General features: G+C 44.6%; 5 protein-coding genes across 6 annotated transcripts; 3 read left to right on the top strand and 2 right to left on the bottom strand.

Annotated features, from left to right (window-relative positions):
• The first annotated feature begins 37086 nt into the window (after window positions 1–37086).
• LOC125530078 lies at window positions 37087–37925 on the top strand. Its single transcript, XM_048694503.1, has one exon. The coding sequence runs from the start codon at window positions 37121–37123 to the stop codon at window positions 37814–37816; it is 696 nt and encodes a 231-aa protein (XP_048550460.1). The 5' UTR covers window positions 37087–37120; the 3' UTR covers window positions 37817–37925.
• Window positions 37926–49192: 11267 nt separating this feature from the next.
• On the top strand, window positions 49193–50178 carry LOC125506988. The gene is made up of 2 exons (XM_048671696.1): window positions 49193–49587; window positions 49686–50178. Exons 1-2 carry the CDS (start codon window positions 49240–49242, stop codon window positions 50031–50033), a joined length of 696 nt encoding a protein of 231 aa, XP_048527653.1. The 5' UTR covers window positions 49193–49239; the 3' UTR covers window positions 50034–50178.
• Window positions 50179–55796: 5618 nt separating this feature from the next.
• Window positions 55797–56596, bottom strand: LOC125506966 (ubiquitin-40S ribosomal protein S27a-2-like). The gene has a single exon (XM_048671676.1). The coding sequence runs from the start codon at window positions 56488–56490 to the stop codon at window positions 56002–56004; it is 489 nt and encodes a 162-aa protein (XP_048527633.1). The 5' UTR covers window positions 56491–56596; the 3' UTR covers window positions 55797–56001.
• A 115-nt stretch (window positions 56597–56711) lies between these two features.
• Window positions 56712–58658, top strand: LOC125506973 (G patch domain-containing protein 11-like). Of its 2 annotated transcripts, none has more exons than XM_048671689.1 (4): window positions 56712–56889; window positions 57014–57067; window positions 57669–57791; window positions 58303–58658. In XM_048671689.1, exons 1-4 carry the CDS (start codon window positions 56854–56856, stop codon window positions 58432–58434), a joined length of 345 nt encoding a protein of 114 aa, XP_048527646.1. In that variant the 5' UTR covers window positions 56712–56853; the 3' UTR covers window positions 58435–58658. The 2 variants fall into 2 exon arrangements, with proteins under 2 accessions (XP_048527646.1, XP_048527640.1); XM_048671683.1 differs by having other exon boundaries at window positions 58300–58658.
• Window positions 58659–61118: 2460 nt separating this feature from the next.
• On the bottom strand, window positions 61119–69966 carry LOC125506957 (protein TIC110, chloroplastic). The gene is made up of 15 exons (XM_048671669.1): window positions 69289–69966; window positions 68790–68849; window positions 67964–68087; window positions 67746–67814; window positions 67563–67661; window positions 66670–66736; window positions 66425–66489; window positions 66098–66192; window positions 65296–65420; window positions 65106–65206; window positions 63896–64109; window positions 63211–63365; window positions 62956–63078; window positions 61830–62819; window positions 61119–61679 (listed from the first exon to the last, which is right to left on the bottom strand). The coding sequence occupies exons 1-15, from the start codon at window positions 69831–69833 to the stop codon at window positions 61428–61430; spliced, it is 3084 nt and encodes a 1027-aa protein (XP_048527626.1). The 5' UTR covers window positions 69834–69966; the 3' UTR covers window positions 61119–61427.
• Between the last annotated feature and the right edge of the window lie 1550 nt (window positions 69967–71516).

Raw genomic sequence — 71516 nt, 5'->3', positions numbered from 1 at the left:
CAGTGTACGGTTGCAACGCATCGTTAATGCACACACACACACACATATATATATATAACAAGAATGCAATAATAGTCGTAATGTCATGCATTGTTTATTCGAAAAAATTGCGTTAAAGCAGAGTGATACAGATAGTGCGATAAGCAAAGAGTAGGACTATGTCCCTTCCAAGGGCAAGCTGTGGAATGATATTAAATCGAATATTTCGCTCGTTACTGTAATCCACCTGGGAATTCCGTGGTATGACGTAGCTATCTGCCTCCTTGGTTGATGCATCATGTGTTCGGCAATAGTGCTGCCGGACAGTGTTTCCAGAGATTAAGGTCCTGGAAAAAAAGGAAAATAACCAAACGGGAAGCCCCTAGTGCGGTTTAAGCCGCGTCCTGGGGCGTGCCGCAGTTGTGCCCCCCTCCCCATCTGTGCCCATGGTATTTTTAATGCGTAATTATGTACACATGGCACGAGTTTTGCCGTTGGGTTGGGATTGGGGTGGCCGCCGTATTGCTACGCAAGCTCAGATCGCGCCAGGCGGTCTATTTGCCGATTGCCCCGAGCGCTCTTGAAGGTGTCCGGGCTGTGAAGCGCCGAACTGGTTGATTGCCTTGAGAGGCTGCTTTGCGCTTCTGCTGCAAGGGCCGCGGTGTGCTCCTCTGTTCAGAGAGAGCGCTCTGTGTTTCCATTGACTGTAATAACTTCGCGAGGTCCTGGCATCTTGAGCTTGAGGTATGCATAATGCGGTACCGCATTGAATCTAGCAAATGTGGTTCGCCCGGGCAGCGCGTGATAACCACTGCGGAACGGGACTATATCGAAGATTAACTCTTCGCTTCGGAAATTATCCGGGGATCCGAAGACCACTTCAAGTGTAATTGAGCCTGTGCAATGGGCCTCCACACCTGGAATGACGCCTTTAAAGGTCGTTTTTGTGGGTTTGATCCTTGAGGGGTCTATACCCATTTTGCACACTGTGTCCTGATAAAGCAAGTTCAGGCTACTGCCGCCATCGATAAGGACTCGAGTGAGGTGGAATCCGTCAATGATTGGGTCTAGGACCAGTGCGGCAAATCCGCCATGACGGATACTAGTGGGGTGGTCCCTGCGATCGAAGGTGATCGGACAGGAGGACCAAGGGTTGAACTTTGGGGCGACTGGCTCCAACGCATATACGTCCCTGAGCGCACGCTTCCGCTCCCTCTTGGGGATGTGGGTCGCGTATATCATCTTCACCGTCCGCACTTGTGGGGGAAACCTCTTCTGCCCTCCGGTGTGCGGCTTCTGGGGCTCCTCCTCGTCATCGCTATGTGGCCCCTTGTCCTTGTTTTCGGCAATTAACTTGCCGGCCTGCTTGAACACCCAACAACCCCTGTTGGTGTGATTGGCTGGCTTGTCTGGGGTTCCGTGTATTTGACACGAGCGATCGAGTATACGGTCCAAGCTGGACGGACCCGGCGTACTTTGTTTGAATGGCTTTTTCCGCTGACCTGGTTTAGAGCCTTTGAATCCAGCATTGACTGCCGTATCCTCGGTATTTTCGCTGAGCTGCCATAGATTTTGGCTTTTCCTGACCAAGGTGCCGGGCTAGCCACTCGTCTCGGATGTTGTGTTTGAAAGCCGCTAAGGCCTCTGCATCCAGAAAGTCGACGATCTGATTTTTCTTTGTAAGGAACCGAGTCCAGAATTGCTTGGCCGACTCTTCTGGCTGCTGAATTATGTGGCTAAAGTCATCGGCGTCTGGTGGTCGCACATAAGTGCCCTGAAAGTTGTCGAGGAATGCAGCCTCTAGATCTTCCCAACAGCTAATGGAGTCCGTTGGCAAGCTGTTAAGCCAATGCCGCACTGGTCCTTTGAGCTTTAGTGGGAGGTATTTGATGGCGTGTAAGTCATCACTCGGGCCATGTGGATGTGGAGGAGGAAATCCTCGATCCATACTGCGGGATCTGTTGTGCTGTCGTATGATTCAATATTTACAAGTTTGAAACCTTCTGGGAATTGATGTTTCATTACTTCGTCTGTGAAGCATAAGGGGTGTGCGGCGCCTCTATATTGGGCTATATCGCGACGCAGCTCAAATGGGTGTCGCCCGCTGTGTTCGGCCCGGCCGGATTTGCTTTTACTGTATCCGGCGTGACGTTTATCGTCTCGCAGAGTGGTGCACCCTCGTGATCCGTAGATCGATCTTGCATGCTTTGCTTTGTCCTCCAATATGTCTCGCAGGTATGGCATATCTCCCCATGTCTTTTTATTTGAATGGCGTCGGGGTGGAGGCTGAGCTTTTGGCTGGAATGCCTCTCTATCGCGGCCACGAGGTGGCCGATCAGCCATATCATACGCTTCTTCCTCCAGTCGGGGTAGTAACCTGCACTTTGGGTAATTCTTGGAGGGGTGCTCGAGTTTATATTCCTCGGCCGCGAGGACTTCAGTCCATCTGTCAGCTAGCAGATCTTGATCAGCTTGAAGCTGCTGCTGCTTTTTCTTCAGGCTATTTGCTGTGGCCATAAGCCGGCGCTTGAAGCGCTCTTGTTCGACGGGATCCTCTGGTACGGCGAATTCACCGTCGCCGAGGCTTGCCTCGTCTTCGGAGGGGGGCATGTAATTGTCATCCTCCTCCTCTCCGTCTGCCGCTCTCTTAGGAGAGCTGGCTCCTTCATCCTCCTACTCTAAATCTTGCTGAAGGGGATTGTTGTTTTCTTCGACACTATCGGGAGTGTTATTATCTCCTGTGCCGGTATCACCACTTTTGCTTTGGCAGGACTTAAAGCAGCGCCGCTGACGTCGGCACTTGGGTTGCTTCTTGGAGGGGTCATCCTCCGCTATCTCGTCGCCATTGCCTTCGTTGGGTGTATCCACCATGTATATGTCATATTACGAGGTGGCTTTCCAGTGCCCTATAGGCACTGGTTCATGTTTGTCTCCTACATCGTCGTCTATACCGTCGATGTCTTCGGAGTCGAAGTCGAGCATGTCGGTTAAATCATCGACAGTGGCTACGAAGTGGGTGGTGAGTGGGCGTCGAATTTCTCCGTCGTCCGCATCCCAATCCTGTTGGCCATAATCCAGCCAGGGCTCTCCTGACAAAGAGAGAGACCTTAGTGAATTCACAATGTCGCCGAAGGGCGAGTGCTGAAAGATATCCACGGCGGTGAATTCCATGATCGGCGCCCAATCGGATTCGATTGGCAGGGGCACGAACGGTTCGGAGTCCGGAAAAGAGTCTGGCACCTTGGAGTCACGGGCTTCGCAGAGGATTAGGCTGGTGTTCGGCTCGATCGCCGTTGAGACTGCATCCCCTGGGGCGGTGTCTAGCCACCCATCCTCGATTGGCGCAGTTGGCTCCGAGCTAAGGGTCGGAGCTGATGCGGGTGTGGCCTCTAGGGTACTGTTCGGCGGCAGAGCTAGGTCATACCCGTCGTGACAGTGCGGCGTGCCCGGCTGTGGCTCGAATCCGTCGAAGATCAAGTCTCCACGGATATTGGCCGTGTAGTTCAAACTTCCAAATCTGACTTGACGTCCAGGGGCGTAGCTTTCAATCTGCTCCAGATGGCCAAGCGAATTAGCCCGCAGTGCAAAGCCGCCGAATACGAAGATCTGTCCGGGGAGAAAAGTCTCGCCCTGGACCGCATCGCTATCGATGATAGTAGGAGCCATCAAGCCTAACGGCGACGACACAGAGGAACACTCAATGAAAGCACCAATGTCGGTGTCAAAACCGGCGGATCTCGGGTAGGGGGTCCCGAACTGTGCGTCTAGGCCGGATGGTAACAGGAGGCTGGGGACACGATGTTTTACCCAGGTTCGGGCCCTCTTGATGGAGGTAAAACCCTACGTCCTGCTTGATTGATATTGATGATATGGGTAGTACAAGAGTATATCTACCACGAGATCAGAGAGGCTAAACCCTAGAAGCTAGCCTATGGTATGATTGTATGTTGTCGTTGTTGTCCTACAGACTAAAACCCTTCGATTTATATAGACACCGGAGAGGGTTAGGGTTACACAAGGTCGGTTACAAAGGAGGAGATATCCATATCCGTATTGCCTAGCTTGCCTTCCACGCCAAGTAGAGTCCCATCCGGACATGAGACAAAGTCTTCAATCTTGTATCTTCATAGTCCAACAGTCCGGCCAAAGGATATAGTCCGGCTGTCCGGAGACCCCCTAATCCAGGACTCCCTCAAGGGGCAAAATGGGCATTACATGGGCAAAGCTCGCACTTGCACACAAGCAGCCCCGTGTGCACGGGGTAAGTGGGGCCCGTGCGTACGGGGTATCTAGCGGCCATCCTGTAGAGCCCTTTTGCATGGGGTAAGTGAGGCTCGTGTGCACGGGGGTCCCGTGGGCACGGTACATGCCCGTGCGCACAGGGTTCCCAGGTACTTCAGCGTAGGTTCCCGTGGGCACGGGGTTCTGGAAGCCTGTGCGCACGAGGTCGCCTAGGCACGTCTGCATCCTTCTTGTTGTTGGACTCCTTCTTCCATGCCTTCTCCTTGTTGATGGTGTACATGCACTCTTGAGCTTGGACTCCTCCTCGATGAATGTGTAGCTCCGTTGGCGCCTATGTATGCACATGAGAGAGGGGTCAAGTAGTATACCATCCTCGAAGGGCACAAGTGAACACGTGTAAAGGAGATGATTCACCTTTATGTATGTGAAGTAGACGTGGCACGTGTCAATTGCCAAACGGACTCTTGACATGGTGATGTCCATAGGATGCTCTGCATCACAAAGGCATATCATTAGGATCAATAGGAGCACTCTTACTAGCTATCAATTTCATAAGTTCGCCCATCTTTCCACTCAAAGTATAAATTTCTTCAATCACATGCACTTTTTTTACTAGTAGAAGATATTTGGATATGCCATTGAGAGTAATTTGCCTTAATATTATGTAGGAGTTAGTAGCTTCTCCTAATGTGATTTTCATAAAAGTACCTCCCACGCCGGAATCTAAAAGATTTCTAGATGCAAAATTCAATCCGGCATAAAAGAAATTGTATGATCATCCATAAACTTAAACCATCAATTTGTAGGGCAATTTATTATCATCATTTTCATCCTCTCCCAAGATTGTGCGACATGTTCATGATCAAGTTGCTTAAAATTTATTATATCGTTCCTCAGGGAGATGATCTTAGCGGGAGGAAAGTACATGGAAATAAAAGCATCTTTACACTTATTCCATGAATCCATACTATTTTTAGGCAAAGATGAAAACCAAGTTTTAGCATGATCTCGTAGTGAGAACAGAGAAAGCTTCAATTTAATAATATCATTATCCACATATTTTTTCTTTTGCATATCACACAACTCAATGGAAATATTTAGATGGGATGCAACATCTTCATTAGGACTACCAAAAAATTGTTCTTTCATAACAAGATTCAACAAAGCGGCATTAATTTCATAATATTCCGCACTAGTGGTGGGAGCAATCAGAGGGCTAATAAAATCATTATTATTAGTATTGGAAAAGTCACACAACTTGGTATTTTCTTGAGACATCGTGACAAAGCAAGCAATCTTGCACACAAGCAAACAAAAAGACGAAAGGAAAGAAGGTGAATAAAAAGGCAAACATTTGTGTTTTTCTGAAAATGTTTTAGAAGTGGGGGAGAGGAAATTGAGAGGCAAATGGCAAATAATGTAATGCAAGAGATGAGAGTTTATGATAGGTACTTGGTCGGCTCGATGTAGAACCTCCCCGGCAGCGGCGCCAGAAATTCTTCCTGCCACTTCTTGAGCTTGCGTTGATTTTTCCCTTGAAGAGGAAAGGATGATGCAGCAAAGTAAATATAAGTATTACCATCAGTTATGAACCAATGTATCAACCCAGTAGGAGGCACAAGCAAGTCCCCAATATATGCACCTGCACAAACCAACAAACACTTGCACTCAACGTGAAAAAGGGGTAGTCAATCCCTTCACGGTCACTTGCAAGAGTGAGATCTAATAGAGATAGATATAAAAGAAAAGTAAAAGGAAAAATAAATTGCAGCAAGGTATTTTTGGGATTTTGGTTTTCTAGATTTGAAAATATATGATGGAAAATAGGCCCGGGGGCCATAGGTTTCACTAGAGGCTTCTCTGTTGAAGAAAGCACACGGTGGGTAAAAAATTACGGTTGAGCAATTGATAGAAAAGCGTGACAATATCTAAGGCAAGGGTCATGAATATAGGAATCACGATGTGACAAGTAGACCAAAACAATTCTGCATCTACTACTATTACTGTTGGGGAACGTAGTAATTTCAAAAAAATTCCTACGCACACGCAAGATCATGGTGATGCATAGCAACGAGAGGGGAGAGTGTCGTCCACGTACCCTCCTAGATCGTAAACGGAAGCGTTATGACAACGCGGTTGATGTAGTGGTACGTCTTCATGGCCCGACCGATCAAGCACCGAAACTACGGCACCTCCGAGTTCTAGCACACGTTCAGTTGATGACGATCCCCGGACTCCGATCCAGCAAAGTGTCAGGGAAGAGTTCCGTCAGCACGACGGCGTGGTGACAATCTTCATGTTCAACTGTCGCAGGGCTTCGCCTAAGCACCACTACAATATTATCGAGGATTATGGTGGAAGGGAGCACCACACACGGCTAAGAAAATGATCACGTGGATCAACTTGTGTGTCTATGGGGTGCCCCCTGCCCCCGTATATAAAGGAGTGGAGGAGGGGAGGGCCGACCCTCTCTATGGCGCGCCCTAGGGGAGTCCTACTCCCACCGGGAGTAGGATTCCCCTTTTCCTAGTCCAACTAGGAGTCCTTCCATGTAGTAGGAGTAGGAGACAAGAAAGGGGAAGAGGGAAGAGAAGGAAGGAGGGGGCGCAGCCCCTCCCCCTAGTCCAATTCGGACTAGGCCTGGGGGGGCGCGCGGCCTGCCTCTCCCTCTCCCCTAAAGCCCAATAAGGCCCATATACTTCTTCCCCCGTATTCCCGTAACTCCCCGGTACTTCGAAAAATACCCGAACCACTCGGAACCTTTCCGATGTCCGAATATAGTCGTCCAATATATCGATCTTTACGTCTCGACCATTTCGAGACTCCTCGTCATGTCCCCGATCTCATCCGAGACTCCGACCTCCTTCGGTACATCAAAACTCATAAACTCATAATATAACTGTCATCGAAACCTTAAGCGTGCGGACCCTACGGGTTCGAGAATTATGTAGACATGACCGAGACACGTCTCCGGTCAATAACCAATAGCGGAACCTGGATGCTCATATTGGCTCCCACATATTCTACGAAGATCTTTATCAGTCAGACCGCATAACAACATACGTTGTTCCCTTTGTCATCGGTATGTTACTTGCCTGAGATTTGATCGTCGGTATCTCAATACCTAGTTCAATCTCGTTACCGGCAAGTCTCTTTACTCGTTTCGTAATACATCATCTCGCACCTAACTCATTAGTTGCAATGCTTGCAAGGCTTATGTGATGTGCATTACCGAGAGGGCCCAGAGATACCTCTCCGACAATCAGAGTGACAAATCCTAATCTCAAAATACGCCAACCCAACATGTACCTTTGGAAACACCTGTAGAGCTCCTTTATAATCACCCAGTTATGTTGTGACGTTTGGTAGCACACAAAGTGTTCCTCCGGCAAACGGGAGTTGCATAATCTCATAGTCATAGGAACATGTATAAGTCATGAAGAAAGCAATAGCAACATACTAAACGATCGGGTGCTAAGCTAATTGAATGGGTCATGTCAACCACATCATTCTTCTAATGATGTGATCCCGTTAATCAAATAACAACTCTTTTGTTCATGGTTAGGAAACATAACCATCTTTGATTAACGAGCTAGTCAAGTAGAGGCATACTAGTGACACTCTGTTTGTCTATGTATTCACACATGTATTATGTTTCCGGTTAATACAATTCTAGCATAAATAATAAACATTTATCATGATATAAGGAAATAAATAATAACTTTATTATTGCCTCTAGGGCATATTTCCTTCAATTACTCCATACATCAACCGCTATCCAGCATGCATCTAGAGTATTAAGTTCATAAGAACGGAGTAACGCCTTAAGCAAGATGACATGATGTAGAGGGATAGATCCAATCAATATGGTAAAAACATTTTTTCCTTAATGGCAACAAGACAATATGTGCCTCGCTACCCCTACTGTCACTGGGTGAGGACACCACAAGATTGAACCCATCACAAAGCACCTCTCCCATCGCAAGAAAAACCAATCTAGTAGGCCAAACCAAATCAATAGATCTCAGAGAAATACAAAGATATCTTAATCATGCATAAAAGAGTTCAGAAAAGACTCAAATAATATTCATATACAATTTGATCATAAATCCACATTTGATCGGATCTCAACAAACGCACCGCAAAAGAAAATTACATCGAATAGATCTCCAAGAACATGGAGGAGAACATTGTATTGAAGCTCAAAGAGAGAGAAGAAGCCATCTAGCTACTAGCTATGGACCCTTAGGTCCATGGTAAACTACTCATGCATCATCAGAAGGGCGGCAAGGTTTGTGTAGAGGCCCTTTGTGATCGAATCCCCCTCCAGCGAAGTTCCAGAAAAGGCCCCAAGATGGGATCTCACGAGCACAGAATCTTGCGGTGGCGGAAAAGTATTTTTGGTGTGCCCTCTGACGTAAGGGGAATATTTGGGAATTTATAGTGCTGGATTTAGGGTTAGGAGAGCCACGAGGGGCCCATAAGCCTAGGGGCGCCCTCCTTGGGCCCGCCCCTAGGGCTTGTGGTCTCCTCGTGGGTCTTCTGACCTCCTCCCGAAGCTTCCTAGGTGTCTTGTTGTCCAAGAAAAATCATCAAAAACATTAGTTCCGTTTGGACTCCATTTGGTATTGATTTTCTGTAAAAAAAACAAAAACAAGGAAAAAACAGCAACTGGCACTGGGCACTAGATTAATAGGTTAGTTCCAAAAATAGTATAAAATAGCATATTGATGCATATAAAACATCCAAAATAGATAATATAATAGCATGGAACGATAAAAAATTATAGATACGTTCGAGGCGTATCACAATGTATTTTTGGGTTTTCAGAATAATAGATCTGAAAATAATATGATAGAAAATAGACCAAGGGGCCGTAGATTTCACTAGTGGCTTCTCGAGAAAATAGTATACGGTGGGTAAACAAATTACTGTTGGGCAATTGATAGAAGAGCAAATAATTATGACAATGTCCAAGGCAATGATCACGTATATAAGCATCACGTCCAAGATTAGTAGACTGAAAGGATTCTACATCTACTACTATTACTCCACACATCGACCGCTATCCAGCATGCATCTAGTGTATTATTTCATAGAGAAACAGAGTAATGCAATAAGAACGATTACATGATGTTGACAAGATCTATTCATGTAGGAATTAGACCCCATCTTTTTATCCTTCATAGCAACGATACATGTGTGCCTCGCTACCCCTTCTGTCACTGAGTGAGAACACCGCAAGATTGAATCCATCACAAAGCACCTCTTCCCATTACAAGAAAAATCGATCTAGTTAGCCAAACCAAACCAAATTTTCGGAGAAGAAATACGATGCTATAGTAATCGTGCATATAAGAGATCAAAGAAGACTCAAATAATATTCCTAAATAGAGCTGGTCATAAACTCGCAATTCATCAGATCCCAAGAAACACACCGCAAAAAGTCATTACATCGAATAGATCTCCAAGAACATCGAGGAGAACATTGTATTGAGAATCAAAAAGAGAGAAGAAGCCATCTAGCTACCGCCTACGGACCCATAGGTCTATGGTAAACTACTCATGCACCATCGGAGGAGCACCCAATGAGGATGATGAACCCCTCCGTGATTGGGTTCCCCTCCGTCAAGGTGTCGGAAAAGGGCTCTAGATTGGATCAAGTGTTTCTGAAACTTGCGGCAGCTGGAAGTGTGTTTCATCGGCTCCCCTATGGTTTCTGGAATATTTGGGCATTTATAGAGCTAAGAGGCGGTGGAAAGGACCTCCATGGACCCCACCAGCCATCAGGATGTGCCGGGCCTCTGGCGCCTAGGTAGGTTGTGGGCCCCACAAGCCTTCCCTCGTGCATTTCCTTGGCTCTAAAGTTGTCTTTTGGGTAGAAAAAAATCTCCAAAAATCTTTGCTGCATTTGGACTCCGTTTGGTATGGATATTCTAGAAAGTAAAAAGACAAGCAAAAAATAGCAACTGGAACTGGGCACTATGTCAATAGGTTAGTCCCAAAAAATGATATAAAGTTGCTATAAAATGAATGTAAAACATCCAAAATGATAATATAACAGCACGGAACAATCACATAAAATACTTATCTCTACTTTGCTGCATCACCCTTTCCTCTTCAAGGGAAAAATCAACGCAAGCTCAAGAAGTAGCACCTTGCTGCACTTTTTCTTTATTTATTTTATTTTGGTTTTTTCTAGATCTATTTATCCGATCTCATACAGTTTAATCTATCTCAATACCGAGGAGGGTTTGACAACCCTCTTAAGCGTTGGGTTGCAAGAATTTATTATTTGTGTGCAGGTGTTGTTTACATAGTGTTGCTTGGTTCTCCTACTGGATTGATAACCTTGGTTTCATAACTGAGGGAAATACTTACCATTTTTGTACTGCATCATCCTATCCTCTTCGGGGAAATACCAATGCAGATACAAGCAATTAGGAAGAATTTCTGGCGCCTGATACGTCTCCAACACATCTATAATTTATGAAGTATTCATGTTGTAATGTTATCATTCTTGGATGTTTTACCATCATTTTATAGCAACTTTATATCATTTTTTGGGACTAACCTATTGATCCAGTGCCAGTTGTTGTTTTTTGCTTGTTTTTTTTTGACTGTGAACTGTGGGGTAAAACCCCCACAGCAGATCAAAACTTTATTGAGAATATAATAGGTACAACAAGTTGATTACAAGGAGTAACCAGGTTACAAGGAACAAAAAGAAAAGAGAAAGCCCTACCAAACTAGCTTAGGGTGGGAGGTAAGAGATCCATTTGAGTAGATCATCCTTGTAAGCAGCTCTGATCCTGTGCTGCATGAGACAAATATCCTGCCGAAAAGCAAACCTCCATTTATTGAAACTGGCCCTCTCATGTCTGAACACTTTGGCATTTCTGACTAGCCAAATATGCCAGCAAGCAATGAATACCACTTCATAAAAGAAAGGCCTTGCAAAATCTCTCCTTGCCTGAGTAACCAGCTCAACCATAGATGTGCCAGCAGTCCAATCAATATCAAACGGAGTCCAAACACCGCAAAACTTTTTGTGGATTTTTTATGGACCAAAAGACTCCCGATGGGCCAGAGCAGCACCTGGGGGTGCCTCAAGGGGGGCACAACACACCAGGGCGCGCCTGGGGGCCTAGGCACACCTAGGTGGGTTGTGCCCACCTTGGTGGCCCCCCGCACCCCCTCTTTACCCTATACATTCCCCAAAATTCCAAAAACCCTCGGGGTTAACCTAGATTAGAAGTTCCACTGCTGCAAGGCTCTGTAGCCACCGAAAACCAATCTAAACCCCGTTCCGGCGCTCTGCCGGAGCGGGGAATCATCTCCGGTGGCCATCTTCATCATCCTGGCAGCCACCACGATGAGGAGGGAGTAGTCCACCCTCCGGGCTGAGGGTTTGTACCAGTAGCTATGTGTTTAATCTCTCGTGTTCCTGAGATGTCACAATCTTGATGTATCACAGGCTTTGTTAATATAGTCGAATCATATGGTGTTTTCCCCTCTCTATCTTGTTGTGATGAATTAGTTCTTCCTTTTGAGATTTCGTTGTTATCGGATTGAATACTTTTATGGGTTTGAGAGCACTTGATATATGTATTGCATATGAATACTCGTGGTGACAATGGGGTATCATATTGATTCGGTTGATATATGTTTTGACATTCAACTCGTGGATTCCCGCCGTGACATTGGGGTAATCTATGCATAGGGGTTGATGCACGTTCTCGTCTTTTGTTTCTCTGATAGAAATCTTGGGGCACTCTTTGAGGTTCTTTGTGTTGGATTGAGTATTATGAATCTAAAATTATTTTGTGTTATTTTAGTACAAACTCTTTGATAGATCGATCGGAAAGAATAGCTTCGAGGTGGTTTCGTACCCTACAAACGATTTCTTTGTATGTTCTCCGCTAGATAGGAACTTTGAAGTGATTCTTCATCGCACGTTGAGGGATGGTTGTATGATCCAATTATATTAGTATTGTTGAGAGATTGCACTAGCTAAAGTACGGACCCTAGGCCTTATTTTCAAGCATTGCAGTACCATTTTTGTGCCCGTTTACTATTTGCTACCTTGCTGTTTTTATTTATTCAGATTATAAAAATATATTTCTACCATCAATATTACGCTTTTATCACCATCTCTTCATCGAACTAGTGCACCTATACAATTTGCCATTGTATTAGGTGTGTTGGGGACGCAAGAGACTTTTTATTATTTGGTTGCAGGGTTGTTTGAGAGAGACCATCTTCATCCTACGCCTCCCACAGATTGATAAAACTTAAGTCATCCACTTGAGGGAAAATTGCTACTATCTTACAAAACTTTGCGCTTGGAGGCCCAACATGTATCTACAAGAATAAAGTTGTGTAGTAGACATTAGCGCTGTTACTCGGGAGGATCAAGTCAAGGTAGTCTCTCGTCAACTTGCCAATTTACGGCGCCGTTGCCGGGGAGACATCATCAACATCTATTAGGTAACCAATCACAAATCTCATCTCCTTGCAATTTACTTTATTTGCCATTTGCCTCTCGTTTTCATCTCCCCCACTACTAAAACGTTTTTGCAAAAACACAAAACTATTTGCCTTTTTATTTGCCTTCTTGGATTGTTCCATGCTGTTATATTATAATTTTTTTGGTGATCTAGCAAAGTAGAGATAAGTATTTCATGTGATTGTTCCATGTTGTTATATAATCATTCTTGGATGTTTAACATTCATTTTATAGCAACTTTATATCATTTTTTGGGACTAACCTATTGACATAGTGCCTAGTACCAGCTGTTATTTTTTTGCTTGTTTTTTACTTCGCAGAATATCAGTACCAAACAAAAGTCCAAATGCCACGAATTTTTTTGAAGATTTTTTTCTACCTAGAAGACAACTTGGGAGCCAAGGAAGTACCAGAGGGAGGGACCGTAGGGCCCACCTCCCACCTGGGCGCGCCAGAGGCCCTTGGTGCGCCCTGATGGGTGGTGGGGCCCACGGAGGTCCTTTCCACCACCTCTCAGCTCTACAAATACCCAAATGTTCTAGAAGCCCTAGCGGAGTCGACGAAACACAATTCTAGCCGCCGCAAGTTCCAGAACCACGAGATCCAATCTAGAGCCCTATTTTGGAACCTTGCCGAAGGGGAACATGATCTTAGAGGGGTTCATCATCCTCATTGGTGCTCCTCCGATGATGCGTGAGTAGTTCATCAAAGACCTGCGGGTCCGTAGGCAGTATCTAGATCGCTTCTTCTCTCTTTTTGATTCTCAATACAATATTCTCCTCGATGTTCTTGGAGATCTATTTGATGTAATGATTTTTGCGGTGTGTTTGTTGGTATCCGATGAATTGCGAGTTTATGATCAGTTCTATCCATGAATATTTTTTGAGTCTTCTTTGATCTCTTATATGCATGATTATTATAGCCTCGTATTTCTTCTCCGAAACTTTGGTTTGGTTTGGCCTACTAGATTGATTTTTCTTGCAATGGGAAGAGGTGCTTTGTGATGGGTTCGATTTTGCGGTGTTCTCACCTAGTGACAGAAGCGGTGCGAGGCATGCATGTATAATACTCCCTCCGTCCGGAAATACTTGCCTTCTTTTTTGTTTGCTATCTTTGCTTGTGTTTCCATGTGTCTTCTATTTTCTTGCATCTTCACTTGCTAAAAATCTATTGATATGGATCCTCATCCGCTTGCTAATCTTTTCAAAAGATACAATTATGATGAACCAATTGCTAGTGAGTCGAGTGCACTAGATTATCTTTATGAAGTTTTGCTTGAAATTCATGAATTTGAAAATCGTGATGAAGTGTTAAAAGAAGAAATTTATAAGGTGATTCACGATATTTCTTGAATGAAAAGAATGATTACAATGATATTATTATAAATTCTATTAATGTCAATTGTTACAGTGATATGCAAAACCCCAAGCTTGGGGATGCTTGCTTTGTTATGTCCTCTACTTATTGCAATGATCATGATTGGGGTGATAATGATTCTTATGATCTTGATAGTTTTTTTAAGCCTCATGATGAATATGTTTACAATAATATTGAAAGTGCGTTCGGAAGAGTGTCAACTCTAGGTACAAATAATCCCACATATTTGGAGTGTGTTCTATCTTACAATTTTTTTTATAAAAGTGGGCTTGGAGAGGTCATGACTTTATTTGATGATAATCCCACTGTTTTGGAAGAGTGTCAACTTTGCATGCATATGGATCATGTAGAGAATATGTTATGTGATAGATATATTGTTGAATTTGAATATGATCCCACATGTAATTATTATGAGAGAGGGAAATATGGTTGTATAAATTTTCATGTTACTAAATTACCTATTTCCATGTTGAGATTGACTATGTTTTATTCTTCTTCCTTGCATGTGCTAGTTTTTGTTTGTTTTGATATTTTGTTTGCTTATAAAATGCCTATGCATAGGAAGTATTCTATACTTAAATATGATTTTCACGTGCTATATGGTGCTCTCTTTGTGCTTCAATTCTTGTCTTCCGTGCGAGCATCATTAAAATTATCAAAGCCTACCTAGGGGCATAAAACGATAGCTCTTGTTGGGAGGCAAACCAATGAATAATTTTTTTCTCGTTTTCTTTCGATTTTTGTGTGTTCAAACAATTATGCTACTGTTATGATTGTGTTTTTATGTTTTAGTTAGTGTTTGTCCCAAGTAAAGCCTTTAGGATCATGTTGGGTGATAGTTGATTTGATCTTGTTGAAAAACAGAAACTTTTGCGCCCAGTAGTAGAATTGTTAATAATCACAGAAGCATGATAAATTTCTATTTTTTTACACACGATTGATATACAAATTGCCTACGTTGTCGTAATTTTTCAGAATTTTTGGAGTTACAGAAGTATGGTCAAAGTCCACATTACTACAGACTGTTCTGTTTTTGACATATTCTAATTTCATTGCATTGTGTGCTTATTTTGATGAATCTATGGATTGTATTGGGGGATATAAGCCGTGGTAAAGTCAGAATACATTAGTATAATGCAATAATAAAATATGAATGGGTTTGCAATAGTACTTAAAGTGGTTATTTGCTTTCTTATACTAACGGATCTCACGAAGGTTCTGTTGGGTTTTGTGTGATTGAAGTTTTCAAGTTTTGGGTGAGATCACGATGGATGAGGGAATTCGGAGTGAAAATAGCCTAAGCTTGGGGATGCCCATGGCACCCCAAGGTAATATTCAATGAGAACCAAGCAACTAAGCTTGGGGCTGCCCCGGAAGGCATCCCCTCTTTCTTCTAACGACCATCGGTAATTTTACTTGGAGCTATATTTTTATTTGTCACATATCATGAGTTTTGGTTGGAGCGCCTTGTATTATATGAGTCTTTCTCTATTTTGCTTTTTAGTTTGTCACAATCATCCTTGTTGGACACACCTATTTGAGAAAGCCATATTGATGCTATGATTTGTTAGAATTGTTCTATGTGCTTCACTTAAATTTGTTGAGCTATGGAATTTCTCTAGTGCTTCACTTATATCTTTTTGAGCACGGTGGTGCTTTAATTTTTGAACAAATACTCTCAAGCTTCACTTAGATTAATTTGAGAGTTAGTATTTTTTGAAGAAATTCTCTCATGCTTCACTTATATTATTTTGAGAGATGATGAAAAATTATTCATGCTCATGTTCTTCACTTATTTTTTTGAGAGCTTGACATAAGCAACGGTAATATATGAAATTAGTCCCAAAGTGATAGATATTCACGGGGGATATAATAAAAAAATCATGAAAATCATTGGACATTATAAACTTGATTCTTTGTAATAGTTTTGATATATGATGATAGTGATATGTGAGTCATGTTGGTGAGTAATTATGCTTTAGTAAGAAACTAAGAATATTGGTTTTAAGGTTTGTGATTCCCTATGCAAGCAAGGAAGTCAATAGTTATGCAATGAAATTACATCCTACTTGTGGTGCATTATTCGGTGTTAGTTATGTTTAATGCTCGTTTATGAGAATTTTTGTTTCTTGGTTGGTTGCTTCTTAGTATTTTGCTAGCCTTTCCTTGCACTAAGTGGGAATACTACTTGTGCATCCAAAATCCTTAAACCAAGTTGTGCCATATGAGTACACCATACCTACCTATATGCGGTATTTACGTGCAGTTCCAAGTAAATTTGTATGTGCCAACTCTAATTTTCAAAATGAGTTTCCTTTTTGTGTGTCGTACCGCTCATGAAGCGGCAGGGTTGGCCAATATTTTCCCATGCTAGATGTGTTATATATTCTAAAGATGAGTGTTTATTCACTTGTCAATGCAGGAGAGTGTGGCGGTAATAGGGATGCCTAGTCCCGAAATGAAAAAGAAATTTACTTTATGTTGTCAAATAATAAATTCCTTGGAAAGTGTTCGTATGGAAGGCACTCGTGGATACGGCTAGCCATGGATTATGAAAGAATGGTGGAAAAAGGAATAAACTTTATTTTATGTTTGGGAACTGCCTATGATGTATCTAGCATGGAAAGTATTGGAAACTACTCGGCCATTTTCATTGACGGGAAAAGCATGCCTCTCAAAATATTTTTATCTCTCAATTTAAGCTTTGAGCTATGGCACCTCTACAAATCTCTGCTTCCCTCTATGAAGTGCCTATCTATTTACTTTATGCAATTTTTATTTTTTATTTGAGTCTCCATCTTCTCTTATAAAGCACCAACTAGGGAGCACTATGATCATATTGTGCAATGTATGTAGCTAATATTCGAGTGTGTTTCATGAATGGATCAATGATTGAGCATGATGGGCTAGGGATAACTTTCTTTAGTATTGATATTTCGAAAGACATGGATGCTTGTTGATATGCTTGAGTATTGAAGTCTTCATGTCAAATATAGACTATTACTTTGAATCATCTAAAAGTCCAAATGTCCACGCTACAAAAGAAAAGAATATGTGATGAACATGTTAGGCAGCACTCCACATCAAAAATTCTGTTTTTATCATTTACCTACTCAAGTACGAGCAGGAATTAAGCTTGCGGATGTTGATACGTCTCCAACGTATATATAATTTTTGATTGTTCCATGTTGTTATATTATTATTCTTGGATGTTTTACATTCATTTTATAGCAACTTTATATCTTTTTGCGACTAATCTATTGACATAGTGTCTAGTGTCAGTTGCTTTTTTTGCTTGTTTTTTACTTCATAGAATATCAATACCAAACGAAGTCCAAATGTCACGAAACTTTTTGGAGAATTTTTTTTGCCCAGAAGACACCTTGGGAGCCAAGGAAGTACCAGATGGGAGGCTTGTGGGGCTCTCCACGACCTGGGCGCGCCAAAGGCCCCTGGAGCGCCCTGATGGGTGGTGGGGCCCATGGAGGTCCTTTCCACCTCCTCTCAGCTCTGTAAATACGCAAATATTATAGAAACCCTAGGGGAGTCGATGTCGGTGTCAAAACCGGCGAATCTCGAGTAGGGGGTCCCGAACTGTGCATCTAAGGTCGATGGTAACACGATACAAGGAACACGATGTTCACCCAAGTTCGGGGCCTCTCTATGGAGGTAATACCCTACGTGCTGCTTGATTGATATTGATGAATAGGAGTATTACAAGAGTTGATCTACCTCGAGATCGTACTGGCTAATCCTTAGAGGTCTAGCTTGTATGGCTATGATAATGAGTATCCTCTCTATCCGGACTAAGTCCTCCGGTTTATATAGACACCGGGAGGATCTAGGGTCACACAAGGTCGGTTACAAAGAAAGGAATCTACATATCCGGTCGCCAAGCTTGTCTTCCATGCCAAGGAGAGTCCCATCCGGACACGGGTGCAGTCTTCGGTCTTTGTATCTTCACAGCACACCAGTTCGGCCCATGGCTAACAGGCCAGACACCTGAGGACCCCTTAGTCCAGGACTCCCTCAGTAGCCCCTGAACCTGGCTTCAATGACAAGGTATCCGGCGCGTAGTGCTGTCTTCGGCATTGCAAGGCGGGTTCCTCCTTCCGAACTCCAAAATAGTCTCCGGATGAACTGATCGTGTCTGGACCTATAACACACATCCGTAGATAGTATAGTATTCCACAAATCCAATCTGCCGACAACTTTAGTAATGTGACGTCATGCTTCTCGGTTATTATTTCAAACCGTTTCCCATCCCGCTGTTCCACGTTTCAGGGCGTGGTTTTTATTGACACGTCTCGTCGAAGTAGAGATCGTGTCCCCTAATTATGGGATTTTCATCAATACGAGCGTGAGTAGCCCAACCGTCCTGCAGGAAAGATTCCTAAGAAATAGGCAGGTTCTTAGGCTTAGGAGGAGGCATTCAATACCCTCGGCCTTTATAAAGGAACCAAGGACCATCCTTTTATGCCAAACCCCTCCTCAGCCTTCCCGACCTCGAGTTCCAGCACCCAAGGTTCGACTTCATTGTTTCAAGCCTCCCCATCATGTCCGGATCCAGCTCTCAAGGCCGATGGGTGGCTTCCTCCGTTACAGAGGAGGATATCGCAAAGCTTTGGGTGGCCAGATATTTGACTGCGGAGGTCCACCATAGGCTTCCTGCTCAAGGACAGGTTATTCCGACCCCCAGATCTGGCGAGAGGGTCGTATTCATCTCCCACTTCCTCCAGGGGCTAGGGTTCTCTCTTCACCCCTTCGTCCGAGGGCTAATGTTTTATTACGGACTAGATTTTCATGATGTAGCCCCGGACTCTATCATCCACATCTTGGCGTTTATCATTACATGCGAGGCCTTCCTCCGAATCCCCCCACACTTCGGCTTATGGCTCAAGACCTTCAGTGTAAAGCCAAAGGTAGTCGACGGGGGACAGGTGGAGTGCGGCGGTGCTATGATCATCCAACTCACCGGCACTCCTTGGCCAAAAGGTTCCTTTACCGAAACCTCTAATCACTAGCAGCGGGAGTGGTTTTACGTTACGGAGCCTTGCAGCACCAAGTGGGTAGCTGTACCCGCATTCCGTCCTGGCCCACCATTACAGCTTGCATCATGGGTCAACAAGGGACTGGACTGGGGATCAGTTGACGAAGTGCAGACTTTACAGAGTCGTATCCGAACCCTCCTCTAGAGAGACATCGATCTTGTCAATGTCATTCAAGTGGTGTTAGTTCTCCGAATCCTGCCATGCCAGCGCAGGTCTCGCCGCATGTGGGAGCTCAATCCAGAAGGACCATGAACCCTCCAACACTTCTACGGTACCACACACGAAGGGATGTGGAAGTTATTTTTCGGGAAGCGGAAGCATTGTCCGGACACTACTGAGGACGCTAGCCTTAACTACAACCGTCTGGATACCCCGGTAAGCACATGGCTCCCGAGCAATTTGTAATTATGCATACCGTAATATGGTACTGAGCAAGCTATCTTCTACCAGGGCTAGGTAAAGAAGGCGGAACTGATTATGTGTCCGGCTCCTCTGCCCGAGGGCCCAACAAATCCTGTTCTAACAAGGATGCTGAACCTGGCACCATACCAGATGCCTATGAAGGAGGGCGAGGCGGAGAGTGAGAGGACCAAAGATGACCCCTATCCCAAGGGTATACCGGACTTTGTGTCCGGAGGAATCAAAATCCCCTCATTCGAAGACAAAAGTGAAGGGGGAGCAACAGTCTCCTTCCCTGCTAGGAAGAAAAGGGCCGCCTCCGAAGATTGGGAGAGGCAGGCTCCTAAGCGAGGCAAGATGCCTCCGGTGTGTGGCTCGGGCTTGGAGGACGTCGAAGCGCAGTCTCATGACGAGGACAAGCCTCAGGCCAAATCGTAAGTGAACAAGGTTGTTTTAAACATGTCACGTCCCTTTCTTATAATGCCTGGAATATATATTTTGCAGCTCAGCACGCAGTCTTCTTCAACAATCCTCTTCCTCGGGGAACCTTCTCCCAGAGATGATGGAAAGCGAAACGCCCCCACCGGCCTCTCCGTCCAATGGGGCAGACGACTTCGAGGTGTCGTCGCGGAGGGTCTCCCCCGACCAACAAGTGGTGCAAGGGATGATGAAGACATTACCCCGAAGGTGATACTTCGGTGGCCCAGGGTCCGGGGAACAACAATGAAGGCCCCGAACAGTCCAGTATCTAGCTGGATACAAATAAACTGATCCGTTCAAAGGGTGGTCATACTCCTACGGCAGCCTCCGGAGACCCAGAGGCGCCGGATATCTTGAGGAACATGCTGCGGCAGGCGTCCGTCTCAGAGGAACATCGTACCTTGATGGGCACGGTGGTTGAAAAGGTCTTGTCCGCGAAGAGCGGATTGAATGAGGCCTTTGCGAGCCTACTAAGAGGCTTCGAGGTTTGTACTGTAATATGTGCAATTGTGTTTTATTCGCAAAATACACCTGTGTATAGGTAGTAGCCCCTGAGACTCGGGTTGGCTTCCCATGGGAGGCGAACGGAGGATCTAGAAGAAATATTCAAGGACTAATCTGATTATCTTGAACACAGGCTGCTTCTCCCCTGGCTACTTCCCAGACTACGGATATTGCCGAGCTGCAACGGAAGCTTGATGTGGCCGGGGATGACATTGCATTAATCAACATGCGCCTGGACGAATCGCAAGGTATGTATCCGGGGCAGTCCCTTCACATGCATTTTTGTGATATAAGCATGACGCTGAAAGTTATATACTGTAACATGCATGGCTGCAGATGGTGCGGCCGCCATTGAAATTCTTCGAGCGGAGCAGGCCCGGTGTAGTAATGCGGCTGCCGAAAAGGCGTCGGCTGATTTAAAAGCCAAAGAGTTGCTCGGCGTCAAGACGATGAGAAGATATCACGATGGCGCTTGAACTAAAAAATACTGCTAGCCGCTGTGAATTCCTTGAGAAGGAGAATGAAGCAAAAACGGCTGAAATTGACAAGGCCTTACAAGAGCGAGAGAAGCGCGGTCTGAATCCAGAGCCACCCGTGAGGAGATCCGGCAAGCTAGGGAGATTGCGGCCGGTGAGCCATTTTTGCTACAGACTAAGTTCGGCGATACGAACTATGCTCAGCTTAACCAATTGTGGAGTTCTCCAGACAAGTTTTTAGACTTGCCAAAGAGTTCTTCCGATGCGGCGCAGTTTTACTAGGCGCGAGAGGGGTATGCAACAGAGAAGCTTTTCTGGTCACAATTCGGCACGTCGAAGCGCCCCCTATTGCTGAATGAGCAGATGTCCCTGTGGGCCGAGCTTCATAGGATATCTGGCGCTGCCATGAAGAATGTCATAATCCGGTTATGGCCAACTGAACCTGTTCCGAGTAGTTACTTCGGCTTGGTGCAGCGGCTTGTTGATGCGGTGTCGTGTATCGACGCTGTGAAGCGGTTGGTGTGGATTGAGGGTGCACGGATGGCCTTTGCCCGAGTCAAGACATTCTGGGGGGAGATCAAGGCCATCGATGTTGCGGTGAAGAGTCCACCCGAGGGCAAGGACCGCCACGAACCGGAGCATTATTTTGAAGACGTCCTAGTGGCCGCCCGCTTGACAGCGGGTCAATGCTCAAAAGACATAATGTTCGAGTGAGGTGTATGAGAATTGTACGAATCAATTTTATAGTTAGTCTGTTTTTTTTATATATTGCTCGAAAGTTTGTGTTCCTCCTGTGTGGCTGTTTTAATATAATCTGGAAAATTTCTAGTTGTCGGCTTCAGCCCCCTCGTAGGAAGTACGGGGGTGTTCGGATAAGCATTTGATCACTCTTGACCCAACGTCTTGGTTCGTGAAGGAGGTGTCAATGCGGCGAACCAGGCAACCAGACTATAGGGTGTTAACACTTTCACTTAGCCATAGGAGTTTTATGGTGGGTCTACGACATAGCCCCTGGTATGTATGCATCTTATTCATATGATGCGTGTACATATTTGACCGAAAAAGGTCCTTCGTGTGACACGGAGGAATCGCTAGAGATTCCGATAAGTCATCGAGTGGTTGACCAGCTCTTGCCGCATCATGACAGTCAGTTTTCGGCTTTCTCTACTGAGGTGCTGATCCAGGTGAACCGGAAGCACAATCGCAGTAGTTCTCCCTTTACTACTCTAGCCGATAGAGCAGAACGTAGGATAGCAAGCACAGGAGCCGGGCAACCCAACTGTTGACCCAAGACATGATTGAGAGCTGATGCATATAAGGCCAAACTCGCGACGCCGAAGTACACTGTAAAAATTGTTCAGACTTTGTTGGCAACTCATTTGTTCCCGTACCGAGCCCCTGGCAAGTTTAAGCCGGGGTATATCTGTGAAACAACCATAGGGGGCGTTCATTTGTGGAAAGATGTGGATGATTAATTCGGGTAATGCGAACTGGGACCTGAGCGATATGCCAATGATTACTTGATATATATAAAGGCCACGCCCCTGGCTATTTAATATGCCCTGGGTAGAAGGCAGAGGAAAAAGGCATGATACATGCTCGAAAAACAGTGCGGTCTACAAAAAGTTATTTTGGACCTCCTGTCGCACGTCTGCGCCACCAGTCCTCGGTGAGGGGAATCCTTAAAGGAAGTAGCCCCGTAGGTGAGTTGTGGGTCCGAACTCCGATGGAGTCGGTCTTAGATGTTTCTCCTTTGCGCCTCCTGTTTCTAAGAGATAATGAAGAAAGAAAAAGGAAAGTAGATAAAAATGTTACCGGAGTGCTTGCCGACTTGTCCGTATTATGCTTCCGCCAATGCCCATGGTATCTTAAGTGCGTGATTGTGTATGCGTGGTATAGTTCTGACGGGTATATGATATGGGCAACGGAAGCCGAACTGCTATTTCTGCTCCGGATTGGATCGATCTTCGGGGGGAAATTGCTTCTGGCCTCCGGCATTTGGCTGGTGAACCACTCTGTCATCCCTATTGCCTGGCGGCCCCCTTCCTTTGTGTTCGGCGTTGAGCTTGCCGGCCTGCTTGAGGACCCAACAGCTTCTGTTGGTATGATTAGCTGGTTTATTTGGGTGGTCGTGAATCTGGCAGGGTCGGTCCAGTATCCTGTCTAGTTTGGATGGTCCGTCTCTATTCGCCTTGAATGGCTTTTTCCGTTGACCGGGCTTGGGATTGCTGAATCCGGCGTTGACCACTGTGTCGCTTGATCTTTCATTATCATTGTGACTGTTGTGTTTGCTTCGTCGTGGCTTTCCATTGCCGTCTCGGATTTCGGAAGTGCCCGAGTCGCTGGCGCTATTGCTTCTGCGAGCGAGCCAGTTGTCTTGTCCCGCACAAAAGCGGGTCATTAGAGCGGTAAGGGCCGTCATGGATCTAGGTCCTTCTTGACCGAGGTGGCGTGCAAGCCATTCATCCCAGACGCTGTGTTTAAAGGCCGCAAGGGCTTCCGCGTCCGGACAGTCGACTATTTGGTTCTTTTTAACTAAGAACCTAGTCCAGAGCTGCCTGGCTGACTCTCCGGGCTGCTGGACAATGTGACTTAAGTCATCGGCGTCCGGTGACCGGACATATGTTCCTTGGAAGTTGTCGCGAAAGGCATTCTCTAAGTCTTCCCAGCTGCCAATAGAATTTTCCGACAGACTGTTTAACCAATACCAAGCTGGTCCTTTGAGTTTTAGTGGTAGGTATTTGATGACATGAAGGTCGTCTCCACGGGCCATGTGGATATGGAGGAGGAAGTCCTCGATCCATACCGCGGGATCCGTTGTTCCATCGTATGATTCGATATTCATAGGTTTGAACCCTTCTGGGAATTCATGCTCCATTACTTCGTCTGTGAAGCAAAGAGGGTGTGCGGCGCCTCTATGTTGGGCCACACTATGATGTACCTCCGATGAGTCCGCTTGCGGTTTTCGGCCCGGGCGTGGCTAGGTTTGTCATGTACGAATAGGTGGCCGATGTCGCATGTCGAGGTATGTCCTCGCGATCCGTAAGTCGCTCTTGAGTGTCCTGCTTTACTACCCAAGTCCTGTTGACGGTCGTATGCATAGCCCCGAGCTGTTTTGTTCCTGCCTTTACGGCGAGGTGGGGCGGTCTGGTATTCGGCTTGAGTTACCACTTTACCCGGACCAAGTTGAGGTCGACCTTACGCCTTGTGCGTTAATGGCATGGGCTCGAGCGCCTTGTCGTCGCCCTGGGGTAGCAATCTACTCTTCAGGTAGCTTTTGGCTCGGCCATTAAGGTCGTGTTCTTCGATGGCTAGGACTTTGGTCCATCTATCATTGAGCAGATCTTGGTCAGCTTGAAGCTGTTGCTGCTTCTTTTTTAGGCTCCTTGCAGTGGCGATTAGCTGGCGCTTGAAGCGCTCCTGCTCAAGAGGTTCCTCAGGCACGATGAAATCCTCGGTGCCAAGGCTCACCTCGTCCTCGGAGAGCGGAACGTAATTGTCATCCTCCGAATCTTCGTGCATGGCCTGCTTGCCAGGGCTAGCCTGCCCATCTTCCAGTTCATCTTGTTCATTAGTTGTTTCAACGGGGTCTTCGTTGTCTTCAGCACCTTCTGGAGTATTATCTTCTCATGTGCCGGTGTTGCTGTCTTTACTACGGCGTGACTTAGAGCGGCGCCGCTGCCGCCGGTGCTTGGACTGTATTTCAGAAGGTTTATCCTCAGCTGGACCTTCCCTGTCCTCGCCACTATTCTCCTTTGGTGCATCCACCATGTATACCTCATACAAGGAAGTGGTCATCCAGTGTCCGGTGAACGGCGGGTTCTGGGCCTCTTCTTCTCTGAAATCGTCGTCCATACCGTCGATGTCTTCGGAGTCGTAATCAAGTTTCGTCGGTCAAATCCTCGACCATGGCTATGAAGTGGGTGGCGGGTGGGAAGCAAAATTCTCCACCGTCAGCCCCCAGTTTGAGCCGGGTATAGTTCGACCGTGAGTCCTCCGCCAAGGACAGGTTTTTTAATGAGATTAGCACATTGCCCAAAGGCGAGTGCTAGAAGATGTCTGCGGCGCTGAATTCGAAGATCGACAAACGATCAAGCTCGGCGTCCGCGGGCTCACGTGGTTCGGAACTTACAACCGGACTCGAGTCCGGGGCTCCACTGACAAAAACGTCGTGAGAGGTTAAGTCTATGTGCGGCTCCAACGCCGTGGAATCTGTGGCCTCCGTAGTGGGGTTGATCCTCCTGTCCTTGGATGGCGCGGCTTGCTCCGGATCTAGGGCCAGAGCTATTACAGGAGCAATCTCCTAGATGCGGCTAGATGATAGATTTAGGTCATGATCATTGGGGTGACCGGGAGTGGCTACCGCAGTCTCAAATCCAGCGAAGATCAAGTCTCCATGGATGTTCGCAACGTAGTTCAAGCTCCCAAAGCTGACCTGATGGCCAGGGGCGTAGCTTTCGATCTGCTCCAGATGGCCAAATGAGTTGGCCCGCAGTGCGAAGCCGCCGAACACGAAGATATGTCCGGGGAGGAAAGTTTCTCGTTGGACAGCGTCATTATTGACGATCGAAGGGGCCATCAAACCTTTTGGCGACAGCACAGTGGAACTCTCAATGAAAGCACCAATGTCGATGTCAAAACGGGCGGATCTCGGATAGGGGGTCCCGAACTGTGCGTCTAAGGTCGATGGTAACAGGAGACAAGGGACACAATGTTTACCCAGGATCGGGCCCTCTCTATGGAGGTAATACCCTACGTCCTGCTTGATTGATATTGATGAATAGGAGTATTACAAGAGTTGATCTACCTCGAGATCGTAATGGCTAAACCCTAGAGGTCTAGCTTGTATGGCTATGATAATGAGTATCATCTCTATCCGGACTAAGTCCTCCGGTTTATATAGACATCAGGAGGATCTAGGGTTACACAAGGTCGGTTACAAAGAAAGGAATCTACATATCCGGTCGCCAAGCTTGTCTTCCACGCCAAGGAGAGCCCCATCCAGACACGGGTGCAGTCTTCGGTCTTCGTATCTTCACAACCCATCAGTCCGGCCCATGGCTAACAGGTCGGACGCCCGAGGACCCCTTAGTCCAGGACACCCTCAGTCGACGAAACACAATTCCAGTTGCCGCGAGTTCTGGAACCATGAGATCCAATCTAGAGCCCTATTCCGGCACCTTGCCAGAGGGGAACACGATCACAGAGGGGTTCATCATCCTCATTGGTGCTCCTGCGATGATGCGTGAGTAGTTCGCCAAAGACCTACGGGTCCATAGGCAGTAGCTAGGGGGTTTCTTGTCTCTTTTTTATTCTCAATACAATGTTCTCATCGATGTTCTTGGAGATCTATTTGATTTAATGAATTTTTGCGGTGTGTTTGTTGGGATCCATGAATATTATTTGAGTCTTCTTTGATCTCTTATATGCAGGATTATTATAGCCTCGTATTTCTTCTCTGAAACTTTAGTTTGGTTTGGCCAACTAGATTGATTTTTCTTGCAATGGGAAGAGGTGCTTTGTGATGGGTTTGATCTTGCGGTGTTCTCAACCAGTGACAGAAGGGGTAGCGAGGCACGCATGTATCGTTGCTATTAAGGATAAAAATATGGGGTTTATTCCTACATGAATAGATCTTGTCTACATCATGTCATCGTTCTTATTGCATTACTTCGTTTCTCCATGAACTTAATACACTAGGTGCGTGTTGGATAGTGGTCGATGTGTGGAGTAATAGTAGTAGATGTAGGCAGGAGTCGGTCTACTAATCTTGGGCGTGATGCCTATATACAAGATCATTGCCTTGGATATCGTCGTAATTATTTGCTCGTCTATCAGTTGCCCGACGGTAATTTGTTTACCCACCGTATGCTATTTTCTCGAGAGAAGTCACTGGTGAAATCTATGGCCCCGGGTCTACCTTTTATCATATTGTTTTCAGATATATCTTTTGTGTGTGCTCGTTAGATCTATTTATCCAATCTTATACAATTTAATCTATCTCATTACCGAGGAGGGATTGGCAACCCCTCTTACGCGTTGGGTTGCAAGTATTTGTTATTTGTGTGCAGGTATTGTTTACATAGTGTTGCTTGGTTCTCCTACTGGATTGATAACCTTGGTTTCATATCTGAGGGAAATACTTACTATTGATGTGTTGCATCATCCTTTGCTCTTCAGGGAAATACCAACGCAAATACAAGCAATCACTTACCATACCATGGGATCACTTGATCCTTCTCAGTACATCTTGTACGCTTTGTGTGTTGATCAACTTGATTCACTCTTTGAGTTAGTCTTGATCAACCTCTCATATGACCATTCTTTCGATAATTCCTTGAATAGCACCTTGGTCATCACATAAACTCCTTGAAACCAACACATGGACTTCAAGAAAAGCCTATGGATAAATCCTTCAAATATAAATCAAGCCAACCATTAGTCCATAGAGATTGTAATCAAAAGTACCAGAACCAAATATGGGGGCACCACATGTTCTTTTAGCGGCTGCTCCACACTTAGGGTTTGTCGAGGTGGCTCTGGTTCGGTGGGCCTAGGAGGCAGCAACAAAGTTGATCTTGAGGAATTGATGAAGATGATGGGACTGAAAGTACAACATCTTGATGATGTAGTGTTTCAGAAGGAAGATCCTTCATTGGCAGAATCAGCATGATGGTTGGCAATAATCAAGTTACACATTGATTAGGAATATAGTGAGTTTTGTTTTTCAAGAATATGAGCATAACATGGGATCTAGCTTGGGCGATAATCGCTTTACTGCACACCTTGCTTGGGTGATTGGGATAAAGTAATGGACAGAGGGCCTTAGACCTTCAGAGGACATCCGGTTCTTGTGGCTCTGTATGATGGCTTTACTAAGCCATCGTCAGTCTACCTCTATATGTTTAAGATCTAGATGCAAATTCATGATTTTCCCGATGGTTTTAGTTTGATGATTTAGCTTCAAAGGTTCGAGAACTTGTGTCCGTCGAAGCTATTTTGAGTGACTTTTCCGGAAACTTTTATTGAGCCAAAGTCCTATTGGATGTGCGTAAACCTTTGTTGAGAACATGCTCCTCTTCACGCTCCGCATATGCAAGAAGCGACTTCATCATCATTGTTTCATCCTCATATTCATCCTCATTTGTGGAAGACGAGTCCATGAAATTGTTGTAGAAGTACTTCGTGTCTAAATCCATCGTGATTGTTTCAAAGTAAGAAAAAGAAGTCCAAAAATTTGGCTACGAGATTTGGCCGAACACTTGGCAAGTGTGGTGTCCTCCATGGATGAATTCTACAGGGGCGGGCGGATGGTACCTTGGTGGCGACGGACCAGGGGTGGAAGCATGGCGTAGACAAAGCGATCTTGGTGCTTGCGTGGAGCGGCGAGGGTATGGCAAGGCATGCGCGGCCGACAGGGGTGGTAGCTGGGAGGAAGCGAATATAGAGTAAGGAAAGAGAGAGGAAGTGAGAAAAATGAGACTCCAGATGAGGTTTTTGGGTGGGCCAAGAATGGACACCCACAAACTCTCCCCTATCTTTTATTCCGGCTTGCGAGCTTCAGACATTTAAACTGTGTCGCTGACATTTGATGCACGACATTGAATGTCACAAAATGTCTAGAGTGCGGTCCGGACATTTAGAAGTGGTTCACGATGATGAAATTGCTCTTATCTGCCCCCAACTGGCACCAACTTTTCTTCTTTTTTCTCTTCTCATGGTCAAAAGAGGGAGACACCATAATAGTTAGTTGGAATTCATTAGTCTAGATTCACTCGACTTAATTGATTTACCAATTGGATACGTGCTTCAGACCATTTCACACTTGTAAGACTAGTCATAGTGGGGAGTAATTTAGAGTAGTAACATGCATATGTTACTAGTCTATGTTACTACCTCCACGCTAGGTAGTAACATATGTGTTGTGTCATGCATCACTTTATTTATTATGTTGTAGACTCATCTTTTTTTTTGATATGTGTGATGTACAGTAACTAGTTATGTTACCACATGTCTCTCTATCTTCATTAATTACATGTCACATCTTCTATTTTGCTTAGATAAGTGTGATGTTACCACCTATGTTACCCCCACTGTGGATAGTCTGAAAGTGCCACGAACCCAGACTAGCTCTTTATGGTTATTTTCTTTATGGGTTTTTTTTTGCAGAAGCTCTTTATGATTATTTACAGTTGTGGAAGCCGCTTAGCCGCGGACCAAAGTGCGGCGCTATTGACTCTCTCACTGCAGGTCGCATATCCTTGGCTCTCTACTTGGCGCCACCCGTCCCTCCGATGCTGCCGGACCACGGCTAGCTCTCTAGACTCTCCTCGTGGCATGTGCCTTTGTTTATTTTCTTAGGGCTTGCTGAGCTGATTCCCTCAGTGGAGTCTATTTGTGTAATACCTTTAATCTATATACTTTTTATGTGGTGTGTATTTTATTGACACCGAAACTTGATTGTCTTGTAAAACTCTGCTTTATATATAAAGTCGAACAAAAGCCTTTCTAATAGAAGTACCACGTACAGCAAAGCTTGCAGTGCACTCTCGAAGTCTAAGTCCAATTTGATTGCTTCCTTTAGCACTTAGCATTGATTAGTCAAGTCCACGGCCGAAGACAGTTCTTCTGCAAAGTCTCTTCCGTTGAACACGTACGTGTTGACGAGTATTTGAACAACCAGACACGCACGGCATGGGACCGTGTTCGCGATCAGGAGAGGAAATGATCTGCAGCTCACTGTTCCCGCGGGCCGTTCAGACGACGTGGCGAAAGTTATACTACTGGCAAAATTCGAGAAAGAAGAGAAAATTCCTTATTTGACATTATCTTAAAATCTGTTTTCTTATTTGGCATTGAAAAAAAATTCTCTTCTATTTGATACAAGTTTTAAATTTTATTCTCTATATAACATTTCCGTTCATTTTAAGCCTAAATGACACCTAAAAAGACTTTTTTGCTCTTCATGTGGTATGTCTGTGGGGGGCAATAGCACACACATGCAGCACCAGTGCGAGGGCAGAAGCACACACGCAGCAACACATACACATGCACCAACACACATGTACGTGCACACACGCGCAACAACACGCACGCGCACATGCACACACACACACGTAGCAACACACATGCACGCGCACGCACACACGCAGCAACACACACGCACGCAGCACACACACACATACACACACGCAGCAGCAGCACACATGCAGGCAGCGCATAGGCACGCAACAGCACACATACACACGCGCGCACGTACACACGCAGCAGCAGCACACACGCATGCAGCACATAGGCACGCAACAGCACACACACGCGCGCGCACATACACACGCAGCAGCACACATGCACACACATGCAGCAGCAGCACACATGTGCGCGTGCACCCACACACGCAACAGTACACATGCGCGCACACATATGCAAAATCGTCTTTTCATGTGTCATTTAGGCTCAAAATGGACGAAAGTGTCGTATAGGGATTAAAATTTAGGACTAGTGTCAAATAGGGAAAAAAAACTTTTTCAGTGTCAAATAAGAAACCAGATTTTAAGACAATGTTAAATAAGGAATTTTCTCGAGAAAGAAATGTTTTGTCTGTATATAAGTTAGGTAAGCATTTTGTATGTCAAAATTATCAAAAACGTTATTTGACTGACGTTTCCTGGGAGACCAACCCCAGTGAACGGCCCCATCACCGTTGCATGGATCGATTCACAAAAAAAAAAAATCACCATTGCATGGATCTCAACGCGCGGCAATGCCATGTGGGATGGCCGGAGGCGTTCACTGTCTGCCGATTCCCAGCATACGCTAATTTTTTGTTTTCCCTCATTTTCTCTTTTCTCTACTATACAACTTAAAAATAACGTAAAGTTCTCGTTTCATCTTTCTTTCCATCACCTCTTTGTCTAACTTTACCGTGTAATAATCAATCATCTTAATTTACTTAGTTTCTGTATCAATTTCATTTTAATTTACTTACCAAATTGTGATCAAAATATAAGGTAAATCAAGGCAGAATTGGATGAACATTTATTTATACAATCGTATACTATGGACAGATAAATCACTTCTAATCAAAATATAAGGTAATTAACGGACAAAATTTGATGAACATTTATTTACACAAGTCATATATTATGGGCAGGTAAATCACAAGCTAACGACTAATGTCTAGAATATTTATATCCCGTTGTAACACACGGACATTGTTCTAGTTCTTTAAAAAATGTGTAACCAACGCAGAATCTCTTTGCGCGAGAACTGGGCTTTTGGCCAATGGGCTAGTGGGGCTTTTATGAACATTCGTGGTAGAACTAAGATTTCAATATAACTTTAGCATTTTTGAAGCTTTTCTTTAATTCTTCTAATAATCTCTTTTTTTACTTGTTATAGGGCAGTTTTATTTTAAGAGGATGACATTTTTATTTTTATAATAGGATGTTATTTTCATTTTCATAATATGATTGGCTTTTTATTATTTTAAGAGGATTGCAGTTTTAGTTTGAGAGGTGAGGTGACATTTTTATTACTGCCACTTTTTTGCACACAAGTTTTTGGGTGACGACTAAGAACATGGCAACTTTCCTGGTATTTTTCCCATTTTTTCATTTTTTCATTACCTTTTATAAAAAACACTATTTTTTGTGCCTTTGGGCCAATTGGGGGTCGCCATGGCCCTCCCCCTGGCGAACGGGAGAAATGATCGCCATAGGACCTCCCCCTTGGCGAACAAAAACGTTCAATGGGAGGCTCCCTCCAAGCTAATGTTCCGTGACTATTGGGGTCCCTAAATTAATGATGCCAGCCATCAAAATTAATCTTTGGTTTGCTTAACCGTTATCCAACACAAAAACATGCCCCTGAAACCAAAGGAATTAGACCATTTGTAGCTGAACTCCTAAAATGGTTTAACTCCGCAAAAGAAGAATTAAAGTAGTTAAGCCATGCCTAGCCAAACTCCTATTCAATTTAGTTGCTCAAAAATATTAAGATGACTCGCCGGCGCACGATGCATCCAGCAGCCCTTTAGGGAAGTGACGTGAGATATCTCCATGTGCGTCGTTTTAGCTTAGTTTTCAAGATGGCCTGATTCTTTCGGGCCCGAAGTAAGATGTATTGCCTCTCCATTCCATGATCAATTTCTGTAACTTCTCCCTGCTAATGAAATGAAAACCAGCTACACTGGCCACTTCAAAAAAAAATATTAAGAAGAATTGTCCGTCGGCTCTCAAATTTGAGCGTCCGAAAGAAGTTCTTAGCAAAAGATTCTCTTGGGGTGCCACTTTCATATCGCTTGACGCCCTGCACACCGGCATGATCCATTTAAACTAGGGAGGACTCCATCGGGAGAAATAAGTATGTGCCCATTGACTAGTACTCCTTCCTTTCTTGAAAGAGTGACCTTCCAAATTTGTTGGAAAGTCAAACATTTTTATGTTTGACCGTATTTATATAATAATAGATTAAATTTATGTCATCAAATTAGTAGCGTTATATTCATGATAAAATATATTTTCATCATACACCTATTTGGTTTCACAAGCATTGACATACTTTCGCACAAACTCAGACAAACTTTAAGATAGTTTGACCCTCCAACAAAGTTAGAAGTACACTCTTTCAAGGATGGAGGGACTGTGTCTCGATTGTTTGAGTGCTTCCCTATGAGTGTTCGGCCGTTGCCATTGATGATTATTTCCGTATTTTAGAAGATACAATCATAGAGGTCATTCAAAGATATACACAAGCCATGATTGAGATTTGTGGACTGGAGTACTTGAGGGCAACTAATGATGAAGACACCGAGAGACTCTTTGGTTTGAGTGAAGAACGAGGATGGTCAAGGTGCTTGTATTAATTTATTGCATGCACTGGATATGGAAGAATTGTCTTGTGGGGTGAATAGGTCGGTATAAAGTCCATTTCAAAGATCCAACCATCATTCTTGAGACACTTGCATAAAAATGATCTATTGATTTGACATTCATTTATTGGATTGCTTGGCTCTCATAATGACCTGAATATGCTTTTGGGATTACCACTGTCCGGAAGGCTTGTTGCCAGATATGTTCCTCCTTGCAACTATGTTGTCAATGGGTGTCAGTACATGATCGGGTACTTGTAGATTGTGTCTCTTCCCCATGGGCCACATGTGGGAAGAGAATCCAACATCCTAAAGGCAACAAGAGACCCCACTTTGCAATGCGTCAAGAGGCGACAAGAAATGATGTTGAGAGAGCTTTTAGTGTGCTTCAAAAGCGTCTATCCATTATTCATGGTCCTGTCGAGTGTTGTAAACCACATATCCTATGGAAAATAATGACATGTTGCATCACCTTACACAACATAATCATTGAGGATGAGACAGACATGACAGAGAACTTTCATTACACCTCCAATGGAGGTCTTGTCAAGCCGGAACACAATGAGAATAAGATACGGAGATTCCTCGTAGTGCATCAAAGTATCAAAAACCAAGAAGTTCATACCTAGCTCCAAGATGATCTTGTTGAGCACTTGTGGGCAGTCCAGAACACTTGATTAATGTTCTTCTATTGTGCTCTTTATTTGGATTATTACTTCGTTGGGCCCTTTCGTGTGTTTGAATTGAATAAATAGATTTGTCAATTTTGAAATTGCAATGTTTGTGAATTCTTTGAACCTTAATTAATATGTTTGGATTTAATATATGTGCAAGTATGTAATTGAACTGGAGTATGTAAACCAAAACTTAGAAGAATTGGAAAGTTAAGTCTCTGGAGTTCAGCTAAAAAACTTTTATTTAACACCTCAAAGTTGAGAAGTTAAGGTTTGAGTGAGGCTTTAGAAGGACTCAATTTTTTAGGGGTTCAACTAGATATGCTCTTGCCACTATTAATCTTGACATGAAAAAACTCTTAGGCAAAGATCGGATAAACATAGAATCAAAAGAAAATAAGGCCAGTTTTTATGACTAATGCACTTTGTCCGTAATCATTCGCTTGTGTTTCTTCATTTAATTAAGTGCCGCTGCATGGATGCAGAGGGGGAACAACTAGGGATGAAAACGGAGCGGAAACGAACGGAACTGGGTGCTACCATATTTGTTTTCATATTTTTTTGCAGAAGCGCAAATGAATACGGAAACCCCGGAAATGAATACGGAAACAAATACTACCGGAAACAGACACGGAGCGAATACAGAGCGGACAAGAAAACAGAACGGTGTGTTGACTGGAACTTAAAACCCCCTTGAATCATAGAGAAATACACACAAAAACAAAGAAATTTAAGAAATTTTTAACATGGCTACATGATAATATGGTTGTGTTGGTAACATAGGATAGTATTGTAATAGTACATGACAATTCTGTATTGTGTCTAGTTGAGAATGTGTGTGGAAGTAAAAGTTGGTCCTCAAATGATCCAGTCTGCTCATTGTGTCATTGTCTGTTGTTTAGTAATTGGGCTACAAAGCAGCCATGGGCCTATAGTAGAAACGGAAATTCCATATTCACGGAAACGGAAAGTTCTGTTTCCGCGTCTGTTCCACCGGAAAACACCGTTCCGTTTTTGTTTCTGTTTCCGCATAAAAAATTCCACTTCCATTTCCATTTTGCAAATTTCCGTTTCCGTTTTCATATTTCCTCTCTGTTTCCATTTTTCCTCCGGAAAAGCGGAAACTTTCCACTCCATTTTCATCCCTAGGAACAACCCACCTGATCCGTAATTTTTGGACCGGAGAATACGCCATGGATGCAATGCCTACCTCTTCCCGAATGTCTCTCCTTGATGCAGAGCCTTTGAGCCAATATCGTTTTCTTTTGAGTAACAAGCAAGAGCTATGCCTTCTCATTAGGAGGAACAGAATTGGCTAGTTTATAAGGATACCTGACCAAAAATTGATACATGTTTTACACGATGTACACATCAGACCCGAGGCTGCGCACCAACCGAGCCAATGACATCCCCACACCTAAGTGCAAAGAGACGACACTCTACCACCCAACAATGGTTTCTGGAGCCATCGCTCCACATCCACACAAGCCCCAAGGAAACACACCAGCATAGTCGATGCCCCTGCGACCTTAGCGACCAAAGTCAACACCCTATAGGTATGCGATCTCTGAAGCATCTGTTCTGACTTTCACAACACGCATAATGTTGTCGTATCCCTTGACGCACGGGACCTGCTTCACATCGATCATCGTGTAGTTCTTGTTTTATCGAGACAATTAACGATGCAGAGTTCAACGGCTAGAACATTACCACCATTGATGCCTATTCTCTCCACTCATGCGGAGGAGGCGGACCGGTGGTTCCTATAGTGGTTGACGTAGAGGTGTCCGCTATGACAGTCAGTGTTGCCGACCATACCATCAGGAGAGTCGCATCGGTAGTTACGTACGTGAACAAACTGGCGCCCAACGATACGATGAAGGAGGCGGGGACGATGGCGCCTACGGTGGTCAGCATGATGTTGGTGACGTGGACACAACGGTAAGCGTTGCTAGCCACATCGACAGAGTCATACATGCATTAACGCCCCGACCACATCTACCGGTTCTCGTCCATTACGCCTAGAAGGATCTAGCCTAGCCTCACAGACCAATACTAGTCTTTACTACGTACTTTGTCCTCATTCGTCTGCACCCAAGATCAAATTTCCAGTCAGTCACCCATCCTCAAATCGCTCCAAGCCAAGCACGCTTAACTTTGAAGTTCTTTCTAAATTGGCTATCGAAAAAGAAGGGTTTCCTTGTTGATATGCATAGTCTATCATTCGTATTAAGTCGGGATGTCACAAACGTGCCGCGATCGGAGAGGCATAGGGGTGATGGCGGCCTCCATGGGACGCGGCGACAACACTGGCGGTGGGGACGACCACCATACGTCGATGTGGTACGAATGTCGATGGCTAAATTTTGTGAGGGCTATAAATGGCAATTGAGGCCACTTGCACTCGTTGTTCTGACGAAGCCGGCTGCCCTCAATTGCCAATACAAGGAGATAAAGGGGGGAGTGGCAGTGCATCTATAGGCACAATGGCATTTGTTGCGTACGACGCTATGGTGCTCGTTGGCAGCAGAAAATATATTTTGGTCTAGTGGGAGGGCAATGACTATCATAGGCACAATGGCATTCGTGGCGCCGGCAGCAGCGGCTCCAGCAGTATGGTTGATGTTTCAGTGTGACTCGCGCCGGTGTGGAGTGACAATGGTGAGTTTTGAGCTGAGGCATTGGCAGCCTCTAAGGGCCATGGCGGTGGTCTAAGGTGAGAAGTTGTCCCATCAATCCGCTAGTGCTTTTTTCGGCATAACGTGAAGTATTGTCAGATGCTGCTATCCAATGGTCCATGTTCAAGATACTGACCGGAATACCACTCCATATCCGGAGTGAAAAAATCTTTTCTAACATAATTAGTCGGGCTCAACAGCAATGAACTTGTGTCGTTAATTTGCTGAATGTGGTGTCGAACTTACTGCCTTATCCTCTTGATTTTAATTAGCTAGGCTCGGCAACTAGGATAAAAATCCTTGTCCAGAACGTCTACCACCGGATGTAGCGCTGGTGAGTGAGTACGTTCCTTACTTCTTGAAGGTGTTGCTACAAAAGAATTTAAGTAATTTCGGTGTATGTGTTTATTCATATTTTGAATGGTTTGATCAGGGTTGCCTTTGTCCTTTATCCTATTTTAATACTAATTAATAAAAATAATTGTATGCATCGCAGGGATGCAAAAATCTCCTTCATCAGGAAAAAGGAAAAGAACTTAATGAAGTGACGGACACGTGACCAATCTACATCGTGCACGTCATGCCATTTCAAAAAATATGATATAGATAGTTCAGATATAATGTGTCACAAAATTTCAACTCAAAATTTATAGACATCGCGTGGGAAGGTGCTCGAAGTCATACGCGCTAGAAATTTCCCGAATCAAGAAAACTTGGCCCTGGAAAAAACAGATTTCGAGCTGCTTTGACTAGCGCCATGCCGTTTCACCGAACACGTATTACCGGCAACAGCTTCCAAACAACTACTCCTACATCAGCTAGCTATTCTGCCTATAAATTGGGCCGCCCCCCACGTACCACTCACCAAGGCACCCAGACGAGATGAAGATCTCCATGGCAGCAGCCGCTCCCCTCCTCCTGGCCCTCGCAGCCACGGCCGGCGCGGTCACGTTCGACGTGACGAACGAGGCGGCGAGCACGGCCGGCGGTCAGCGATTCGACCGGGAGTACGGCGCCGCCTACGCCAAGCAAGTGCTCTCCGATGCTTCCTCGTTCACCTGGGGCATCTTCAACCAGCCGGACCCCTCCGACCGCAGGCCCGCCGATGGCGACACCGTGACCCTCGCCGTCCGCGACACGGACGGCATCGCCTCCACCAGCGGCAGCACCATCCAGCTCAGCGCCCGCTCCGTTGGCGGTATTACCGGCGACAACCTCAAGGAGCAGGTGGACGGGGTGCTGTACCACGAGGTGGCGCACGTGTGGCAGTGGGGGCTGCAGGAGTACGGCGCGCACTCGGGGATCTTCGAGGGTATCGCGGACTACGTGCGGCTCAAGGCCGGGTACGTAGCGGCGAACTGGGTGAAGGAGGGGGGCGGCGACCGGTGGGATCAGGGGTACGACGTGACGGCCAGGTTCCTGGACTACTGCGACTCGCTCAAGGCCGGGTTCGTGGCGGAGATGAACGGCAAGCTCAAGGACGGCTACAGCGACGACTACTTCGTGCAGATACTGGGGAAGAGCGTGGACCAGCTGTGGAACGACTACAAGGCCAAGTACCCCCAGCCCCAGGGCTGATCCGGTCTACGTCTACGTAGTACGTACTGATATAGCATACTTGTATTACTATACAGTTGATGTACTGCCTGAATGGAATAAATCAACGTTGGCACAGTGTGTTTGTTAACGAACTGTGGAGCCAAATGGTGTCAGAGAGAAGAGTTCATGTATATGTTGCAGAGAAAATATCAGGTGATACGGGAGCTTAGGTCCTCCCATGATACGAGCTACCACGAGCTGTTGGATCTGAGATCCAAGGGTTTAAAGCCTTGGATCCCTGAGATTCGTGCCATACTTTTTGATTATTGGCAAAGTTTATCGTGTTTCAATGAATTAGATGATTTTTCCTGTGTTGCAACGAGGGTATACATAAGATTCAACATCAATCATGTTTAACATATACTTAACAGCCATGTACATGTACATTAGGCGGTATTTTTTAGTCGATTTACCGTTAAATAATTCCTCTTCCACCAACCTCCCTCTCTATCTCTATCTAAAAAACAAACACTTGATTAATTTTGAATAAATAAATCCAGTGTATAGAAGGCCTTGATCTTGCTCTTCACCGAACTGTCTTACCCATTGTCATTGAACTGGACTGTGCTCGGGCAGTATCGATGTTAAAGGCGAGTCCTGGGGACCGCTCAAGATACAGGACATTTGTGCGAGACATCCAGTTACTCATGTTAGAGGACCGACAGGAGATTTTGATTACGCATATTAGGCGCACTCAAAATAAAGTTAGTCATAGCCTCGCAGCCTATGGGCGTAGTATATCCCGTACTGCCATTTGGTTTGGTACGGGCACAGACGAAATTGTAAATTTGTGTATGGCTGAAAGGCCGCCTTGAGTAATGAAATCTCCCTATTTTCCGCAAAAAAAATCCAGTGTATAGTGGGAATAGAGGGGAAGGATGGACCCGTATGTGAGTTATAGCGAGTCGGTTTTCCTTTGGTTTTCTTGGCATGCTAGGCATGGAATGGAGGCGGACGAAGGTTGAGCGAAATGAAAATGTTATGTCTTTGTTAGGTAGTGTAGATAGATTACATGGTATTTCATTTTTTCCTAGTTTTTTAAAAAATGTATCGTAATGTTTCATTGTGTATCAACAATCTACTTAAAAATAAATGCACTCTTAGTTGCTTGTACATTGCAAAAATTTATGCTAGAAACTAGAAAAACGACCCGATGAAACATGATTTAACACTATGAAACAAAACATTTTCTGTTATAGGCTAAAAATCATGGCACAAATTTCTCATGTTGGCGGGCGATGGATTCTTGCACGGAATAGTAGAATATCATTTCTCATGTTGCATTCACAACCTATTTTTGAAAAATCAATTCATTAGTCCGGCATGTCTACATGGCCCTTGTCTCTCATAAACTTCTTTCTCCACTAACATGCGAACCAACTTTCTAACAGTGAAAAACCCAGTCAAGATTAAGATGAATGTCGTATCAAGATGTTATGTACCGTCAAAAATGAAGTTCATTGAAAGACAACATTATTACAATTATGTGATAAAAATAAAATATCCACTAAAAAATGGTGTTGTTGTCTTTGGTTGAGTTGAGCCTACATTTATTACCTAGAAATTCTCCACATATATGGATAGAGGATTTATAGCACGCACAGGTTCTTGGCTGCAGGATTGCGTCAAAAGATTCAGAAACTTGCAAATGTGTTCAGAGCTTAATTACTCCATGCATGCAGCTTTTGGCACAGACTGCATGGCCCACACACCCCACCTCGCATGTTTTTTATTTTGACTTGTAAATTTGACTATATTATATATGTTGAATCAAAAATCCAATTTATATTTCGTTTGTATATTCGTGTTTCTTGTGATGAGGGCTTTGAAATAAGACCATTGTTGAATATGTTTTGACTGGTTTGAAAAACTTCACCGAGTTTCAACTACTAAAACTTGATAGGAACAAATGATATCTTCCCTGCATCTCACATGATTAGTACAAATAAACCAGTCTTTATGATATACATGAATAACATAATGTAACTTTGCAATGGCATGTCAGTTGTCTCACAAAATTTCTTTGACCCTCCAATGTCACAAAAGCAACTCCATGTACAAAAATACATTTCAATGCAGTCAAAGAATGCTTTGTGTATTGTATCAACGCATACATCATATGTTTCTTTCATGTACGATGCAATATCATTTGCACATTGTTGATCCAAAATGTTAATTACTTTATCCTTCATATCCCACATATAAGTTCAGCAACCCTGATGCATCGGCACAACCAGGGGCGGAGACAGGGGGTGCGAGCAGGGGTCAGACACCCCCCATCGCCTGCCCCCCCCCATACATCATATGTTTCTTTCATGTACGATGCAATATCATTTGCACATTGTTGATCCAAAATGTTAATTACTTTATCCTTCATATCCCACATATAAGTTCAGCAACCCTGATGCATCGGCACAACCAGGGGCGGAGACAGGGGGTGCGAGCAGGGGTCAGACACCCCCCATCGCCTGCCCCCCCCCATACATCATATGTTTCTTTCATGTACGATGCAATATCATTTGCACATTGTTGATCCAAAATGTTAATTACTTTATCCTTCATATCCCACATATAAGTTCAGCAACCCTGATGCATCGGCACAACCAGGGGCGGAGACAGGGGGTGCGAGCAGGGGTCAGACACCCCCCATCGCCTGCCCCCCCCCATACATCATATGTTTCTTTCATGTACGATGCAATATCATTTGCACATTGTTGATCCAAAATGTTAATTACTTTATCCTTCATATCCCACATATAAGTTCAGCAACCCTGATGCATCGGCACAACCAGGGGCGGAGACAGGGGGTGCGAGCAGGGGTCAGACACCCCCCATCGCCTGCCCCCCCCCCTGTGATTTTTCTTAGGTACTAGCGTATACTAATGGCCCGACGTTCCAGTCCAAAGGCCCAGTACTACAGAATCCTAAGTTGTACGCACCACGAAAATAGGAATTCCTAATGTGCAGCCGTTTAGATTTAGTAGGTTCGTCCAGATTGACGGTTTCCTTTCGTTCGTGCCTTCGTGCATCCTTGTTCGCCGCCGCCTCGCGGCTCTGCCTGCCCCTCTCGTTAAAATTGAAAACCACTCCGCGATCGAATCCGCGGCAGGTCAGCTGCTTCACGGATCAATCTTGGAATCATACATTCATACCTCCACTTCAAGGTACGCCATCATACAACCGCAAGCTACTAATTTATCAGATTGTTTTTTACCTTTCTTTTCTAGTTTGTAGTCTGGGAGTCGGTGGCTGCTAGATGGGAGTAATATTTTCTGTCGCTTTGGATCTTTGTTTGCTTGGATATTTACCGCGCCTGAGCTGGATGATGTTCTCTCTTCGTGTTTGGTCAATATATGAAATCATAGGGGAAACCCCTCTTTTGCTCAAAAAATAAGTTATCAGATCGATTACACATTAGAGATTATAGGAGTATTTCTTAGTGAATTGGTACTATTGCTACAAGTCAAAGGTTCGATTCACTAATTGGATGCAATAAGATTTCAAATTGTACATCCAATTTCACCTTTCGTTTAATGTTTGCACGTCTTCTCTATTTCTGAGGGCCCTTATCAGCCATACACAATAGCATCGCCGACTCCAATATACGAGTATTTATTTTTCATCCGATTGGATAATCAACATGTTCAACCATGGTTCTTGTAGAGCAAAATTTGAACTAATAGAAATGTATATTTTTCTTTACATTACAGAAATATATGGCAGGACATTCATATAAGTGCCATATTTTCAGACTATATTCTTGTGGCGCGTCTCTTGAGCGATCATTATTTTTCTCGCCCCCTCATGTTCAAATCCTGGCTCCACCCCTGGGCACAACAATTACAAACTAAAATTATTATGCACAATTAAAGATACTGCATTAGAGATAGATAAGTCAAGACAACATTTTTAGATGGAAACATCATGTATTAAGAAATTACCATTATGGAAGGAGTAATGGCATACTTCATCTTGCTTTCAATAAAAATATTTTGTATTGACTTCACCTTTGTTACATTAATTTTAGCAAGGGTCAATGTATGCATGGTGTTGTCACTATAATTATCATTCGCTATTAGATATTTATGATGTAATCCTGAAATATCATAACAACAATACTTACAGAAAATTCCGGCTCAATGAAAATCCTTGTGAGATCTAGACCGGTCCATGTATAGTTGTTGCTATCCATTTGACGTACACTTTGGACACATGAACTGTGTATACCTCATGATCCAGTCTTTGTGCCAATTAATTGCTCTTCTATATCACTTTCATAAACTTTCACATGCCTTTGTTCATAATGTTTTATCCATAAGTTGTAATAATAAATATATTTAGTAGTAATATTGACATAATACAAATCTAGATAATGAGAAAGAATATGTTTACTTTCTTGCCAAATTCATCTTTTTTGTCGCTAAAATGCATTGATCAAGAGATTCACTTTGTAATTTAGTTGGCAGGTAGGATATCATTGTATCATACATTATATTATATATTTCACTTAAACAGAACTAACTTGTCTCTGGACAATCTCATGGTCACAGAAATCAGCAAAATCAACATGATGAGCACGAGTAATTTCAATTTAGTTGTAATCATGCTTGACCTTCATGTGCAAATCTAAAGAAAAGTTGTAAGCAAGTTGTTCCACAATCGATACACTTGATGTATCAGAATGGCCATCATCTAGTTCAACAATTTTGATACCTAGATTATCGATGGGATCATTCTTAGTAGTAATTGTCCTTTCCACATTTGAAACCTGAATGCAATTATTAATTAAGATAGTGGCATTGTTGAAAAATCATGCAGTAATTACTTCAAATAAGACTTTACCATTTTTGTCCCTCGCCATACTTTCCATTTCAATGTTATCCTCCACATTTCCTCCGGTTCTCGCAGAACCTTGATCTGTATAATTACATTAATAGAGAGAACAAAAAAGTGTTTGAACAAATATTATCTTTTTGAACTTGCATGAATATTACTGAGAAGAAGAACTTGTTTCAAAATGCTTGGCAGAATTTGATTACCTGAGAAAATAATGTAAGATAAAATATGTAGTAACAATCATTTAAAACTCAAGTATAATACATAATACAAAGTTTTTCGCCAATATTTGTTGACTTATTTGCTCTCTAAGGAAAGCATGGACTCAAGCCTCTCTTAGTGCAACGCATGCAAGTTTGATTTAACAACGAAGAATTTCTCTATAAATTCAATATCTTGCCTTATTATATCATTTTTGGTATTCCATTTGCAGTTTCTTTTAGCATGCACGAGCTTGAATTCTTGAGGTCTATAATGTCTCACCTTCAAATATAGTATTGATTTGTCAGGTAAATAAATTGCATTTTGGATTTTTAAAATGTAAAAATGAAAATTTACTATTTGTGGGTAAGTATCTCTTATGTGATAATTGAACTTTCCATTGGAGATACGTTGCGGATTCGTTGAAGGTGAGAAAAACTGCACGTTCTTTTAAACAACTTCAAATTTTTTTATACTTCCAGTATTGATTAATGAATCTTTTGGCAAAATGTCATTGAACAATCCAATTGATTGTGTTTTTCATGCAGCCATTGTCTTTCAAACTTTTCGGGAGCAAAAATGTCCCGTCGCCTATCAACTATAATCCTCAAATAGCATACAAGTTCTACTCTTTCAATCTAGAAACAAGGAGAACAAGATAATTGTATATTAATTTTTATACCATTTTTAAGCGGGACAACTAATTCAACGATGAGATACAAACCATGCATGCATCATATGTTGTTACACTATTTCTTTCTCTTCTTTGCAAAGGAGTGTTGGGGAACGTAGCATAAATTCAAAAAAATTCTACGTGTCACCAAGATCTATCTATGGAGTCATCTAGCAACAAGGGAGGAGTGGATCTACATACCCTTGTAGATCGCGCGCGGAAGCGTTCAAGAGAACGGGGTTGATGGAGTCGTACTCGTCGTGATCCAAATCACCGATGATCCTAGCGCCGAATGGACGGCACCTCCGCGTTCAACACACGTACGGAGCAGCGACATCTCCTCCTTCTTGATCCAGCAAGGGGGGAGGAGAGGTTGATGGAGATCCAGCAGCACGACGGCGTGGTGGTGGAAGTAGCGGGATTCCAACAGGGCTTCGCCAAGCGCTGCGGGAGGAGGGAGATGTGTCATGGGAGGGAGAGGGAGGCGCCAGGGCTTAGGTGTTGCTGCCCTCCCTTTCCCCCACTATATATAGGGCCAAGGGAGAGGGGGGGCGCAGCCTTGGCCCTTCCTCCAAGGAAGGGTGCGGCCAGGGAGGAGTCCATCCTCCCCAAGGCACCTAGGAGGTGCCTTCCCCCTTTAGGACTCTTTCTTTCCCTTATCTCTTGGCGCATGGGCCTCTTGGGGCTGGAGCCCTTGGCCCATATAGACCAAGGCGCACACCCCTACAGCCCATGTGGCCCCCCGGGGCAGGTGTACCCCCTTGGTGGACCCCCGGACCCCTTTCGGCACTCCCGGTACAATACCGATAATGCGCGAAACTTTTCCGGCGACCAAAACAAGACTTCCCATATATAAATCTTTACCTCCGGACCATTCCGGAACTCCTCGTGACGTCCGGGATCTCATCCGGGACTCCGAACAACTTTCGGGTTACCGCATACTAATATCTCTATAACCCTAGCGTCACCGAACCTTAAGTGTGTAGACCCTACGGGTTCGGGAGACATGCAGACATGACCGAGATGACTCTCCGGTTAATAACCAACAGCGGGATCTGGATACCCATGTTGGCTCCCACATGTTCCACGATGATCTCATCGGATGAACCACGATGTCAAGGACTTAATCAATCCCGTATACAATTCCCTTTATCTAGCGGTACGATACTTGCCCGAGATTCGATCGTCGGTATCCCGATACCTTGTTCAATCTCGTTACCGGCAAGTCTCTTTACTCATTTCGTAACACATCATCCCGTGATCAACTCCTTGATCACATTGTGCACATTATGATGATGTCCTACCGAGTGGGCCCAGAGATACCTCTCCGTTTACACGGAGTGACAAATCCCAGTCTCGATTCGTGCCAACCCAACAGACACTTTCGGAGATACCTGTAGTGTACCTTTATAGCCACCCAATTACGTTGTGACGTTTGGCACACCCAAAGCACTCCTACGGTATCCGGGAGTTGCACAATCTCATGGTCTAAGGAAATGATACTTGACATTAGAAAAGCTTTAGCATACGAACTACATGATCTTGTGCTAGGCTTAGGATTGGGTCTTTGTCCATCACATCATTCTCCTAATGATGTGATCCCGTTATCAATGACATCCAATGTCCATGGTCAGGAAACGGTAACCATCTATTGATCAACGAGCTAGTCAACTAGAGGCTTACTAGGGACATGGTGTTGTCTATATATCCACACATGTATCTGAGTTTCCTATCAATACAATTCTAGCATGGATAATAAACGATTATCATGAACAAGGAAATATAATAATAACTAATTTATTATTGCCTCTAGGGCGTATTTCCAACAAGGAGATCATAAGATTTATGTGCCACTTATCGTAGTCTCCAATCCAAGGCAGTTCATTATGTTTCCTTGGTACAATTTGTACTTGATTATCAATATAGAACATATGCATACATAGTTTGTAGTAGTATAGAACATACGACATTTCTTATAGTATTTGGCATTCACGTTATAACTTACTGGGAGAAAGAAGTGACAGCCATATAAGTATATGACATGACTATTTGACTCAATTTGTTGTTGTGCCTTATAATAGCATCAAGTAGATAATTTATGGCATATTCACACCAGTTATATTTTCCTATATAGTGGACTTACAAACGACTTACCAATAATCAATGATGGTGTAGTCATGTTTAGAAGAAAGTGTTACCAAATGACCCATGATAAATATCGCCTTTTCAGTTTCATTTGATAGCTCTATTATATCTCTAGCTTAAAAAATTGCTAGCCCCAAACGGTGAGAATCCTTCTCAACCATACCTATATTTGCCTTCAAGAAATCAATAGAAGCAGCAGTTGTCTGCCCATAAACGCCATCAATGTCTCTTGGTCTAGAAGGAATACCAAAAATTTTGTGCATATCTCCAGCAACTGTTGCACTTACAAGAAATGTATTAAACTTAAGATGTAGCCCCTCCCTCCCATAATATAAGAGCGTTTTTTACACTAGTGTAGTGTTAAAAACGCTCTTATATTATGGGATGGAGGGAGTACCTTTTTTATTTCAGGAAACTTCAACAACCATCAAATTTGATTTTCCAAAGCATGTTTTTTTGTAATGCGTAAACACAATAAAAACAGCATGAACATGATCTATCTTCAATCTAGATTTAGAGTTACATTTTTATCCTCATTTTTTACGCTTGGGTCATCCCCTTGAGTGTAATAATATTTTAAATTCCGCTAGATTTTGATGTTGCACTTGCTGAATAACTTGACTTAGAAGACATATGTATGTGACTAAAAGATAAAATTAGTCAATGTACCATAACAGTAGTTGTACATACTTATGATATAAATGTTTATCAATACTTGAACCTTTGAAACTAAATTATCAGACTATAAAATATTAACAACCAATATGATATGGCATCTAATACAATAAAATATATAATTCAACGGATTGCTCTTTAGCTTCATATTTCATATCACAAAACATACTATTATAGGTTGAAGTAACAACATAAAACAAAATAAAATTTCATATGTTGCTCCTCGACTCTCAGAGAGGTAAGATCATCAATCAATATATAGTAGGTTGCTGCTCACTTAACTAAGTAAGTTTTATAACTAGTGCCTACATTCCAATTTGCAGACTAATATTAGTCAATGAAGTCTCTGAAAGCTTATATATTGTATCTATAAAAACAATTGTATCTATTAAGTCGCAGAAGTCAAGTAAAAAAATGTAATAACATAAGCTTAAGTTGTTGTCCCTACAACTTGACTCAACATTGGCTTATGATTAGGTTTTTGTGTCTGTAACTAACATGTTCATTAAAATTGGCCAACTTTCTATTTCCCAAACTCTTTTACATAGATAAACTTACAACATCCATTCTTATTTGCGTCATAACATTTGACATCCAAAATTTCCTTAGTATAAATATTCAATAAGTCCAAGATCTGACTTTCGGGAAGAGAACAAACCAATAGAAGCGTTGTAACTTAACTCAACACTGATATACCGATTAAGTATTTGTGTCTGTAACTAACATGGTCGTTCAAATTTTCTAAGTTCACTTTTACGGTAACTACAAACATGTTGTAAATTTATCTATGTACCTTCATTATTATTTTTGTTCTAAGATTCGACAGCAAAACTTTCCTTACTACAAAGATTCACTAAGCCAATGATGTGAGTTCTTCAAAGTGAACAAGCTAGTAGAAGCACAAATAACAAAAAAAAGATTGAACACATAGCAAGCATATGCAATAGTTGCACCAACATGAATCTTCAATGCAGATCAAACATACAACAACATCTAAGCTCTGCAGCAAAATGTTCGGATATGACTCTGTTGTTGTTGTTACTATTGTTGATGTCTATGAGTGGTTGATAACAGAAACACTTCGGTCCCTTTTCACCTACACCATTACTGCTAGAACACAAGAGTTCTAGGAAAAGAGGAAGGTAATTGAAGAACAGGCAATGAGGAAGAAAAAGAACAGAGTGAATGGTTTTTCCACAACTCTACCGTTTTACTACAAAACTTGTTGCACACCGACTATTTTATCGAAATATGTGTACCCTCGAAACTGATCCCACAAAAACATATATATTGCTTTCCATTTATGATCAGTTTACAAATATTTGCAAAGGGCTGTATGAGGGGAAGTAGGTGATATACACAAACGGCGTTTTGAATCTTGACGCAGACCGGCGGTCAACTGCCCCTGATGCATGTCACAAATACTCTTCCGTAAGAGCATCTACAACCGGACCCTTCAAATCCGTCTCAAACGCCTGGGCAGGCCGCCCGGTCACTACTTGTTCATGATTTTTTGACCTAGACGGGCCTCTCAAACGGCCCTCAAACGCCCGGGCTAACCCCGCCCCCCATACCCAGCCCAAATATGAAGTGGATATGGGGACGTCCGGGCACGCCTGCCAAGTCGAACCCGGCCCATGCTAGCTCACCCGACCCCATAAAAAATTCTTCCCATCCACTCGCCGGACCAAACCCTAGCCACTTCACTCCCCTCCCCTCTACTTCCCTCCGCCACCCAATCTCATCTCCGGCTCCTTCCGATCCTCTTCGGCATGACGGGTAGCGGATCCGAGTCCTTCACCTCCAGATCCGTCGACCCCGATCTCATCCCGCGCGGCCCCGAGGAGGAGATGGTCGTCCGGCTTGCGCTCCGCCGCGCCCGGGAGGAGGCCCGTGAACGGCTGCGCTCAGACTCCATCCGTCGAGAATCCATTGCTTCCGCCCAAATGGAGCATGGATCCGGCGCTAGGCCGGCCATAGCTGCCTCGCCGGAGGCCTTACGGTCCATCTGGCGTCCGAACGCGCTCGCGGACTCGCAACCCCTTCAATGGCGCGCCGAGCATCGGGGCGCACCATGAGCCTCGTCCGCCGCGGCCATGGCACGACGTGCTCGCCGTGCAAGGCACCGGGCGCGGGAGGCGGCGGCGGATGTCGGCAAGGCAGAGTCACATTCTCCGGTGCCCCGTATGGCGCATCAGTCCAGGCGCCGCAACCGCATCGTGGTGGATGTCGGCGGCTCGTCCTCGGATGGATCTATCATCGATCTGACGTCCACCGGCACCGTTCGGTTCTGGTCTCCGATGAGAAAGAGTAGGGCAAGGGAGACAGCGGGGCCTTGAGTCCCATGAGCCAGCTATTTATTTAGCTTGGAACCCCTACTTAATTTAGGGTAAACTTGATCGATCGTGAAAAGAAAAACTAAAAACCACAGAAAACGAGTTCAACGGAAGACCTGACACGTAGGTACTTACACTGACAAGAATTTGAGCAGTCAAGCACGGCACAGAGACATCGACAGATTGGAAAAATATTGCCGCCGGCTGCCCCCTAGTGTAAGGAAGCCCTTCTGGCCTCATACCAAAATTTAACACCACCAAGACACGGCAGACACCATCATCATCAAACATTTAGCTTCCTCGCAGCTTCGCGAGTTCATTGACACCGCACATTGGCAAGTCGTCCAAAGATAAGTCAAAGCAAGTTTGGCCATGTTGGAAAGAACACGTCAAGCGAGGACTAGTACGCACCGGTGGTACCAATTCAAACGACTTGATGAGTTGATCACACTGCGGTCGTCCAGCCTATATAAATTTGGCCCTCCACTGCCACTCACCGAAGCACTTAAGAGAAGCTCACTAGCTAGGCACGCACGATGAAGACTGCCATTGCAGCAGCCGCTCCCCTCCTCCTATTCCTGGCCCTGGCCGCCATGGCAGGCGCCGTGACGTTCGACGCGACGAACACGGTTCCGGACTCCGCCGGCGGGCAGAGATTCGACCAGGACGTTGGCGTCGACTACGCCAAGCAGGTGCTCTCCGAGGCCTCGTCCTTCATCTGGACCACCTTCAACCAGCCCAACCCGGAAGACCGGAGGGACTACGACTCCGTCACCCTCGCTGTGGTTGACAACATCGAGCCTGTGGCCCAGACCTCCGGGAACGCTATCCAACTCCGAGCCCAGTATGTCGCCGGCTTCGACGAGGGCGACGTCAAGAAGGAGGTAATAAATCGAATTCTGCACCCAGGCCGCACGGCGCGACATACCTTCATGTATAGCTTCTTAAGTTTCAAACACGAGATTGATGCGCGCGCTCGCAGGTGAAGGGCGTGCTGTACCACGAGGCGACGCACGTGTGGCAGTGGAACGGGCAGGGCAGGGCGAACGGCGGGCTCATCGAGGGGATCGCCCACTACGTGCGGCTCAAGGCCGACCTCGCGCCGACGCACTGGCGCCCGCAGGGGAGCGGCGACCGTTGGGACGAGGGGTACGACGTGACGGCCAAGTTCCTGGACTACTGCGACTCCCTCAAGGCCGGGTTCGTGGCGGAGATGAACAGCAAGCTCAAGGACGGATACAGCGACGACTACTTCGTGCAGATCCTGGGGAAGAGCGTAGACCAGCTGTGGAACGACTACAAGGCCAAATACCCCCAGCCCCAGGGCTGATCAATCGATGCAGATATATTCGTATAATGCATGCAGTTTGTTGCTGTATGTGTACCGTTCTACGTCTACGTACCGATACAGTATACTTGTATTACTATACAGTTGCTGTACTGTCTGGAATGGAATAAATCAACGTTGGCACGAATTGAGGAGACAAATGGTGTCAGAGAGAAGAGTTCTTGGCCAGATGGTTATTCTACCATGCACGGGGTATCCACCGTCCACCGCTGTCGTGAGATTGCCGCATTTTGTGATTGTTGGCAAAATTTATTGTGTTTCAAAGTAATACATGACGTTTCACTAGGTTTTTTTTCTTGTTTTATAAAATGTATCATAGTGTTTCATTGTGTACAGTGGCGGAGCCAGGAAATTTGAATGGACAGGGCCAAGAGCTGCTAAACTTGCTTGGGGAGGGCCAGACCAATGGAAAACAAAGCGAATACACTGTTTTAGTAGAAATACTTAGTGTCCTAGTGAAAATATTTGCATGTTGGCCTGGGCCCGGGCCCTGGCTAGCACCCCTGTCTCCGCCACTGATTGTGTATAGCAATTCACTTGAAAATAGCTCAGATGGTTCGTTCATCATCGATAAGATTTACACCGGAGGAGCGTATCAGATCCAAGAAGCGAAGACTCAACGTCTCGAGACCAACTCCTGAAACCCTACTCTGCTATGTCGTTTTTATGCTTAGCTTTTTTCAATCTTAGTATAAATTATTGTCTAGCCCGATCACCAAACTCTATTGTTCGGATTGAATCAAGTTTGTTACCCCAAATTCGGGGTCTCTTATATCCGCCTTTGCGTCTTTATTAAATTTGTTAATCTTGCTCAATAATTTACTTAAGTATGATTTTTGTCTAGCGGTTTGATTTTGGTCCCCAAGCCAGACTTGGGGGTTGTTAAATCCTTTACCTTAACGAGAGCCGCTAGTCGGCATCTATGTGCTTTCTTCCTTAGTCGTTTTGCTGCATTTTTCTTTTGCTCTGGTCTTCGGTTCGTGTCTTTGGCCAACCAGACGGGTTGTCTGGCTTCTCTGTTTGCCTCTTAGTTTCCACTAGTTCGGCTAAGATTGGCCTTTGAAGCACTCCATATTTGCCTTATGGCCGAGGAGGTTGAAGATGATAACTGGCTAGCTCAAGTTCTTCAAAACCAAATGCATGGTAAGTTTTTTTAACATAATACAGACGCGGACGCTTACACATACGCACATACACTAAAGCATGATGGAAACATAAATAACTTTTAAGACCAAATTAGTATTTGGCGCCAAAATAAATAGTAGCAGCTGAAACTTGGAGATTTTTTACACCATTTCTCCTTGGCATTCGGAGAACAAACTAGTACTCTTCCAGGCGGCGGTCTTGCTGGGTTGACATAATCCATCTCGCATAAAAGAAGTTGTCCGGATTCACCTCTTACTCGTCCAGCCCCATGGATCCGACCTCGGCAATAGGACAAATGTCGAACACGGACAAATGGTTCTGGAGCATGTCCCACGCCTGGTGTGCTCCCTCCCGGGATGCGGATGACTTCACGAACCTATCCGGAGTGGTGCCTCCTGAAGCGAAGGTTGAGTTCGAAGAGGTTTCATGGGGTCACCTCAACGGGCCAGAGCCTAACCTGTGGCCGGTCAAAGATCGATGACTCAAATGGTGTGTTGCAAGTTGCCAAGGTTGCAGAACTGTCCTCGTGATTCGTGGTCATTGTAGGAGAAGTTGGGCCTTGGGGATGAAGCGGTCTTGCAGTTGGCAGAAACCTGTTGAAGACGCCGAGCCGTCTGAAATCATCGATGGTGTAGGATCGTAAGTAGGCTAGAGGGGGATGATTAGACTACTTGACCAAATAAAAACTTATCATTTTCTCAGTTTTAGTTGTAGGCAAATCTTAGCAACTATCACAAGTCAAGCAACACCCTACACATGCAAGTCTAAAGAGTGGGCAATGGAAAGTAAAGATTTTGCATATGTACGTAAAGGAGGGGTCGAAGATATTAAACGCAATGAAGACATGGAGATTTTTGGCGTGGTTCCGATATGTGGCACTATCATGCATCCACGTTGATGGAGGTTTCAACCCATGGATGATAATGGTTGCGTGAGTCCACGGAGGGCTCCACCCACGAAGAAGCAACCCTGTCTATTCCACCATGGCTTACGCCCATGAAGGACTAGCCTCACTTGGGGTACATCTTCACGAAGTAGGCGATCTACTTGCCCTTACAAACTCCTTGGTTCAACTCCACATGATTTGGAGGCTCCTAAGTGACACCTAACCAATTTATGATACACCACTCTTGAAAAGGTAACATGTGTTGTTGTTGATGATGAATTCCTTGCTCTTGTGCTTCAAAAGATAATCTCCTCAACACTCAATCATTCTCTTCATGATTTGGCTTGGGTAGGAGAAGGATTGGAGTGGAAAGCAACTTGAGGGGGCTAGAAATCAAGGATCAAATGGTTGGAGTGGAATCCCTTGATCTCAACACAAGTGTAGGTGGTTCTCTCTCAAAAAATGGATATGGGAAGTGGTGGCTTCATCCTGGTTGCTCTCTCTGAGAGTAGGAGGTGGGTGGGGGTATATATAGACTTCACCAAAAATCCAACTGTTACTCACTTTTATGCACAACTCGGTGGCACCAAAAATAAATCTCGGAGGCACCAACTAGTGCAAAAGATTCGAACATTAGACATTTCGATGGGACCGGATGAATCCACTCGATGGGGCCAATTTGTGATGACCTAAGAAGTTACCTCATCTCGTTAATTCTGATCGGTTACTAAGTACTTCCGAAGTGAAATCGATTGGTTGCAGAGAGTTGGCACATGCACTTCGGTGGGACTGAATGCCATCTCGGTAAGATCGGGTTTCTAGGGTTTAGGCAGTGGCTCTGTCTGGTGTATTTCAGTGGGTCCGGGTGTGTCTGTTTCGATGGGACGGAGATGAACTTTAGGGTTCTGTACAGATTGGATTTGTGAGGTTGTGGCTGAGGTTTTTGGAGCAATATCTTCGAGCAAATGACTCATGATCAAAATCTCATCCCCTTATAATAGTATTGGCTTTCCTATGGACTTAGTATGATCTTGAATCACTTAATAAAAAAGTAGAGTCTTGGAGCTTTTGCCAGTGTATGTCCTTTGCATTTTGAGGGGTCCACATTCACATGTCCTTGTCATACCTACATTGAACTTTTCTGAAACAATCTTTGAATAGGCATTAGTTCAATGACATATATGTTGTTATTAATTACCAAAACCACTTGGGGATTAGTTGCATTTTCAGATGACGCAGATCATATCCGCTACCATGGTGCGGGCTACTGTGAAGGAGAATCTAGCTTCATCTTCCATGGTGATGTTGAGCGTGCGGTAGTCTCCACCGATGATAGTCACCAGGAATTGAGCAAGCAGCTGGCAGTCGATGGAGAAAGGCAACTGAATGAACCTGGCCGACACGCGGCAGCCTTGCGGTGGCAACGTGGCATCTCGAGTGACCATAGAGCGGTGTCTGAGCCAAGCACGAATCTCGTGTCGGTTGACCATGTCTTGTGGGAAGCTTGGCAGCTATGGGAGAGATTGACACGTATGCATGGCCACGAGTTGGTGATGTTGGCGCGTAGCTTTGTGGATGGAAAGAGTAGGAGATCGTGGGGAGAGTGATGGCTTTTCCCGCAAGCAAGATTTCTGAATTTCATCGGAGAACCGAGAAACGGTAGGTGAGTGCATCGCATGCATGAACGCGGATGTCGGCCATGCAACCGCCCATAGTGGCCTGCAGAAGCGTCGCAGCTATTGTGGAGTCAGGCTTGGCCTTGGAGAAGGAGAAGACAATGTATAGATGGTGGTCTAGGTGTAGTTCCATGCCGTTTATTGGGGAACGAGGGCGATAAGTGGGATGGAGTTGGTGCGGGAAGGGGGAGGGAGAGCGCCATTCACATGGCCAAAACTACGCCATCCGTTAGAGACGGATCAGAGGCCCTTGCAAAAAAAAAGAGACAAGATCGAGGCATGTGGTGTCTTTGTCATCGACGCCCTCCAGCCATTACAATGTTGTTCTTGGGCGACGATGCTCACTCTCCTTCTCCGCTGGTACCCTTTCTTGGTTTCTTGTCTCCACTTATTTCATGATTTTTTTTCAAATCATAATTCATGTCTCGTTGTGCTAATTTATTGATGTGGGTGTTGTGCTAATTCAGGTCGTGCAGGACACTGCTATTTTTCTGCTGTGTTGTGCATATGGAAGAGGGGTGAATCCCAACTCAAGCGAAACATTCCATTGCCCTCGTTGTACAAGAACACGAACTTCCTCATCGTTTTGGTACTATTCCACATCTCCCGAGTATACATGGCATTTCGAAATCCGAGGAAAGGAGATAATTAGAAAACCAGGTACATTTACTCTTATATTGAAACCGTTCATGTAGCCCATCAGGTTATTTCGATATGAGATATCATCTGTTTTATTTCAAAAATGATGCTTAAGATAGTCATGCATACAGCATTTATCCTCAGTTTTAGTTTTTATCTAATACTCAATTCCTACGGGTAAGAACTTTATAACTCATCGTTGATGCCAGGCAAGAAACATCGGCCTAATTAGCAACGCACCTGACCGCTTAAGACTGATCACAGCAGGGAGTAACATAGAGTAGTAACTTGCCGATGTTACTAGTCTATGTTACTACCTCCATAGTGGGTAGTAACATATGATTGGTATCATAGAATAGTTCATTTATTAGACTATAGACTCATTATGTCTTGAAATATGTGATATTACAATAACTAGCTAAGAGGGTGCTTGGATCCAAGGGACTATTTTTAGTCTGACTAAAAATAGTCTCTTTTAGAGGCTAAAGTTCCAAGCACCCCTGACTAAAGAGAGGTTAGGACTAGTCTTGAGGCTAAAAAATTTTAGTCATAGAAAACCTACTAAAATATGTATTAGCTCTCTTTCTCTCTCTCCTCATTTAATTCCTCTCCTTTAACACATGCGAGTTCTGGATTGGAGGGTTTGGAGGATAATAAATGCTCAATAACTTGATTTTAGTCTCTTTAGTATTTGGATCCAAGCATGGGTGAGGCTAGCAAGTTTTAGTCCTACTACTTTTAGTCATGGGACTAAAACGTATCCAAGCACCCTCTGTTACCACAAACCTCTCTCTCTTCATTAATTAGCTGTCACATAAGCAATCTTGTATTGAAATGTGTGATGTTACTAGTTAAGTTACTCCCGTGACTAGTCTAAGGCTGATCGTAATGGTAGTATCATAGCTAGTATTATGCATACCAACTACTCCATCCGTTTCTAAATACTTGTCTTTCTAGGCATTTCAACAAGTGACTACATACGGAGCAAAATGAGTGAATCTATACTCTAAAATATATCTACATACATCTGTATGTAGTAGTCATTTGAAATGTCTAGAAAGATAAATATTTAGAAACGGAGGAAGTATGACTATTTTGCCGAGGTGGCATAGAATTAAATGAAGAAAGAGAGCGTTGATTATCATATCATAATACCATATCATATTAAATGCTATGCTAATACGTGTCATGCATGACAATAAATAAGGCTACCTACAATATTAGTATATAATATTATGCATTATGGAGGTAGTATCATATCTTAGTAGGCTGTTTGTTACAAGCAGCCTAAGAGGCACGCCAGCACCCCAGCCACTAAGGTTCAATTCAGACTAAAAACATGCTCACTTGTGATTATTTGATCACATGTACTCCCTCGCTCGATGTTATTGCAATAAATTTACGAGTATCGTTGGCATCTTATATTATACTGTAGTAGGACAGAGGATCTTATATATTATAAGTACAGTAGGACAGAGGAAGTAATTGAGAAAAATATCCAGAATGATTGTTCTAAGCACAGGTACCCATTGAAAAATTCCTTGCCAGACGTACACTGAATCCATGGCGCTAATCCAACTCCGTCACTGATCACACCACCTGATCAATCACTGTCGATCTCTGGGCTCTGGGCCTCGGCGTAGGCGTAGGTGAGGCCGCACTTGCCGCAGGCGTGGCGGTCGGCGTGCGCCGCCATGAAGGTCCCGGCGCCGCAGTCCGGGTTGGGGCACTCCTTGCGCAGCCTCTCCACCTTGCCCGTCGCGTCGTCCACCCTGTAGTAGCCCAGCACGGCGAGCGGGGTCTTCTCGCGCTCGTGCTTGACCTTCTTGGGCGTGGAGTAGGTCTTCTTCTTGCGCTTCTTGGCGCCGCCGCGGAGGCGGAGCACCAGGTGCAGCGTCGACTCCTTCTGGATGTTGTAGTCGGCCAGCGTGCGCCCGTCCTCCAGCTGCTTCCCGGCGAAGATGAGCCGCTGCTGGTCCGGCGGGATCCCCTCCTTGTCCTGGATCTTGGCCTTGACGTTGTCGATCGTGTCCGACGACTCCACCTCCAGCGTGATCGTCTTCCCCGTCAGCGTCTTCACGAAGATCTGCATCTTGCCCCCGTTTGCCGGTCACCGAGATTTATGACCTGTTTCGTCGGGCGGCGGCGGCGTGTATTGGGAGCTTTGGGTGGCTGGGCGATGTCGCGGCCCATGGTGGGGTGGAGATGGGGTTATATGTAAGCCTGGTTCGTTTGATTGGCCGTCCGATCCGCGACGGACGCCTGTGATCGAGCGGGTCTGAACCGACTCGTGAACGAGCCGGACACGGCAAGGACCCGTGAGACGGAGACCAGACCAGAGAAGTAAAACCAAAGCGGCGCACGCGACGCCTGGAACGAGGAGAGGAGAGAGAGCCGGTGGAGCGCGCGGCGAGCGGAGGCAGAGGGGCGCCGCGTTCGCCCGGCGAGAGAGGCGATGTCGTCCATCGGCTCCTCTAACATTGGCTTCCAGGTCCGTCCCTCGCTTGGTTTCTTCCCCTGCCCATCCATCCTTCCCCGCCCACGCTGGGGATTAGGGTTTGATGCTTTGTTGCCTTGCGTATGCCTGATGGTCGTGTGTTGTTGGGTTGCTGCAGCTGCTGAAGAAGTCCGGGTGGAAGGAGGGCACCGGCCTCGGTGCGCAGGAGCAGGTCTGTGTCCCTATTCTCTTTTCTCTTCTCCCCGATCAAGATCTCATCTGCCCATTTTCACCCAATCCGTGTGTTAGTTTTAGGGATAATTTTGTTAGTTGTAGCATGGCACTCCTAACACGAGGCTTAGTTCTCCTTGTTTTTCTATTCTTGGTACTAGATTATATGATCCATTGTGAATCAAATTGTTCTGTGTTTCTCCAAGTGTTGTAAGAGTCTTATTACTGGTCTTTGAGATCATTGCGGATCAAATTGTCTCATATTGTGGACTTCACAAAATGATAAAGGGCGTGCTGAAATTAGTTTGGTTTCTGGGTAATGATCACAGTCGGACAAATAAAGCTAAATACTTGAATTTGTTAACTATAAACAACTTACCTTCGCTTCTTGTATAATCTTGTTCACTTCACAAGCTCAGGAGTAACTGTATAACTGAACACATCCATGGGTTTTAAAATAAACAAATGCACGGTTGGCCGTCTGCTATATAACAAGTTGTGATTACACACTTGGAAGGAGCCAGCTTGTTACTTATAGTTGCCTAGCTACTCCTGGATTATTTCTGTTTGTGTACTCACTTGTCCAAACTGTCATGAAACAGGGGCGTTTGGAACCAGTAGAAACTCGTGTCAAGAACAACAAACGCGGTTTAGGTTCCAAAGAACCAAAGCCAAAGCCAAAGGTTGAGGATGATGTTGAAACAGCTCCTAGTAAAAGACCCAAGGTGAGCAAAGCATTCTTGTTGACTTGATTCCAGAACTGTTTTGTTGTAGTCCATAGGTTCTGCCGAATTCACAAAATTTGTTTACTACTCCCCTCCATTCACTATTATAAGATGTTCTAACTTTTTTTCTGAATCGGATGTATATAGACGTGTTTTAATGTGTTTGTTTACTCACTTCAATCCATATGTAGCCATATTGAAATATCAAAACATCTTATAATAGTGAACAGAGGGAGTACTATTTACTGATTACAGATTCTTTGTGTGGTACTGTTGAAAAAAGTGTATGTGTTTATATATAGTTATTAAATTAAACAAACGTAACACGTTATATTGGATGCTCATCAATTTCTTTCAGCAGAATATTTGTAAGGTTTAGAAGATAATACTGATGTGTCCTTTGTACATTTCTGCATCTCGAACCAGCGTACTTGTAGTCATCACTGATCTGACTTTCCCTTTTCATCAATGATCTGACTTAATGCCACAAATATGTTGCTATTGTCAGCAGGATGCGCCGGTAACGAAGAAGGCAAAGTTGGCCGCAAAGAGGATACGGAAGATGCAGGAAGAGGAGAAGAAAGCACAAGAGAGGGAATTCGAAATTGCTTTCTTCAGGGAATTTTGGCCTGATAATGTATAAACAACAAACCTGACAGCGTTGCACCCGTTGGCATCAACTGATAATGCCATTGTACAGCTTATCGATGCTTTTGCAGTTTGCAACTGCTGTTCACTCTTTCTGTCTTTGTTCTCTTCCAAGTGTTACATTTATTCAGTTGTAGATATTTGTGCCCTGCAGAGATATGGTGTAACTTGTAACAGACGTTCTTTGATTGAAGAAAATGTCACTTGGGTTTTTTACTACTGCTGGGGTAATATTAGAGCATCTCCAGCCGTTCGGTACCCCAACGGCGCTTGTAGGCGAAAAATAGCGTCTCTCGGGGCCTTGCCGGCGATAATTTTGGCGTGGGGGGAACTGATTCCCAACCGCGACCACAACGGCATCGGCCAAAAAAAATTAAAAAAGCCCAAAGTAGACAAAATTCAGTTAATTTGGATGATTTCATTGATATTTAGGTGAATTTACATAGATACAAACGTAAAACTACTCCTTAATTCACGCCGAGGAGGTTGTAGAAGACGTTGTTCTCGTCGCCGTCGCTCGGCCGCCCGTCCTTCGGGGCGTGCTTGCTGCAGCCCTGCCCTGGATTGCCGCTGTGAACTGGCTGGCTCAGCGCAGTGACCTCATCGTCGCTGTCAGAGAGCATGATGACGCTGCCCTCGTCGGGGTCGTGGCGCTGCCCTCGTCGCGGCCGTGGCGCCGCTCGGCGATTTCTTCCAGAGCACGGCGCTAGCGCTCCATCTCCTGCACCACGTAGTCCGCGCACGACCAGGCGAGGCCGCTCTCGAGGTCGACGGCCATGTCCTTGTGCTCATGCTTCACTACGGTCGCCGCCGGCTCCTTCTTCGGCTTGACCAAGCGCATGTGACCGCAGAGAGGGGAAGGGACGTGGCCGCCCTCGTTTATGACGAGGTTGCCGCCGCGGCTGCGCAGACGGAGCGGCCTCTCCTGCGACTCGGGCTTGACGGGGAGGAGTGCCGCCCGCGCCGACCTGGAGGAGTGGGAACCAGAGGACGACGAGGACGGCGTGTCCATGCGCCTCGGCATCCAGGAGCTTCCGCGGCGACGAGAGAAGGACGGCGTCGGGTACTCCAGCTGTGGCTCATTGCCGCCCTCGATGTGCGCAAGCACGGCGAGGAGAGTCCGCCCGGGCGCCCCGCCATTGACGGCGGCCCTCCGAGTTGTGGCACCCCCTCTGTGCCGGGCCGCCGTTGGTGGACGCCAGCTGCTCAACATGGCGTCGCTGGAAGTACGCGGTCCACAGCGCATGGTTGTCCGCTGTGTACCATGGTTGTTGCCACGCTTGCTCCGGCATGTTGGCCCGGATCGCCGCGATCTCGGCGGGGCGTTCCGCGTCAGAGGGCGGCGGAGGCACGGGGATGCCGCCTGCGCTCAGCCGCCATGCGCCCGTCGCGTGCATGTCGGACGGCGTCGGGTAGTTGGCCTCCTGCAGCAGGCGAGCCTCCCACTCGTGCAGCCAGTGGCGGCCGAAGCCCTTGGCCGCCACCTCGTCGCCGGGGAACCTCTCCGCCATGGCGAGTGTGGACGGTGAAGGGCAGTTTTTTGGGCGAGAAAGGTGGTCGGCACTGGAGCGGTGCAGGCGAGAGAGAGATAGCTTGGCGAGTTTGCGGCGAGCGGCGGCGAAGGTCGGCTTTTATAGCGGTGAGAGGGCGGGAGCGGTGTGGACGCATGGAGCGAAAGGGCGGGACGCGCAACGGGATTGGGCAGGGACGCGCGGCGGTAGCTCCCATCCGTCCTTGATCAATGGAAGGCTGACCGGCGACCACATTGATTCGTGCGGGAGCCGAGGCGAGGTGATCAAGACGACGAAGCATATTCGTTGACTCGGCGAGCCCACGGGGGGGGGGGGGGATCTAGCGTGGGTTGTTTTCGTGCCATTTTTCTTTCCCCCGGCGCCCCGGTCGCCCCCCAGCGTGCTGGGTTCGGTCTGGGCCCGCCGACGCTAATTTCGACCCAAACCGATAAAAATTGGGCTCCTGAGGGCGTGACTGGACGCTTTTTTTGCGCCGGCGATAGAAAAAGTGCCTTGGGGGCCTCTGGTGGGGGGGGGGGGGGGGTGGCAGCACCTTTGAGATGTACCAGTTCACCAGGCAACCAAAAACACATTTAGAAGCTGTGACTAGAGATGAACATCTATACCATGTCATAAAATCTAAGGTCTGAATTCAATTCAAAAATTGACAGACAAAAAGGCAAAATATGGTGTAATGTAAAAAAAGGGCAAAACTTGAGTTGATTCTCACAAAAAAATGATGGTATTCAAATTTTAGGAGCGAAGGATTTGGTGCCACATGGTAAAAAAATTTAGTTGATTTTGCAAGAAGCTTGGCATATGATACAAGTTAGCTGTTGGTAACGGGAAGTATGATATACTAATATCATGTATATTATACTAATGTATGATACTACTCCCATAATGCATAATATCGTAAGTTAGTACATCTTATGTTACTTTATTAATTGCATGTATGACATAAAGTAGTACAACATTTACTATGATGTGGAATCATAATATGATATCACATTCTCTCTTTCCCCATTTAATTGTGTGCCATCAAAAAAGTATAGTTGGCATGCATGATACATATTCTCTCTATCTCCATTTAATTGCGTGCCACATCATAAAAAAAATCTAGTTGGCATACATAATACTGTTTATGATACTATCGTTACGACCAGCCTTACACAACAAACCACATTTATTACAAAAGGACCTGCAGTGACTCTGGTACATGACCAAGAGGCCAAAAGCGCAAAGGAGAAACAGAAAATGATTTCAGTATGGTTTGAAAGAATGCAGCAGAAAACTGTCACCCTGTGGTGTCAAATCTGTCTATACAAAATACTTATGCATGTCAGGATTATGCGTTGCTTCTCAAAACCATGCCTAGCTACAACAGCAGCTATTGGCGCCACAGCACCGCGTCTGGCAGGAGCTCGACTCTGCTGGCTACCTAACAAAAAAGTGCCTCTTCCCATCATCATCCCCTCTAGAACGCCAACTCTTCTTCCTCTTGGCCTGTTTGAGGCAACGTGCCTGCCGTCGCCGCATCCCGAAGGTCCTCAGCCTTCTCGGCACTGATGTCGAGTAAATACTGCAACCTTGACAACTTATCCTGCTTCGGAATGCTCTTCATGTACACACAGTACAGGTCGTCAAGCTCTCGTGGAGTGGGCCATGACAAAGGCTTCGAAGCAGGCACGGCAGCATCACATGCGAGCAGGTCGTTCAGTGATGAAATCTGCATCAGATATGAAGCAATGAAAAATTTCACCACAAACTTCAAGAAATCTGCAGGAGTATAACCTAGCAGATGTTATTATACCTATATCTCTAGGAGCAATTATGTAAATTTAACAAAACAAGCAGACAAGGGGCACACGATACGTACCACACCATCTCTCTTCTTCTGCCGAAGCAAAGCAACAGCCTGGACAAGGGCGTTCTCCAACCTAACCTTCGCAATGTCCTGAACAATCGACCTGGCCTTCTCAGCACTTATGATAAGATCAGCTGGCATCTTTACATACACTTCCTCTTCATCAAATTCACCTGTGCCTGATGAGAATATCTCCTCAGCACACTTTTTGTAAATGGTTTCTCGCAACGGTTCTGAAATCAAGCTGTCCAGCTCGAAATTTGCGTCTTTCAATCCTCGGACCTGCTGTATACCAATCTGTCCTCGCGATATAGATGCTTCAATTGCACTAGACAACTTTGTCGTTGTGATGCTCTTAATGATTTTCTGTGCATGCTCAGATGGCAAACCAACCTGCGTTTGTATCGTTGCAAGCTGGTCAGCCTTGGATTCTGTCAACTTCCCATCAGCTAGAACCACTTCAGCCTGTTGCACAAATGCTTTTTCTGCCAGCTTAATGTGGACATCTTGAGCTTCTTTGGCGGTTAAACCAAGTATGCGTCCCAATTGCTTTAGCATTAAATACTCTGAATCGTCTTTCTTCGAGGAGATTGCTGTCCCGAATGAAACATTAGTAGTCTCACCAGTGATACAGAACATCAAATATGTTTGATACAGCTCAGCTCTATCTCTCAATGGAAGATCATCCTTGAGGGTTATCTCTTTCTGACTTGACTTGCCCAGCTTTTCTTTTAGCTCTTTATCAGGCCTTGTCTTCTTCAATGTTTCTAGTGATTCCCATTCATAGTCCTCATCCTCTCCCTCAGATTCAGTCGTTTCAGATTCTGAGGTCGCACTTGATGTTGCAGGTTCAGCAGTTGTTAGCTCCCCTTTAATGTCAGCCAGAAGCTCACTTACAACAACTGTGTTGAAGGAAATTAACTTCTTCAACTCTTTTGCCTGTTCAATGCGATTCCCAGCTGCTTTTGCTTTCTGAATGTAGTTCAGGAATAATTTCCGTACCTGCCATTGAATTTGGCAATACAGAAAATTAATTGGATCTGCAGTTGGAATATACCAAAAGATATACATAGTAGTAGTTTCTACAGAAGAATATAGGCCAATCTATATAGCCTAATTTTTTAGGTAAGAGGCATACTGCTTTACTAAAGATGGTCATAGCAGCCTCCTTTTTCAAGTTTAGACTCTGTGCTGCTTTCCTAACTGCCTCTCGTCTATCAGCGTTGTATCCATCAACTGACAAAATTGCTTCCTTGACAACCTGCAATGTCCTAAAAATGGTAAGAATACATTTACACAGAACAGGCCATCAACTTTGCTGAACTAATGCAGATATGGAATTTAACCTAAAATTATGCAGTGTGTTAATGAAAGGCACAATAAAATACATCACCTTTTCAAACAATTGACCGCAGATGTCAGTATGAGCAGCATCAACAGTTTCTTGAGGAATGCAGAGACGCACTTGGAATGCCGTCAAAGCTTCTGTTTCATCCTTGCTCAGCTCTCCGTCAGCTACAAACTGCTGAAGCTTCTGTCTGTAAATGTCTGAAGTATGAAGCAGCATTAATACGCGCTGATAATCATAAATACAAAGGCAGTAATTTTAGCCATATCATATTTGTCTTTCTTTCGTACTACCTCCGATCCATAATAAGTGTCGTGGTTTTGGTTTAAATTTGAACTAAAACCATGAAACTTATTATGGATCGGAGGGAGTAGTAAAAATCCACAACTGCTCGTACAACACAAGAACAGCAATGTATAACAAGATTAAGTAAATGCAGTCAGTTCCCTTGCTGCATATTACTTCCTATAGCCAATGTAAAATGTTGGCAACTAAAATAATAAGCTGCAGTATCAGCCCACAGCTAATGCCTGATGATTGTATAATGAATAATTGTGTGTACTGATGCAGCAAAAGGATATAGGATACCGTATAGAACCTAGTTAAACCAGATTCTCAATTTGACACGTGATTTTCCAGAATGGTACGCATATTGCTAGCAAGAGAAGGATTAAACTGTAGCAAATATAGAGCTACGCTGTAATACTAGAAGCAAGTGACAACGTGGTACCTTCATGCATCTTGCTAGCAAGTTCGGGATCAAACTGTAGCTCTTCGCACAGATTTTGGAGGAACGATGCTTTGCTAGGAGCTGCAGCCAAATCAGTGTTAAAGGATTTTGCAAGTCTCTTTCTGTATGCTTGAGATTTGACATCTGAGATGATTGCTTCTGCTTCACGCTTCCCCAGTCCAAATATATTTCTCAGATCATTCAAAGGAGTAAGCTGGAATTTTTAATCACAGAAAGATTTATCTTGTTAAAGGCTTAGTTATTGTTGTTGTTGTAAAGATTTATCTTGTTAAGATGCTACCATATGTTTTTAGACTCAATGGTCAGAGAGCATGGGCAAAAATATAAGACAGTTCATGTTGAAAAAATAAAATTGTCAGCCCGATGTGATACAATTGCTAGGTTATGTACTTCTCAAATTATTTTATCTTGATTAAAGCAACCTTTACAGAACAATGACAACAAATCAAAGTACTAGTTATTATCTATATATTGTGACTGTTCCCAGTTACTCCCTCTGTTCCTTTATATAAGGTGCATTAATTTGTTGGCATGAATCGGCATAAACTCTAGTTGAATCAGAGTATATGTTCTCTCTTTTGTCAAAAATTGCTGGTCTGATCAAGGGCTTGGTATTAAATTCATGCGAACCAGAAAATACTATTGATGTGTTACTGATATGTAACCCTAGGCCACACAGGTTATTCCTTAACAACAGTGACAGGTACCGCTTGAGTTTGTTTAGTTCAGCATCTAACATGATGTGAACTACAAAACAGAAGATGTGTGACAAAGATGGGCGTGGAGTTACTGTTCATTCCGGGTGCAAACACTTTCAGACTACTCTTGTGTTGTCTGTGATCCAAATATGTCAATAGACTAACTAACTAAATTCGTCCACACAAAGTCCAGACTGTATTTTCCAAATACTACAGCCTTGCAAACTTGCACTGCTCTACTTAAATTAATATGCTTCACAATAATAGGTCAATAGACTAACTTTGTCCACAAAAAATCCAGACTGTATTTTCCAAATCCTACAACCTTCCAAACTTGCACTGGTCTACTTAAATCAATATGCTTCACAATAATTGGTATCTATGTTAACCATTTCAAAAGAAACCTACGGAATTATTGATTACTTATTTTAGCTTGTCATCTGATATGGAGCATCAGCTAACTAAACAAAATGTGAATAACATGTGATCACCTTCTCATTATCAACAGGTCCATCTGAAAGTACATCTGTTGCATAGGCCCTATAGAGTGTCTTTAGATCACCAGCCCTCCTATCATGATCAAGCTCTCCCGCTATGCAATCCATGCAGAAGAACCAATAAGAATTCATAAGGACAACCCACCTCATCAACATATGAATTCAAAAATCTTCAGTAACTTACCTAATGAAATAGGTCCAAGCCCACGTGCAAATCGATCGCCTTGAGGGTGCTTGCTCAGTACAGTTAGCAGGCTATTAAATGCAAGGACACACTTTACTTCTTCAATAACCTGTGTTGGGCTATTCCTGCAGGCAGTGACAATATGGTTTAGTCCTGAGGTAAAAATTTGAGCATTCTGTATTGATAAGATCCAAAAAATTAAGCATAGCAAGATTCAGAGGGTTTACACTTCTTGACAGAGATACATGTATTTGCTAATAACTGAACAACGAAAACAAATGGGGCTTCTTGGAAAAGTATTTCTCAAACTTCCTTGGGAGTGCAGATAGCTCAGTTTTTGTAATAGTAGAAAAATATTATTTGCTAATTAATATTAAAGCAGATCAATCCACCAAACATACTCTAGTCTCCCTTATAAACAGCATGGTGCGTACAATAATACAGCTAAGATTTTTAACTGGAGGTTGAGTTTATATGTTATTCTTCATGATATTAAAATAATACTGAAAGCTTGCAACTCGAACAAGCCAGCAAAGACTGATAACATCACTTGCTCATGAGGTGGAAAGCCTCTCTTGTTGTGGAGGGAGGAGAAATAAATTTTATCATTGCTAGTTATGAAGTACTTTCCATAAATATAATATCAGAGGAAATTCTAATGTACAAAATACCTATGTCGGATTTAACAAAAATATATGTTCCCTTTTCTTAAAACCATCAGATTAGCAGTTAATACATTTATGTTTTCATGGAAATTGTCAAATAATGAAATCAGCCAGCAGGTTCGCAAGAGGCTTCATACGTGGCTTTGTTACGCGACTTCAAGATGTCTAAAGCTGATGAAATGTTTTCTTGAATCAACTTCTTCGCATGTTCCCTGAACATGTCAGCAGCAATCTGCCAAAATATAAATATCAGCACATGTTACAATAGAATATGCTTAGATTGACGTCGTCTGCCATGTCTTGCCATACTTAGATTGATGTCAACAATCAAATAGAAACCTGTATGGCGTCCAAGATACTATCCTTAGATTTATGCTATTTGGATATAGGTGACAAGATGCCCCAAGAACTGATGAAATGATGCTAAAGCAACCCAGCAGTAAATCTCCAGAGAGAAGGATTACCTCATCAGAAAGTTTACACGCAAGTTGGGCTCTCCTTACTTCAATGAGAGTGCCTATGTCCAGACCTAGCGAAACAGAATATGTCCAGGTGAGAACATTCATGGAATGCAACAAGTAATTAGTATACAGGGGATATCCTTGCTATCTACCCTGCTCTAAATTTAATCTACTTGAATGACAAACCTTGTAAGCACGATATGACCTAAGAATGGAACTAATGCCTACAAATAATATTTCAGCGGTACCTCTACCAATAGACTTGAGCTGTATCGCGTACAAATTTTTGGCATTGTCCCGCATAGCAATGTCGATCTGCCAAAAGATTATGAAAATGTAACAAAACAGCCATGATGTCAAATAAGACAGAGACACACAGAAACTATGCACCAAAGTAACAAGAGATAAGCAAGCATTTCAAAAAGACATGCTCTATGAGAAAAAAACATTTGACTTATGTGAATGTGTGATCTGTACATGTTAAAGCAATCTACGTCTTCATCTTTATCAGCACAAAAGATCTTCCCTTTCAACTACTACATTCAACCTGAAACAATTTTTATAGCCATATGCTACTCAAACTTTATAAGGTTGATCATGCTTGTCAAGAAACAGAGGCACTAAACATGTACAGTCAGTCTGTCTATTTTTGGTACAAGTAACAATGCATGTGTCATAGTGCATCACATTACATTGCATACATTATTTTGCAGGGAGAATTTTCACACCAGTAGATCATGTATGTCTCGCAGACTGATATGCACGACCAATAAGGGCAACAAATTTGTAATCATAGTACATACATATATATTAAAATTGGCCACGACAAAATGAGCATGCAAAGATCACCTATTGCATTATGAAGGGTGAAACACTAGCTTCAGGAGGTCTCTTACAGTAACAACGTAGTTAGAAAATGGGTGCAATTACACTACAAAGTTTAGCAAAAACAACAAACAACATAATGGAGGTAACGTTCTGCTTTCTCCATGAGATGAAATCACAAACAGAGAAATGGCATGCACAAAGGTAAAACAATGTATACTAATGTACCTGTGAATCAGTGATCCCGGAAAGATACCATGAAATCATAAACAGAGACATGCCATGCACAAAGGTAAAACAATGTATATTAATGTACCTGAGAATCAGTGATGCCGAAAAGACGTTTCCATGGAAGTAGGAAGGCTGATGCGTCTCCAAAGACAAGATTTGACACATATATCAGCTTTTGAAATGCCTAAGAAATATTTCCATGGTTACTGTTAGGAACTACAGACAGTTTTAAGTATCCATGTATTTACTTCAAAGCAGAAACAATTACCCGCCGCTGTTCAATGTCAGCATCACGGTCCCTTGTTTCCAACCTCTCTCTGTATAAGCGTCTACCAATCTATTGAAATGGGCAAAGTGGAAGGCATAAGCAGGCAGAGGGAAAATAGTGCAATTGTGAAAACAGTGACTAAAGATAATACAAACATCTGAAAACAATACGGGATACCAAGATGTAACAAAAAAAAGGCTTGGATCACGAGGGAATACCTCCATGTGCATATTTGCAGCATCTACATCATCAAGTCCAAGGCCTCTTTTAAATTTTGCAATGACCTCAACTTCATCACCTTTGAGATCTTCATCTCCTGGAGGAAGTACCGAGTAAAGAAAGCTGCAGGAAAAAAAGAAGATAGGAGAAAGAATGAGCGAATAACAAATGTTCAGGAGCGTGAAGCTCAAATATCACATTGCAAAATTGGTACGATGTGGATAGTGTTCGATTTCTAAAGACGGTAAATGTTCAACACCAATGTGAATTTAGAAGTGCTTATCAAAAAGGTACTCCCTCCGTTCCATAATTCTTGTTGTGGTTTTAGTTCAAATTTGAACTAAAACCACGACAAGAATTTGAAACGGAGGGAGTGGTATATTCAAGAACTGAGTTAACTGAATGCAATACCAAAGAATCGTACGAAATTTTTGAGTTGAATCGTGCTCATGTGCATATGTGCGAGCCTACCAATGTATAAATTGGTAGATTTGCCATATGAAAATAATATGAGTGAATAGGCATCAACATTCACAGTACTTCCACCATTATAATAGATCCGTACCATTTACGGAAATATTATGGTACAAACTTCAATATTGCATGCTGTTGTTTATAAATTGTCAGAAGTGGACCCTTTTTGGGACAGGAGGGGGTGATTGCTAAGAAAGGTGTAGCCATGTACTAGAAAATATGGCAGTACAAATACTCCCCTCCAAGAGTAAGATTGCATAGAATCCAGTATTTATCTGGTCGTTCTGTGCATATATGTTTTCACAATCATCATGGAAAACAACTGAACATCACGTGTATCAAGAGGTTTACCTGCCATACAAGTCACAGAGCTCTGTTTTGAAGGCTGCATCTTGTGTACTAACTCCATATCTAAAAATAAATAAGAGAAGGATAAGATAATGCAGAAAGAGCAATGCATTCAATACTTCCTTGCAAGTTCACATCACCCTAAAAAAATCTTTCGTCTCCTCCGTGTACATTTAACGATAGCCCCAATTATATATTTCATCTTCTACAGAAAAAGCATACAACACAACGCTGCTAGTACCCCTAACAAGTTTGGAGTTTCAAAAGTAAATGGATTTGCACAAACTACATTGCAAGCCTAAATTTGATACAAGACAAAACGAGCACAACAAACCGTTGAGATGATCAAATAGCTGGTATAATCTACTTTAGTGATCTAAGCGCTCTTATATTTCTTTATGGAGGGAGTATTTCAGAAAAAAAAAACATACTTATATAGCTGATATAAACGACGCAAGCATACAACGAAGGCAGCAGCTACACGGAGGTAATCCAAACTCACTTGTTCGCGATGGCCTCCACCTCGCTGGCCTCCAGCTTGGTGGGGTCGTCATGGCCGGCGACGTAGTTGTGCAACCCGACAGCGGCGACCTCCGGCACTACAGAGTTCACCGCGACGGCAGCCGCGACGCTGGCCCCACCAAGCACGGCCGCGCCCGCGAACGCCGCGGCCCGGTTGCCGCCGCCGGCGCGGAGCCCGATGCCGTAGCCCGCCGCCAACGCCGCGGCGGAGACCGCGAGCTCCGCCGCCGTCCGTGCCACCGGCGGCAGCGCCTCCACGAGCGGCTGCACGCCGGTGAGCTCCCTCCGCCCTCCGAACACCTGCCCACTCCGGCTGCCGAACACCTCCTCGTCCCGGTCCGCGGCGTCGCCCTCCCCCTCCCCCGAGGCCGCCACACGGCGAGACCGCCGGCTGCGGAGGCGGGCGAAGGCGGTGCGCTTCCGTGGCGGGAAGCGGAGGAGGGGCAATGGTTTGAGCGGGGCGAAGAGGAGCGGGGAGGCGGCGGGGCGGGGCAAGGGCCTCGCGGAGACGAGGGAGAGCTCCATTGTAAGATCTCGCCTGGACGGACGGCGGCGGCGGGCGGAGGGGCGGGGGAGGAGGGGGAGGGGCGGGGCGAAGGGTGTGGATAGCGTTGCGACGATGGGGATTGGTGGGGGCGGTCGGGGCGGAGCAACGCCTGAGGGGCTCGGGCGGCTGGCTGGGCAAAGGGGTGGGACGAAGGGCCGAATTTAGGGGCAAGGCAAGCACGAGGTTTCCTTTTCCTTTTCCCTTTTTCTTTTCTTTTCTTTTTCTTTTGATTTGATTTGAGGATTAAGGAAACCGGAAGTAGTTACGATGTGATACAACTGCTTGTAAGAAAACCCAAAACATACCTACTCACTGTGTTGCTCGTGACATCACACTCCTTAACCAGGAAAGCTATTTCCTCACAATTAAGCCACGAATTTTCAAAAGTTGAAAAATAACTTGATAAAAGTCTTCAAAGATGAGTGTGTGCTTTCCTTTAGACCACACAGGGCGTCACGTTGATAAGATAAATGACAAGTCTTCCGTGGTTCATTCCTAGTCCATAAGTAATACTATTATGAATGTCATCGAGGTTGGTAGTTTGTTGCTTTCACTTTTTACCTCTTTGAGGCTTGTATGACATTGTAATAATTTGGAATGTGCCTAAAGTGAGAGAGTTGTTTTCATCCGTTATTTGCAAAACAAAAAAGGGTAAGAAAGGGGCGTCGATATGAAGCTATGGGATCTAATAAGCTAATCTAACTAGATTATACGGACAATCTCGTTGAGCACAAATAATCATCATAAGGTTCTTGCCGTGCAATACAAATAAAAAAGAGACTTAATTAGCCTATGAGTTTTGGGAGGCTATAAACTTTGGGTTTTTAACCTCTCGGATGGGCTTTGTGGGCCAAACTCATCGAGCAAACATCATTTGTGTTCTATGTGCCGCTTTCACTAAATCAATAGGATGAAAAAGGTAAACGTTCAACGTTCAATGCCAAAAAGAAAACAAGGGAAAATGCTAGCGTTCACTCGACAGGTGAAGCTGCGCGCATCAACCGCCTCTACGCCCGTTAGATTTGTTTTTTATCAAACAACTCGTAGCCATCTTCACCCTATCGTAACTTGGCCCGTGTTGAAATCCGTTCAACCACAACAAGAGGTATGTTGCAAACATTGAGTCGCCGCCCCGTGCTCTATGTCGCCGCTCGCCGGTGAGACCCCGTGCCCCGCCTCCTCCTCTTGTTCTCCTCATTTTCCTCTTCTCCTCTCTCTCCCTCTAACCTCACAGCCCCCTCTGCAGGTTGGCGACCATGGAGCCCACTCTGTCCAAGCTCGTGTGGGAGGGCGCGTGTTGCCACCACTCGCCGACCAGCGAGCACCTCACATGTCGTGCTTCTTCTCCACCCAACGACGTTGGCCTCGCGGGCCTCTGCTACCATCGTCAGCAACCCCGGCGCCGCTCGTGTCAAGCGTTCGTCTCTGACGCCGAGGGACCTTGAGACCCCGAGCCGTCGCCCCTTCGTCCTCATTGTTGGGATCCCGAGTGGCGATGCCCGTCGTATATGAATCTTTTTGCAATAGTGGCGACGAATGATGGTGGTGCTCAACGGCGGCACCGTATACGAGCTTTAGCAATAGCGGCGGCAAACGATGATGCTACTCAACAGTGATGGTGTACCAGCTAAGGGGCCCTTGTCAGTTCCGACCTAGGCCAC

Source organism: Triticum urartu, chromosome 1, assembly GCF_003073215.2.
Source record: "Triticum urartu cultivar G1812 chromosome 1, Tu2.1, whole genome shotgun sequence".
NCBI classification, from domain to species: domain Eukaryota; kingdom Viridiplantae; phylum Streptophyta; class Magnoliopsida; order Poales; family Poaceae; genus Triticum; species Triticum urartu.
Note: the sequence above shows the minus strand (reverse complement) of the source record. Positions and strands in the feature narration are given on the sequence as shown.

Coding starts and splice junctions, on each gene's coding strand:
- LOC125530078 (XM_048694503.1), top strand. CDS start 37,121: ATGAAGATCTCCATGGCAGCAGCCGCTCCCCTCCTCCTGGCCCTCGCA.
- LOC125506988 (XM_048671696.1), top strand. CDS start 49,240: ATGAAGACTGCCATTGCAGCAGCCGCTCCCCTCCTCCTATTCCTGGCC. Junction 49,588..49,685: donor AGGGCGACGTCAAGAAGGAG/GTAATAAATCGA, acceptor GCGCGCTCGCAG/GTGAAGGGCGTGCTGTACCA.
- LOC125506966 (XM_048671676.1), bottom strand. CDS start 56,490: ATGCAGATCTTCGTGAAGACGCTGACGGGGAAGACGATCACGCTGGAG.
- LOC125506973 (XM_048671683.1), top strand. CDS start 56,854: ATGTCGTCCATCGGCTCCTCTAACATTGGCTTCCAG. Junction 56,890..57,013: donor CCTCTAACATTGGCTTCCAG/GTCCGTCCCTCG, acceptor GGGTTGCTGCAG/CTGCTGAAGAAGTCCGGGTG. Junction 57,792..58,299: donor CTCCTAGTAAAAGACCCAAG/GTGAGCAAAGCA, acceptor TGCTATTGTCAG/CAGGATGCGCCGGTAACGAA.
- LOC125506957 (XM_048671669.1), bottom strand. CDS start 69,833: ATGGAGCTCTCCCTCGTCTCCGCGAGGCCCTTGCCCCGCCCCGCCGCC. Junction 66,193..66,424: donor CGTGTAAACTTTCTGATGAG/GTAATCCTTCTC, acceptor ATATTTTGGCAG/ATTGCTGCTGACATGTTCAG. Junction 61,680..61,829: donor AGAAGAAGAGAGATGGTGTG/GTACGTATCGTG, acceptor TATCTGATGCAG/ATTTCATCACTGAACGACCT.